Here is a 71,788-nt window from a genome sequence, read left to right on the forward strand (position 1 = left end):
TACAAAGAAACCTTTGGGGAAAGTTGATAATGTTCGCATTACCGTTAACAATAACCTTGTCCCCGTTGATTTTGTTGTCTTGGATATTGAATGCAATGCATCTTGTCCCATTATATTGGGAAGACCTTTTCTTCGAACTATTGGTGCTATCATTGATATGAAGGAACGTAATATTAAATATCAATTTCCTCTCAAGAAAGTTATGGAACACTTCCCTAGAAAGAGAATAAAGTTACCTTTTGATTCTATTATTAGAACAAATTATGATGTTGACACTTCGTCTCTTGATAATACTTGATACACACTTTCTGCGCCTAGCCGAAAGGCGTTAAAGAAAAGCGCTTATGGGAGACAACCCATGTTTTTACTACAGTACTTTGTTTTTATTTTGTGTCTTGGAAGTTGTTTACTACTGTAGCAACCTCTCCTTATCTTAGTTTAGTGTTTCATTGTGCCAAGTAAAGTCGTTGATAGTAAAGTTCATACTAGATTTGGATTACTGCGCAGAAACAGATTTCTTTGCTGTCACGAATCTGGGCAAAATTCTCTGTAGGTAACTCAGAAAATTATGCCAATTTACGTGAGTGATCCTCAGATATGTATGCAACTTTCATTCGATTTGAGCATTTTCATTTGAGCAAGTCTGGTGCCTCAATAAAATTCGTCAATACGAACTGTTCTGTTTTTGACAGATTCTGCCTTTTATTTCGCATTGCCTGTTTTGATATGTTCGATGGATATTTTGATTCCATTGACTTTCAGTAGCTTTGTGCAATGTCCAGAAGTGTTAAGAATGATTATGTCACCTCTGAACATGTATATTTTGATTGTGCACTAACCCTCTAATGAGTTGTTTTAAGTTTGGTGTGGAGGAAGTTTTCAAGGATCAAGAGAGGGAGATGATACAACATGATCAAGGAGAGTGAAAGCTCTAAGCTTGGGGATGCCCCGGTGGTTCACCCCTGCATATATCAAGAAGACTCAAGCTGTCTAAGCTTGGGGATGCCCAAGGCATCCCCTTCTTCATCGACAACATTATCGGGTTCCTCCCTCGAAACTATATTTTTATTCCATCACATCTTATGTGCTTTGCTTGGAGCGTCGGTTTGTTTTTGTTTTTTTGTTTTGTTTGAATAAAATGGATCCTAGCATTCAATTGTGTGGGAGAGAGACACGCTCCGCTGTTGCATATGGACAAGTATGTCCTTAGGCTTTACTCATAATATTCATGGCGAAGTTTCTTCTTCGTTAAATTGTTATATGGTTGGAATTGGAAAATGATACATGTAGTAATTGCTAAAATGTCTTGGATAATGTGATACTTGGCAATTGTTGTGCTCATATTTAAGCTCTTGTATCATATGCTTTGCACCCATTAATGAAGAAATACATAGAGCATGCTAAAATTTGGTTTGCATATTTGGTCTCTCTAAAGTCTAGATAATTTCTAGTATTGAGTTTGAACAACAAGGAAGACGGTGTAGAGTCTTATAATGTTTTCAATATGTCTTTTATGTGAGTTTTGCTGCACCGCTTCATCCTTGTGTTTGTTTCAAATAGCCTTGCTAGCCTAAACCTTGTATCGAGAGGGAATATTTCTCATGCATCCAAAATACTTGAGCCAACCACTATGCCATTTGTGTCCACCATACCTACCTACTACATGGTATTTCTCCGCCATTCCAAAGTAAATTGCTTGAGTGCTACCTTTAAATTTCCATTCTTCACCTTTACAATATATAGCTCATGGGACAAATAGCCTAAAAACTATTGTGGTATTGAATATGTACTTACGCACTTTATCTCTTATTAAGTTGCTCGTTGTGCGATAACCATGTTCCTGGGGACGCCATCAACTACTCTTTGTTGAATATCATGTGAGTTGCTATGCATGTTCGTCTTGTCCGAAGTAAGGGCGATCTACCACCTTATGGTTAGAGCGTGCATATTGTTAGAGAAGAACATTGGGCCGCTAACTAAAGCCATGATCCATGGTGGAAGTTTCAGTTTTGGACATACATCCTCAATCTCATATGAGAAAATTAATTGTTGCTACATGCTTATGCATAAAAGAGGAGTCCATTATCTGTTGTCTATGTTATCCCGGTATGGATGTCTAAGTTGAGAATAATCAATAGCGAGAAATCCAATGCGAGCTTTCTCCTTAGACCTTTGTACAGGCGGCATAGAAGTACCCCTTTGTGATACTTGGTTAAAACATGTGCATTGCGATAATCCCGTAGTCCAAGCTAATTAGGACAAGGTGCGGGCACTATTAGTATACTATGCATGAGGCTTGCAACTTGTAAGATATAATTTACATGATACATATGCTTTATTACTACCGTTGACAAAATTGTTTCTTGTTTTCAAAATCAAAGCTCTAGCACAAATATAGCAATCGATGCTTTCCTCTTTGAAGGACCATTCTTTTACTTTTATTGTTGAGTCAGTTCACCTATTTCTCTCCACCTCAAGAAGCAAACACTTGTGTGAACTTTGCATTGATTCCTACATACTTGCATATTGCATTTGTTATATTACTCTATATTGACAATATCCATGAGATATACATGTTATAAGTTGAAAGCAACCGCTGAAACTTAATCTTCCTTTGTGTTGCTTCAATACTTTTACTTTGAATTATTGCTTTATGAGTTAACTCTTATGCAAGACTTATTGATGCTTGTCTTGAAGTACTATTCATGAAAAGTCTTTGCTATATGATTCAGCTTGTTTACTCATGTCATTTACATTGTTTTGATCGCTGCATTCACTACATATGCTTACAAATAGTATGATCAAGGTTATGATGGCATGTCACTCCAGAAATTATCTTTGTTTATCGTTTACTCGCTCGGGACGAGCAGAACTTAGCTTGGGGATGCCGATACGTCTCCGACGTATCGATAATTTCTTATGTTCCATGCCACATTATTGATGTTATCTACATGTTTTATGCACACTTTATGTCATATTCGTGCATTTTCTGGAACTAACCTATTAACAAGATGCCGAAGTGCCAGTTGCTGTTTTCTGCTGTTTTTGGTTTCCGAAATCCTAGTAAGGAAATATTCTCGGAATTGGACGAAATCAACGCCCAGGGTCCTATTTTGCCACGAAGCTTCCAGAAGACCGAAGAGTCAACGAAGTGGGGCCACGAGGTGGCCAGGAGGGCAGGCGGCGCGGCCCCACCCTTGGCCGCGCCGCCCTGTCTCCTGGGCCCCTCGCGTCGCCCCCTGACCTACCCTTCCGCCTACTTAAAGCCTTCGTCGCGAAACCCCCAGTACCAAGAGCCACGATACGGAAAACCTTCCGCAGACGCCGCCGCCGCCAATCCCATCTCGGGGATTCAGGAGATCGCCTCCCGCACCCCGCCGGAGAGGGGAATCATCTCCCGGAGGACTCTACGCCGCCATGGTCGCCTCCGGAGTGATGTGTGAGTAGTCTACCCCTGGACTATGGGTCCATAGCAGTAGCTAGATGGTTGTCTTCTCCTCATTGTGCTTAATTGTCGGGTCTTGTGAGCTGCCGAACATGATCAAGATCATCTATCTCGTAATTCTATATGTTGTGTTTGTTGGGATCCGATGAATAGAGAATACTATGTTATGTTGATTATCAATTTATATCTATGTGTTGTTTATGATCTTGCATGCTCTCCGTTATTAGTAGAGGCTCTGGCCAAGTTTTTGCTATTAACTCCAAGAGGGAGTATTTATGCTCGATAGTGGGTTCATGTCTCCGTGAATCTGGGAAGTGACGAAATCTCTAAGATTATGGATGTGTTGTTGCCACTAGGGATAAAACATTGGTGCTATGTTCGAGGATGTAGTTACCGATTACATTACGCGCAATACTTAATGCAATTGTCTCGTTGTTAGCAACTTAATACCGGAAGGGGTTCGGATGATAACCCGAAGGTGGACTTTTTAGGCATAGATGCATGCTCGGATAGCGGTCTATGTACTTTGTCGTAATGCCCAATTAAATCTCACTATACTCATCATAATATGTATGTGCATGGTCATGCCCTCTTTATTTGTCAATTGCCCAACTGTAATTTGTTCACCCAACATGCTCGTTTATCTTATGGGAGAGACACCTCTAGTGAACCGTGGACCCCGGTCCAATTCTCTATACTCGAAATACAATCCATCGCAATACTTGTTCTACTCGTTTTCTGCAAACAATCATCATCCACACTATACATCTAATCCTTTGTTACAGCAAGCCGGTGAGATTGACAACCTCGCTGTTTTGTTGGGGCAAAGTACTTGGTTTGTGTTGTGCAGGTTCCACGTTGGCGCCGGAATCCCTGGTGTTGCGCCGCACTACATCTCGCCGCCATCAACCTTCAACGTGCTTCTTGACTCCTACTCGGTTCGATAAACCTTGGTTTCTTACTGAGGGAAACTTGCCGCTGTGCGCATCACACCTTCCTCTTGGGGTTCCCAACGGACGCGTGTTGAACGAAAAGACATAAAGTCAACTACGCGCATCAAGCAGCTACCAGAAGAAGAAGCAGAGGAGGAGGCAGAGGAAGACCCCTCTCTAGACATAGGGTTAGGTGCAGAAAAACACGAATCCCACTGTTTGCCCCCGCGCGAAGATCTACGAGTAAGAGGAAAATCAAAAGAAAAGAGGAAATAAAAACACTATCGACCCAAGATCTAGAAAACGAGCAAAGGGGAAGCAAACTCAGATTAGAACTAACCTGAGGCGGCGCAGTCGCTGCAGAAGAGGTCCGCCGGTGAAGCAGTGGGCCTGCGGTCGCCGGGGAGTTCCGTCGACGGCGGAGTGGAGAAGAGCGCGGGGAAGTGTGAATGCAGCGGTTGCAACGGGAGCACTGCAAAGGATCTCCGCACGGTGAAGTCCGGCGAAGAAGCGGCGCGAGTTCGTTGGGCGGCGGAGCTCGAGCGAAGAACGGCGGACGAAGAGCGGTGGAGGCGCAGAGAGCAAGAAGCACTGTGCGCGAAGAACGGAGAATGCGAGAAGAGGAAGAAGAGGGTGCGGTTCTGCCTTATAAAGGAAGAGAGAAGGTGGGCCGAAAACCGTCGGGCCGCAGCGGTTCGCTCCGCGGGCCGCGACGGTTCGCACCACGGGCCGCCACGTGGCGCGGTGGTACACGCAAGGAAACGAAAAGCCACACGGAGGAGCTCACAGATCCGGAGTGGCGACTGGGATCCGCTGTGAGGCATTTAATGCGCGCACAGAAGTCGAAGGGGAAGTGACCCCTGACACTGGCGCGCCAGTTAACAGTGCGCATGTCACTGACAGGTGCGGGGCCCGAGAAATTCTCGACTTCGCCGAGGAAAGAGTAAATGCTAAAGATACCGGAGAGAAAAGATGCCGGGGAATACCTCGCAAAGAGAGAAAACGTAAGTCCGGGCAAAGATGCCGGATCCAAGCTCAACGCCGGAAAGATTAAACCGGTATCCTAAGAACATGAGAACCTGGCATGGTCTGTAGGATAGAATCCGTCAGACTATACCAGCTTCGGGGACTAATGTTGGGGGGATGACCCCCGGTATGCCAAAGGCATGCCAAACCGGATGGTTTGAGCCATCAAGATACCGGTTTAATGTTTATACCGGAGCACGAAGATAAGAGTTTGGCTAAGTAAAGCTAAGCCGGTATCCCCAAGAGGGGTATACCGGAACCGGATAAAGAAGATACCGGGCAACCGGAAGGAAGGGCATGTCGGCAAGACTGGTCAAAGATTCTCTTCAGAGCTAGAAGACAAGGATGAGCTAAGCAAAGTGACTTTAATCGGAGCCCTGGCGCCAAAGAGAGAGGTGACGCTGAAAGAAGCCGGAGGACGTCAGCGTCCCTGATTAAAGAAGACCCCGGCGTCATCCATGATTAAAGTAGCTTTGTAAAGTAGTTTGTCTAGTCAAAGATGCCATTAGGGTTTCTTGCCCTGTAAGCCACCCTCTCCCCTATATAAGGAGAGGGGGCGCTGCCCTTTGGGGACACGATGAACCTTGTAGCCAAAAAACCTGTAACCATGTTAAGATCAATGAAGCAAGCGATCTAGAGCAGAGTTCTTCCTCTTGTCTCTCTTCTTGCATACCGGCCTTTGGTTGTGTTCTTGAGGAAAGCATCCGGAAGTTCATCCCATCTAGTCGCAAACCCTCCCCGAATCCTCTAGCGCCCATTCGGCCCCAACTTAAGCCATCCCATGGCATCTGCTCGTTCGCCACGACGACAACAGGGGTAGGCGGCGCGACGGCCACCCGCGTGTGCGTCCATTCCGCGTCTCGCGACGCGTCTACCCGCACGCTCCTCCGTCGGGAGGAAACGGCGGCGCGGGATCTCTGCCCTCGCCGGAGCAGCGGCTGCTCCGACGGCCCCCAGAGGGATAGGCAGCCACCCGGCGGCGTAAGGTGAGGTCTCATCCTCCGAATTGTGCCAAAATTCATATTTAGGGTTCATAATTGCTTGCAGATGGTTCTAATTCGATACAAAATTAACCGATCTGAGAGCTAGACATTCATAACAGGGGCTAATCCAAGGCTAAACATTAACATAATTGCCTAAAACATGATCTTAATACAAAATTGTGATCTCAGATCAATACTAGGGTTCTAGTGCTAGCAGTACTAGGCGTCTGATACCATTGTTAGGTCTAAAACCTCATGAGTAGCACAAGAACGTGAAAGGCAGCCACCTAGTGAACATGAACAGAGAAGGTTTAGGGATGCATTACGGGGCATTGACGATCCCATCGACGCCTGCGTGAGGCAGGCTTGGTGTGGCAGTGTTGATGACGAACTTGTGGTCGATGACGATCTGGAGATCCTCCTGATTCCCTTAGGCCGCCACCTGCACTGCCCTGGAACAGCACAGTGAGGTTCCAGCCTTCCCGTTGCTTATGCGCGAACTGCGATCGCAGAGCCTTAGGAATATTGGGGAGCAGCGAGACTAGGCAACTAACCGATTGAGATCGCTAGCCACCGGGGCTCCCCCTAGGGATGGCACCCGCAGGGTATGGGTACGGGTAGAGCTATCCCATACCCGTACCCGTCGCCTTCAATCTTACCCGTCACCCGTACCCATACCCGCGAACGGGTACAAGTTTTTCCCATACCCGTCACCCGGCAGGGTAAATGGGTACCCGTGGGTAAAAAATACCCGCGCTTACAACGTATCAAGTTGTTCAAAAAAATATGAGGTAAAGCAATCCAAATAGTGGTCTAATCCTCACTAACCTATCGGCGATTGTCAGATCAGAAAGCGCGAGGTTGAACCAAGCAATGTGAAGGCACAGTTAGGGGAAAATTAAGCAGTTCAAAACATTACGGCTGCCCACTTGTCAAATTTATATGGGTAAATGGGTACGTGGGTATGAGTTGTACAATCTCATACCCGTACCCGCCCTACCCGATGGGTATTATATTTTCCCGTTTACAAACCCATGGGTAATATTTTGTCCCATACCCATATTCCTATTGGGTTTTTACCCGACGGGTACACGGGTCATGGGTACCCATTGCCATCCCTAGCTCCCCCTTTTATGTGCGCATGCAACAGGGGGCCACGAACCATTAGTTGGTTAGCGACGCCCCCGATCAGGGCGTTTAGAGATAAGTCACGTACAGAAAAGGTCATCCTGGACGTTGGTCCTGTGGGCCCCCTTTTCTTCTTAACGTTAAGTGTTTTTGAAAATCTCTTTTATCTTGTTAACTGAACCTGACAGTATCTTAACCTGACAGATCAATCCAACAGCTTTGAGCATTGTTTAAATATAAAACTGAAACGAAACAATCCAACACACCGAAATCACAGGAAAATCCTAGTGGCCTGGAAGATAGTGTTTTACTAGCATTACATATATTAATACCAGCAAAGATAATAGCAATAATCAAAAGAGCATTCTCGGCCAGAATGTCAACAGAGTTTTGTGCTCAACATGAATATCTACATCTTTTTGGTGCAATTTCAACTCAAAGTTCAACCCCAAATACAACAGCAATACATATATCTGCCTCAGCACACATGAATAGCATTGGCAATTTACAATGTAGCAAGCATCTTTTGCCTGGTCAAAGGTTGCCCTGACAGACACCTTTGGTCTCTACATTGCAGCCTCCATTTTGCCAAGATCGGTACAAGAGGTTGTATACACATGATCACTGTGTATGTTCATTCTTGCGTACATGTCATCTGCAGTAAGGAAAACCCTGAGATTCCTGCGCGAACAAAATCACAACATGCATATTGTTATTGCTTTCGAAGATGGAGCACAATCACCATGATTATCCATGCTGACTGGTGCTGCGACACATATTTTTTTGCAGAATGCAGATGAAGGCCATGGGACCCCTGGAGTTTACTATCCAGTCCCTGTAAACAAGCAGAATCTGAAATGATTTGGAGAATCAATCTCGGATTAAAGAACAATAGATTGAGTCAATCTACTTGCCTACCTGCAAGCTGCAGTGTGCTCTAACTGGGGAGCAAAACACTTTAGCGACATGCTTAATGCAGCGAGTCTGCGAGCGAACCAACACAATGATTCCATATACATTTTGAACGCAGGGGCAGTCATACTTTTGGCAGGTGATTGTGCAACCTCACGAAATCATCCATCACCAGATCAGATGGTCTAGCCTGCAAGCAATAGTGAATTAAGCACATGAGAGTGAAGGAGGGCTATTGGGAGGACATGAGGGAGAGCTTACCGTAGCTGGAAGATCGATATTGGTAAGAGCGGCCTCGATGTCAGCCGAAGAACATATGTGTTGAAGTGATTTCCGAAGCATCTTGCGCTTACCATTGAACGCGGAGTTCACCTGAAATTGAAGTGCAGGAGCTAGTCTTAATGGCTATTCCCAACAGCTGGGGGTTAGCTGAACCTGGAATGTAAGAGGCAGGAAACTTATTGTTCAGTCTGACTCACCATTGCGAAGAAACTTTTGTTGGAAGAAACATGTGGGTACTCTCCAGCGTTCTTTAGTTTAAATCTTATAACACCACCATCAACCTGCATATGGCATCTGCGATAAGTATTTACAAGTGACTGTAGCAATATTCCGTGCATAAGGACACTGGAAATAAGAAATTGCTTACCTTCGGTTGAGGAAAGAAATTTGCCCTTTCAACCTTGAACTTGTACTCAGGTTCTACAAAAACAAAGAAAATGTATCTGTCATTAATAACTGTGTGTCTGCGCAGTGTCCGTCTAAATAACTAGGCATAATAACCAAAGGTTTGGAAATCAATTCAGGTGATTCGTAATTGTCAAGGCAAGAGTTCCTTGGAGAAAGCCCAACCTGACAAATCCTTGCCAATGAGAGTTCACTTACTGTACCCCTCAAGAAAGGGAAAGAAAGGATGTATAGAAGCATGAATTATTTATACAAAGAGAATAAAAGAGTAAGCCAATTGGCAATCCTGGACGGTACTCAGGTGATATGAAGTTTTCAAAAAGGTAGGCCTAAAGGGAGACCCACTTACCAGAATAAAAATTCACAAATACATTGATAGGTCGGTACTCAGGTGTTTGTATTGCAGCGTTTGCAAGGCGTAGCGCTGTTTCATCCTGAAATGAAGAATTGCTAAGATGAAACTTTCTATTAAATGTGTACTGGATCGCCGTAAATACTGAAGACTAAAAAGAACCACACACCCGCAGGAAGGAAAATCGAACAAAAAAGTTCATCAGAAGTGATAGTAGACGAAATAAGATGCATAATTTTTTTACCATGTTCAAAACAGATAGGGAACATAAATAAGGAGTCTTTCTAAAATACAAAACTAAAATATACATCGTAATGAAGAAACAAATAACAAACAAAAAGTCAATATCTTCTGAACCAACATTGGCACGTAATTAGTTGGAAAGGTTGAGGTGATTGAAACCTGAAGCATAAGCACCATGACAGAGAAAACATCCCCCATTGGGAGGATTTGTTTGACAACTTCAGTGCTGACATTGAATGGTAAATTTGACACAACCTGCAAAGTACGAAGTGTCATGTACTTATGAGAGCACAATAGCACTTTCATCTCCGATAGTTATCTAATTCTGTGAAAAGTTAAGTGAAATACAGGCAAACCCAAACATTAATGCAGACCTTGGCATATTTCTTCTTGTGATGAGATTTCTCCTCCAGGATAGGGAGAAAATGGGAGTGGACATGAAATTTTGTGATATCTTCTTCAATGATCTGCGTTAACTTCTTGAAGTCATTATACATCGACAACTAAGTTTATTGTAAATATGACAAAATCTAACTCAAATCTATAGCTTTGTAATATATTTATATAGGCGAAAACACAATCGATCTCTAGTGACCAGAAGAACAAATTATTAAAGCAGTAACATTTATCGCCTTAGATATTCAGAGTAGCAACTAGAGAGCCGTAAACACAGTCCTTATTAAGAAAACACAGGCACGGCCGGTTGTAATACTTGTGTCGCCATAAGAGCAAATTATTAAGTGCGGACTGCCAGAGTGGCGATCACAGTGTACCCATTAAGTGATAAGTTTTGAGCTTAGCACCTGAGACGTTGCATGTCAACAACCATGAACCATCCATTCACAACTGTTCCATGATGTACCGTGCGTAAACTAAAGTTATTTATTTTATGCAGAATGTACAAGATATGCTCAATCAGGAGTGGTGGAATTTGTGCCTATTACCCGAGTTGTACATCTCCGGAAAAAAAATGTGAATGAAGACAGAAGGCACAGGGATGATTTTACCTTTACTTTTTTTTTTATGTTGAACACTGTTTATAGCAATATAATGTCAGTAGTGAACACAGAATGAATAATGCAGCAGGTTCATTTGAGAAGAAGACAATACCTTCAATTGATTTGTGGATCCGAACCTATCTTTGACAAGGGCAGCCATATTCTTATCCTGTCACCAAACAAACATGGAACAAGATGGCATTTCAGATTATAGGCCAAAGCAATTAGAACAAGTAAAGTGCAAGCTATTTCTCACTGCTTGTATCGCAGGATAAGTCTTAAAGTTGTTGCATCCCAAGGCTCCAAGGCTAATTTGAAAACGAACTTGTTTGGGCACTATAACTGGAAGCTACCAAATACCAATAATACTTCGGAAATGAAGACGAAACTCCACAAGTGCTTTATGCATTTTCAGAATAATCTTCAGAAGCAAGCAAATCCAAGTCTCACTGAACTTATACCAGCGAATGTAGCTTACATAAAAATCTCGTGGGAAGATTTATCTCCGTGAAACTACCAATATACGAGGAAGAATAGAGTACATGAACCAAATCGAATTCATGGATACATGAGCATAACTGCAAACTGATCGAGCAGTAGTGCTAGATTGGCAAACTGAAATGAGCTGACCTTCTCGACGGCGACGACTGTGGCGCCGGCCGCGAGGAGCGCGGCCGTGAGCGAGCCCGTCCCCGGGCCGATCTCGAGCACGACGTCCCCTCCTCCACCCCCGCCGCCGCCACCAGCTCCTCGTTCACCCTCGTGTTGAGCATGTAGTTCTGCAATCCAGCCAAGCAAACGCGCGTCGGCCCACAGTAAGTACACAGAGGGGGTTTCATGAAGGAGCGAGGAGACGGACCTGGCCGAGGGATTTGCGGGGGACGTGGCGGCCGTGGGAGTTGAGCGAGCGGATGGTGGAGTGGTAGTCGTCGGCGGTGCCGCCGTCGGAGTTGGTGGTGGCGGAAGCGACGGCGGCGGTGGGACGGATGTGGCCGCGGGGTGGGGCGGTGACGTGAGGCGGCGGTGGCCGGCGGCGAGGATTTGCCGTAGACGGGGAAGGCCTCGGCGAATGTGGGGATAAGGAAGTGAGCGCCACCATTTTCGAAGGTCTCTATTTTTTTCCCTTTCTCAGAGTAGTATTATTATTATGTTGGGTAGATTCAAATGAAAAGCCCAGAAACCCAAAACCACCGAGCGCCGGCCTCCGACAAACCCCAGCCCCTCTCCGCCTCGCCAGCCGCCGGCAATGGAGAAGGAGACTGCGACGGCTGCGGCGGAATCCCATGTAACCAGCGATCTCATCAGCGGCCTTCCCGATGATATCCTCGGCACAATCATCTCCCTCCTCCCCACCAAGGACGGCGGCCGCACGCAGGCCCTCTCCCGCCGATGGCGCCACCTCTGGCGCTCCGCGCCCCTCAACCTCACGGTCGGCCTCCCCATCTTCCTCCCCAGCTTCATCCCTCCCTCCGCTGTCTCCAAGATAATCACTGAGCATCCTGGTTCCGCCCGCAGATTCTTTTTCCTCGGATTACCCCGCGGCGGCGACCTCTACTCTGAACTGGGGAGCTGGTTCCACTCCCGAGCCCTCGCCAACCTCCAGGAGCTTAGTATCCGATGCTTCAAGCCACCTCCGTCCAGCCACCTGCTGCTACCATCCCTGCTCCGCTCCGCGTCCACTCTCCTTTTTGTCACGATCAGCCATATCAATTTCCCCGATCAGATCGCACCATGTATGCGTTTTCCTCTCCTCAAGCAGCTCTCCTTGCTTAGCCTTTCCATCTCCGGGGGCGTCTTCCATAACTTACTCTCTCGCTGCCATGCCTTGGAGAGCTTATTCGTGTCGAAAGTTCGTGCTGAGGGTTGCCTCCGTGTTAGTTCCGCGACTCTTCGTAGCATTGGCTTAGAGGGCAACCATTTTCGGAAAACGGAATTGGTCATTGAGGACGCTCCTCGCCTTAAAAGGCTATTATTGCCTCGCGGAAATGGTTGTCGGACTATCCGGATAATGAGGGCACCTAAACTAGAGATATTAGGCCCCTTCTCACGTGATTTCTCCAAAATTCAGGTTTTCAAGGTATCAACAGCCAAAATCCAGCATTCCCACACACAGATAATTTATGTTTTGATGTTCATTTTTTCTTTATCAGGGACTGAGCCCAGTTAGCATGACGAACTCGATGTGCACTGTAAAGGTTTTGGCCGTCGGTTCTTGTAGTTCTCAATTGAATGCAGTTCTTAGCGTCCTCAGGTTCTTCCCCTGTTTGGAAAAACTCTATGTCTATTCATCTTTGCTTGCTTTAAATATCTGTTTTGATTTGATTGGCATATTATCTAATCTAGTTAGCAACATCTTTAACAATATGCTTCTTATTTTCTCTCTGAAGTTATGCTCTCGCTATGAGATGGATAAGAAATGTGAGCCTCAGTATGACCCACTACATCCAATTGAATGCCTTCAGACCCATCTCAAACAAGTGGTGTTGCGAGATTACTCTGGCCATGAGAAGCAGGTTGACTTTGCCAGGTTCTTTGTTTTGAATGCAAAAGTGCTCAGCAAAATAGAATTTCAAGCATATGGCGACTACAGCAATGAACCGGTAGCTTATCAACACAGACTACTGCAAGTGGAAAACAGTGCTTCTCAAGATGTTCAATTTGAAATCAGGAGTAATTGTCGTTGGCATGATTGCCATCTCAAAGAGCACATCCACAATTTGTCAGTGTGGGACCCCTTCAAATTGATGCCTGGACGTTGCGCTATTATATGTAGACCGTGTGCTTGTACCTGAATATTGCATTGTATTGAGCATGGATAATGAGTTGAACAACTAGTCTAGACGAGTTGCGCGACTAGTCTATGAGTAGTAACTTGACTGTCGACTAGGTCGGTCAACTCGATTAGTTCCTTGAGTCGATGAGTCGAAGTACTAGTCTAGACTAGTCCTGCTGATTGAGTCGATCGACTCAAGTGAGGTGGCTGGGAAGAATTTACCTGGACGAGATAACTTGTGTTAAACTTATGTGAGTTTTAGTTATTGAATCTCTTATTTGGTTGTCATATATGATAGTATTTGGTACTAGCTATTGCTGAAGTACATGTCGACTATAAGAGCAATAGTTTAGACTAGTCACGACTAGTCTATGAGTCGGTACCCGACTACTCGGCTCGGCTCATCGACTTGTAATTCTTGGTATTGAGCATAAGTTTGCTCTATTATGTCTAAAGTTCCTTTGTAATTCCAGTAACTTGTGAAGTTACCTCGGGGAAGAAACTTTGGAAAGCAACAAGAATTTACTGCATAAAAGTTCTAATGGCGAGAGCTGCAAAACATTTACTGCCAAAAGTTGTAACTGGGAGGAAGCTGGGTAATAACTGGGAGGAAGCTGGGTAATCTCATCTCCTGAAACTCTTCTGACATGTGCAATTGTGTCTTTCTTCTCCCTAAGCTAAGCAAGAAACATATGCTTGCGTTGCTAACTTAACTAGATGATACCCCGCGAATATTTGTTTCATAATTTGTTAAGTATCTGCAAATGATCTCTCCTAGAATAATTAGCTAGATAATAATATAAACTATTTATGATTATGATAACTCGTAGGTTAACAAAAAAAAGCTTGTATAGAAAATGAATATCCATGCGCAACACAAATAAGGTAAATACGACCTACGAAATGAAGTAAGCATATATTGTAGAAAAAATAGGTGATTTATATGAATGTAAATCCAAAAAACCTCACACACTTCAAGTTGTAGGGCACTTACAAAATATAAAGTGGAATATGTAGATCGGTAAATATTCTTGCATGGTCACCCAACTTATTAGTATTTCAATGAAATTATTCCACCTTGTAGAGAAACAATCAGATGAAAGAAACGGCATGGTGGTGGGTACATAAGACTCACATAATAAGAGATGGTGAACATATTGTATTTTCTTGCAACCATGCTGACTTAATTAACCAATGAATTCAAATGAATCGAGATTTGATTGCCAAATATTTCATATAATGCTTCTACAATGAAAAATAATCAGAGATTGGGCACTTGAAGGAAAGCCCTGATTCCATGGTCCCGTAGCTACAAATTGAAGGCTCCAGGCAACCTCCTGCTAAAATATGGCATAGCTAGAATTGGGAATCACGTATGAATCTGAGAAGGATGTGAAGATAGTTAATAGTGATATACTGTAGGACTTACTGCAAGTCCAGTTTAGCCCATCAGACTGACTTCCGCTAACCATGATAGCCGATCATCACATATGAATGAACAACACCAACTTAAGGTGTTGATTTGAAAAGTTGAGAGGGGTATCTGAAATCTACCGATGAATTGTCATATGATTCAGACTCCACACCGCCAAGCTGAACTGAAGACGAGCATATATCGGTACAGTGAGGCCTTGGAGATGTGTTCAGGAATATCGAGCTGTAAAAACCGTGCAAAATTCATCTAATCATGTATACATCGTATTTCTAGAGTGCTTTTTTTACAATGGTCGAGAAATTATCTGGAGCAAATAGATTCATCAATAGCATCTCACAGTAGAGAGGAAAGAAAATTGCCATCCGGACGGTCATTGTCTCTCCTCATTTAAACTAGAATACCATGTTGATGTTGAGAAGGCCGTCAAGGCCGCGGTGCTGCTGCTCGAAATCACCATGCCGACCTTCAGATGCGGCGCATGGTTCCTGATTCAGTTAATCGGTAGATGTAGAGGGCGGTGCGGGGGTGGCTTGCAGCTGAGGATGAGAAGATGAAGGCCCGTGTGCCGGCCGGTGAATGAAAAGGCGGGTGCGCGAGAAGTGGCCATTGGGAGGCGAGATGGGTTCATGGGGACTGGAATTAACTACAAGAAAAATAAGGAGGAGGAGGGGGCATTGGAAAGGACACACGTCAGTTTTATTTCCATGAGAATAAGAAGCGTCGAAAAACAGAAACGGAAACACTAATGGGCTGAACGTGAACTGAACTAATGGGCTACTCCCTTCGTCAGAATGAAGTGAACATGGCGAATGGCAGCATAATGGTGGTGTTGACGTTAGTACTAAGAGCAAGTACAATAAGTCCTAGCCAGCTGGCTATAAAGATTAAAATAGTATATTATTGCTTAGTTGGAGGAGAGAGGAGGAGAGAGAAGAAGAGTGGGCTCTTATTCAAGAGTCAGCTCTTGCACGTGCTCCTAGGCACTTTGTGAGAGTGAAAGGTGGGTCATATATTGATAAAGTGCTACATTTTTATAGCTCACTATTGTATATGTTAACTCTAAGTTGGCTATAGATGACATGGCACTTGGCTTATAGCCAACAGCTGGCTACACTACTGGAATTGCTCTAACAGGGGAGAATCATACAATAATTATTTTGATGTACTGCGGTGGATGACGTGGTGAAGATGATGTGGGAGGCTTAAATGACATGGCAAGTTATGATTGGTTAGAGATGCTTGATGAGGTGGATAGACTGCATGTAAAGAGAAATGGGATCACCTATTAAATTAAAAATAGAAAGATTAGCTTTTCAGTTATATATACAAGTATTTGAAGTTCAGTTGCCGATTTGATTATTTGCATACACGTATCATTTGTTTGATGCTCGTGGAAGGACAACCTCTAGGCTAGTCATCACTATGCTTTTCTGTAATATCCCATGTTTAGAGGCTATAAAATGAGAGAACACCAAAGTGTGCATTGCATTCATGCATAGAAAATCCGGGGAATTTTCGCGCTTTCAAATAAAATTTACCACAGTAACTGAAATTTCACTTGACGTGCTGGAATTGAAGTAGATCATCAAGTCAAGCGCTATAAACTTCACTGTGACCTTTGCTAAAACCTTGTTTTGGGTAGAGATCATTTGATCTATGGGCTAGATCAAATAGAAGTAGATTTACAACAAACAACGCCTTAAGTAAGGATCAATTACAAGATCTTATAAAGAATCTCAACATGCCATTTCTTACAACAACACATGAATAATTGTTCAATTCTAAATCAAAGAACACAATTAATTAAGAAACTATTCTTTACTTATCTTATCCATGTCTTCTACTAAATAAATGTTCCTACCATGAGTCACATGGTATATCTTTTCAACTACAATACTTGAACCAAGTCAAGATCATTCATATTCATTCTTCATTAACCTTGACCATTCCAACCTTGTTTCCCAACTCATACCATTAAACCTAGAGAAATGAGAGAATCATTCATATGCTTATTCTATACATTGAATAGAACCTAGATTACTATTTAAACCTTATCCAATTGAGGTACTTGTTGATACTAACCAATGATACAAGAAATATAAGTCAAGTATTAAACCCTACTTGACCTAGCTAACATTTGATGGTAAGTTAGAACCTATTCCTCTAGTAATTATATAGAGAGGCAAGTGTTGTGATCATTACAACTTGGTAGTGATCATAAACCCTAGAGGAACCCTACCTATTCAGAAGAGCTCAACCTAAATAGGTATATTCAAGTATATGGACTTATACTTGATCTTGGAGAGAGAACCATAATTCACCCAATGAATTGTTATGAGGCCAATACTTTGATCATTACAAATTGGGTGATGATCATAAACCCTAAGAACCTAAGTGAATGTGATGAGAGGAATAATAAAGTGAAATTAGTGAGGATTAGTTGATCATGTCTAATGCATGATCTTACCTTATAAATTGAGATGTTAAGTTGAACCTATATATGTGATCAAAAGATCTCATCCTTCTCATGAAATGATAAATATATCAATAGTAGTTAATCCAGACCAATACTCATGCCTTGTGTAGAGTAGTTATGATATTAGTTTTAAACCCTCGCCTATCCAAACACTTGAGACAAACCTAGCTTTGCCTTGATAAAAGAATTCTACCTAAGTGAGGAGGAGTAACCCTAGCCAATTTAGCATAACCCTAGCTTATGCCCTTGTCCAAATACTAGTTGTGTATCACATGGGTGATCACCATTAAAACCCTAGATTATCTTTGCATTTCAATCCAAGTATCACTTTGGATTATAAGTATAACCCTTCCATACCTCATGCCTATTTGTATTTCAACTTAATAAAGCTTATGCAAAACCAACCTTTCACCTAGGAATCAGTTCACATAAAATATTAAACCCTACCTTTCCATCCTAGTAGACCAAATGAAGTAGTGTTCTATAAATTAAACAATCATTAGCAAATGCATTGCTAATTATAAACATAGGATCCATCTTAATTAGTTCAAGCTAAAGTTTACTGAAACCAGATTAGTGATTATAGAACTTTCTTAGCCATCTTCTTAAAACCATAGAAATAATTCTCCACGTGAAATCATAACACAATTCCAATCTCATGACCAAGTATATGAAACTCTAACCATAATGAAAATTACCTGTGAACAATCCATATTGTTAAGTACTAGCAAAATCAAATGTTATGTTTACCATGCATCTGTTATAAATTCTCAAATTAATCAAACAGATTTGGTTCCTAAATTACATAGGAATTGAGATAAACCCTTAAATACATATCCATTTTAACATTTTAAATGCACCTCACAAGAACACCAAGTTAATCACATATTAAGTATTTGTTTAGACAACAAAGATATGCAGTAAGTATGATTATCAAGTAATACTTATAATTCAAATATTCTAGAACCTGCAAAACAAAACAAACTTCAAATTTGAATTCAACTACCAAATTCAAAGCAGAAAATAAAACGGAAAATAAATAAGAGAAGAGAGAGAGGATTTACCTTGCCAGCTAGCGCAGCAGCCCAGTAGTTGGCCCAGGAGTAGCCCACCTACCGACCCAACCCAACTCAACATACCGTTTCGGTATTACACGGGAGGAAGAAAACCACCTTCGTCTTCCTCTCCAGGATCGACACGGCGTCGCCCTCTGGCACAATTCCATCGACGAATTCAACCTAGTTGATCGAGCATGACCGTCTTGGGGTGACCAACAGGTCGTCCTTGTCCATGCTTATCCAAGCACGAAAAGATCTTCGCCCAGAACAAACCTTCCAGACACCGACACCTCCCGAACCTCGCCGTCGTCGTGTCGTGGCCTCGGTACACTCCTCGTCCTATAAAACCTTGAGAAGAAGCGTCGTGCCGCCTTTGATCATCCTAGGCCATCCCTATCCCCTCTAGGTCCATACACTGCTCATAACCATCTGCAACCAGTCGCCGGCGTCCACCGTGGCGACGATGGATAAGATCCCCCCGAAGTTCATGGCGTAGCTCAATCGACGCGCCTGATCGAGTAGAGTCATCTGGAGGAGCAGAGCATCAAGGGGAGGCCGGTGCAACGCCAATTTTGAAATTCCCTTTCTCAGCACATCGCTGGAATCCGCGGCATAGCGCCCGTCTCCGACCATCCCTGACTCCATCGACCAAACCATCAGCACCAAGGTGACTTTGCGCATCTCCTGCACCCACTGGTTCCTGATTTTGCATCCCGTAGCATCATTTGGAGAGTTCGCCGGAGTTCGCTGTCGTGGTAGAGCTCACCGGAGTGAGCTCCGGTGACTGATACGTCTCCGACGTATCGATAATTTCTTATGTTCCATGCTTGTTTTATGAAAATACCTACATGTTTTGTTCACACTTTATAATGATTTTATGCGTTTTCCGGAACTAACCTATTGACGAGATGCCGAAGTGCCAGTTCCTGTTTTCTGCTGTTTTTGGTTTCAGAAATCCTAGTAAGGAAATATTCTCGGAATTGGACGAAATCAACGCCCAGCATCTTATAATTGGACGAAGCTTCCAGAACACCCGAGAGCCACCAGAGGGGGGCCACAGGGCCCCCAGATGACAGGCCGGCGCGGCCAGGGGGTGGGCCGCGCCCCCCTATTGTGTCACCACCTCGTCAGCCTTCCGACTCCGCTTCTTCGCCTATTTAAAGGTCCCTGACATAAATCTTCGATACGGAAAAGCCACGGTACGAGAAACCTTCCAGAGCCGCCGCCATCGCGAAGCCAAGATCTGGGGGACAGGACTCTCTGTTCCGGCACGCCGCCGGGACGGGGAAGTGCCCCCGGAAGGCATCTCCATCGACACCACCGCCATCTTCATCACCGCTGCTGTCTCCCATGAGGAGGGAGTTGTCGTTGCCTAATCGACGGAACCTCGGAGGAGGGATCCTCACGAGGGGGAGAAGAAGTAGGGGCCATAGGGCGGAGTGCACACGGGACGGTGGTACGCGAGTTACCCAGCTTCGGAACACCCGCACGATGACAGGGCCTACTCGCCGCTTGTCCGGAATTATCTGGGCGCTTTCGCGTTGTTACAATGAGTTGTGGTTGTCGCTCTAGGGCTCCCGGGATCCGGCTTATAAAGGCGCACGGATCTAGGGTTTACATGGAGAGTCCTAGCCGGATTACAGACAGTCTAAATACAGTACAATATGTTGCCGTGCACGTCACGGATCCGCCTTCCATATACGTCGTACTGGATCCGGGTTCCTCACGGGCTTCCATGGATCCGGGTTACTCCTATGTCAGTACGGATCCGGCCTGCTGATCCTGGGCTGGACTTCTTCCTTCATGATCAACAGCAACCGGGCCGCCCGATGGGCCACATGCCTCATCACCGTCCGTGGGCCACCCGGGCTTGCCGGATCTAGGCACCTGTCGATGGTACACCTATGAAGTATACCCACAACGGTAGCCCCCGAGTTCTCCGAGTTTCGCCTGCAGTTTCCGCCTTGCTAGTCCATTACAATCTCCGGCAAACGTTGGTAACGCGGAGAAACTTGAAGAGCTCCAACTTTGCATTTTTCTTCTTTTTCCAACTTATAGCCGGAAAATGCTCCCACCCCGCGGGACTTCATCCATCGACGTTAAAAAGAACATCTCCGGGTTACTCCCTGCTCGAATGAGAGAACTTATCTTCACGCAACTACCCGGAATCTTAAAAAGACTCAAACGGTTCCGCCAATTCTGGCGCCATTTTTGCGCGATTCGCGCGGTAACTTATCTCTAGCCATTTTTACCGCTAGGGTTCGGGACACGTGGCACACATCCAACGGCGCGACGCTTGCGTTCCGACCACAGGATGCGGAACACGAATCTCATCCCCTCAGCCTATAAATACCAGCCGTCGACCCCTTTACCCCTCATTCACCCCCTCCTCTGCTCTCTGCCGAGCGCCGCCCGAGAGCTTCTCCGCCGCCGTGCCGGAACCCACCGGAGAACCGCCGGAGCATCACCGGAGCACACCCGCCACCGCAGTGTTCTTCGTGTTCATAACTCCGACGAGCTTCCGCAACTCCGGCCACCGCACGCCATTACGGTAAACTTCGAACTCAACTTTCGCACCGCAGCTTGGTAGGGATGAACTTGGGGAAGATGAAGTGGGATCCGACTAAAGAAAGTTTCCGCCAACTTTTTCTTCGGATGTCTTCAACGACTCCGCCTCCGAACTCGGAACCGATCATGGCGACGCCAATCTCCTCCGCCCCTCCTCCTTTCGTTCCCATCAGGCTGGATCCTTCAAAGGATTCCGGCAAGGAGACTGAGGGAACTTCTGCCCACCCGGAAAAAACCTCCGGGGCGGGCCAGTCGGAGCAGCAAACAGAAGAGGCTGCCAAGAAATCAAAGGCTCGGAAGCGCGACTCCGAAGCTAAGGGGAAATGGTGGCCCTGTACCACCACCGAGATGGAATTGAAGAATCTCGAGTCGGAAGGCTTCCTGCAACCCGGAAGCTGGAGGTCAGTTCCAGATGAACCAACTCCGGCTCCAAGGGACGACGAAATGGTGCTGACGAAGGCACTGGTGGAGCGTGGATTTTCATTCCCGCCTTCGGATTTCTTCCGGGAGATTCTGAAGACGTACGGACTCCAACCTCATAACATATCTCCGAATAGCGTGCTCGCCATCGGCAACCACGTCGCTCTCTCGCGAAGGCCACCTCCGGGTAACTCCGGAGCTTCCCTTGTTCCAATACTTCTTCACTCGTCAAGAAAGAGAAGATCCGCCAAACTTCCGAACCGCCAACTTGCGGATCCATCACTTTCCTCCTCCGCCCGGTCGCGTCTACCCCCACACCGATCGCCATGAATCCGTGAGGTATTGGTCCGGAGGCTTCTTCTACCTGAAGGACGTCTCCGACCCGGCGAGCGACAAAAAACTTCCAACATTCAAGAACAGCCCCGCCAACGAGACTCCGGCATGGACACAAGCGCCCTCACCTCTCCGACTCGCCTCAGCCGAACCGCGCGAGAAGGCGGATCTCGCAAGCTTACGGAGGAGGGGCTCACGAGGAAGGATTTGACCCTCTCCTCGGTTTACCAAGCGGATCCAGCCGCTTCAACACAGGGACCGATTGATGTTTGAATACACAGGCGCGAAGACTCAATGCGCGCCACCAAAGATAACCCGTCCGCCGACGCTATCGACAAGAGGATCCGGCTCCTCCTCAAGATCCCGCGTGAACTCCATGTTCACGTATGCAACAAAGACATCCACACGGAGGGATCCGGAACCGCGGTACGGCATCCGGACTTGATCTATTGTTTTTCTTCAAACTTTGCCTAAGTTTTTATCTTTGCACTAGCTCGAAGCGCTTGAAGAGAGTGAACTCGGAAACCTCCTCCGAGTCCCATCTACCGGTAACCCGGATCCAGAAGCCGCATCGGAGGCGGAAGCTCCCGAAGCCGGCCGCCCCGCGAAGAGGAAAAGGCCAGCCCCTTCCGGCTCCCCAACGAAACGCCCCCGCGAGACACTTAGTATCGCGGCTACTCGGAAAGCCGAGGCGGAAAAGAAGCGCCTCGCGCCGATCAATACCAGCAACAAAGGGCAGCCTCGCCATCCAAGCACTTTTTCAAGCCTTCCGGGTAAGCGTCTCCCTTCTGAGATCCAAGTTCCAGTTTTAACACTTGTTCTTATGTTTACATGCTTTTCCTGTAGCTCCGGAAGCCAACCTCCCAAGGCCCCAAGGGTCACCAAGAAGAAGGTCAAGCCATCTCCGGCTTCTGTCCCTATCACTCCTGAGGTGGAAGTTCCGCCGAAGGCCTCATCTGCCAGCAAGCCGGATCCGAAGGACGTCATTGACCTTGACGATATTCCTGAAGATCCCGTTTACCAGGGCGACTCCGCCAAGGGGACCTCCTCGCCCATTCCTCCGCCTGATCAGCCAAGCTCCGCTTCGCGGGGCCAACCGGAGAAGAGCAGGAGCAAAAAGCCAAGCTACTTCAAGTCACCAACGCGACCCGCGTCAACCTTCAACCAACTCCGTCCCTCCAAAAGCTTACTCTTGCGTAACGTCACGCGAAGGTTTCCGTCATGCTGAACACAAGTATGGGGAAAACCGGAGGAGGAGGTGCGCGAACTCGCCGACTCGGAGGAGAACCTCGAAGGATTTTTTCGCCAAGCACAGGGAAGTGCGGCGGGTAATACTAGCCCCCAAGCATTGGGTGATATAGTTCCGAATAACATGTATTATCCGATGCTTTCCCAAAATGTACTTTAGACGGAAATTTAAAATTTTCATATCCCAAACCGAACTCCTCGCTAGCCTCCAAGATTTTGAATATCCGGCTAACTCCCCGCCGCTTCACGTACCACACGGAAATTGCATGAAGATTTGCGCATCCATGTGCCGGGAGCAGATCACGGAGATCGAGGGGCTGCGCGCAACGCGGAAAACAGCCAAAAGGCTATCCAGCTCGCTTGAGACCCGCCCGAAAGGTACAAGATCCGGATTTTTTACTTTTTGTGTTAAGTCATAATGCATGATGCATAATACGTGCAACTTGTCTCGCCTTCGAAGAATCCGCTAAGCGCTCCTCGCTTGATGAGCTTTCCGCCAAGGTCACGGTGCTTGAGGCGGAAAACGAGTCCCTCCCGTAACTTTATGAAAGAATCCTCAAGCAAAGAGATCGAAGCAAGAAGAGAACTCTCCGAGAAGCATTCCCGCGAGAAGGCGGAGTTGATCGACAAGCTGGAGAGAAGCCAAGGCCGCGTGATCTCCACACTCGCCAAGAACAAAGCCCCGGAAACGGAGGCGGAAGCCATTGACAAACTTATCTTCCGTAAGCACTCTTCCGCGTCGTTGCTCCGACCATCTTTCATGTTTTCTCCGACGGAACCGAACCTCTTTTCTTCCACAGCAAGTCTTGGCTTTGAGTGGACGAAAGATTCAAACCTGACGAGGACGGAAGCCTACGAGGAAGTGCGGAACTCCATTGATGCACTGTTTGGAGCCTGTCGCGGAATTGCCACGGCTCTATCGCTAAAGAAGGCCAAAACCTCGCTCATCGATACGATGACCAATCTTATGCGACAGATGCCGGAGTTCATCAAGGACCGGCAAAAATCTTCAGCGCGCGGAGCCGCCTCCTTGGTCCCGGCCACCCGCAAGGCTTTCTTCCCCTCGCTCAATCCGGCGCAAGTTGCCCGCGGAGCCCCCGAGAGTTCCGACATGAGCGCCCTTCTCGCGGAAACCGAAGGCTATGAAGAGCCGTTTGTCGGCGAGTGGATCACTCGTCTCGGTACAACAAGCACAACCTGCCCGAAGGTTTTTCCGACGCGGAGGAGGAAGCAAGCGAGCCGCAGTTTTATGGGGAAGGATCCGGGTCCAAAGAACGAGCATTCCGGAGGAAACTCGGAAACGACTCGAGCCGGATCCGGTGACAAGTGACGACGGCTCCAGCTACTGCAAGCACCAAGAGGAGGACTCCGAGTAGAGTTCCTGTTTAAAACAATGAAACAAGTTGCATCATTTTGGCCCCAACGAGGGTTTGTAATAAGACTTTAAATTCTTAAGTAGCTAGGAACGAAACAATTATGCGTGGGGCGGAAACACTTATCCTCGCTATCCGTTTAATATTATGTGCATGTTTCGTTTTTGTCGGAAAGCAAGTGCTGATCTCGTTATTCTCCGGCTTGCCCGCTTGACCTTCCGCGAGCCGGAAAACCTTAGCCGGAGACGCCGCCGCCGGCGACGAAGCCCAATGGCAATCCGTCCATAACCGCGGAAACAAGCCCCCGTGCATAGGTGCCGGAAATCGCTACTAGGAATCCACGAGTTCGCAACGTGATAACCACTTAATCGGAAAACTTAAGCTTACGTCCTAAAGGACGATTTTAGAAATCACAACTTTTATACACGCCTAGGCGGAAAACATCCAGCTCGCGGTTTTAGTCGGAAAAACATACATGATCTAAAATGAACAAGTAAAGGAGGTAAAAGACTCAAAGAGTGAACCATAAGCTTTATTTCATTGATCATGTATAACTATTACGTAGTTTGTAACTCGGAAAAATATGCTAAGTGTAGAAAGGACGTAGCCGTGCTATATTCCAAGGGCGATCTGTTTCATCGTAGATGTCATCCGGATCCTCACGCTTGCGTTTCCGGCGCCGCGTTAGCGTGTCTATCCCTCAGCTCACGGAAATCGACAAGGTAGTACGATCCGTTATGAAGCACTTTGCTAACGACAAAGGGTCCTTCCCATGGAGATTGCAACTTATGGTCTTTCACTCGCCGAAGGCGGAGGACCGTGTCTCCGGCCATAAAGGAGCGTTTCCGAACTCGACGACCGTGATAGCGTCGAGCTTCGCCGGTAGATGGCGGAACGCCGGTCGGCTAGATTCCGAGCTTCTTCGATCAAGTCCACAGATAGCTGTCTGGCCTCGTCACTCGTTTCATCGTTATAGGCGGAAACTCGCGGTGAATCATGGATGATGTCGGAGGGAATCACGGCTTCGGATCCGTATACCGGGAAGAAAGGGGTAAACCCCGTTGACTCGTTAGGGGTAGTTCGCAAACTCCACAAAACAGCGTCCAGCTCGTCGGCCCAAGCTCCGGCTGCTCTTCGCAGCTGGCTCTTCGAGGCGTGGCTTGATTCCCGATAATATTAGACCGTTAGCTCTTTCGACTTGACCATTGGATTGTGGGTGAGCCACATATGCAAGGTCCAATCGAATCCCCATTGTCTCACAGTAATCCTTCAATTCTCCCTGAGCGAAGTTTGTGCCATTATCTGTGATTATGCTGTGTGGGATGCCGAATCTCATTACGAGGCTGATGACAAATTTTAGTGCCGTAGCACCGTCGGCTTTTCTCACCGGCTTGGCCTCGATCCACTTGCTCGAACTTGTCAACAGCCGACCAAGAGGTATTCGCAACCACCAGGAGATGATCTTTTTAATTTACCAACCATATCAAGCCCCCGCACCGCAAATGGCCAGGTGATAGGTATGGTCTTCAGCTCTTGGGCCGGAGCGTTTGGTTGAGTAGCGTAGTATCGACAACCTCGACAGTCTTGACTATCTTATCAGCGTCTTCTTTAGCCGTGAGCCAATAAAAACCTAGCCGAAAAGCTTTTGCAACGAGTGATCCGGGAGCGGCATGGTGCCCGCAGTCCCTGCGTGGATCTCTCCGAGGATTTCAATGCCATCCTGATTTGATACGCATTTGAGAAATACCCCGTTGCACTTCGTTTGTAGAGCTGTCCATCGACAATTGTGTAGGATCGTGCTCGTCTCGATGATCCGGCGTGCGAGGACCTCGTCCTCCGGCAACTTCTGATCGATGAGGTAGTCCAGAAAGGCCGTGTCCAGTGCCGGAATGATAGCTAATACCTCTTTAGCCGGAGACACCGCCACTTCGGGTTTTCCGGGTTAGCGCCCTTCACCGAGGGTATCCGGAGATGCTCTAGGTAAATTCCGGGCGGAATTGGCTTTCTGCCGGATCCGAGCTTGGATAGCATATCTCGCCGCCGTATTGTCGTCTCTTCGACGTACTTGACTTCGTATCCGAGGAAGCTCTTGGCGATCTCTCGTCAACTTCGTCTCTCGTAGGCCGCCATGACGGAATTTCTCGGCGTTCCAGGTTCCGGCTACTTGCCGTGCCACCAGGTCGGAATCTCCGCAAGCAAATGATGTGCTTGATCCCTAGTTCCTTAGCGATGCGCAATCCGTGTAATAGAGCCTCGTATTCCGCCATGTTATTTGTAGCTTCGAAGTGGATCTCGCGAACATACCTGCAGCTTCTTCTCCAGCAGGGGACTTCGTGGTGACTCCGGCTCCCGAGCCTTGATGCTGCTTGGATCCGTCGAAGTGCATGACCCATGTTTTCGGTTCCGGCTCCGGACTTGCATCCGGAGCTTCGTCCAATCCGCAACGAAATCTGCCAAGACTTGGGATTTGACCGCAGTCCTTGGCTTGTAAGCGATGTCGAAGGCGGATAATTCGATGCCCCACTTAGCCGTTCGTCCCGTTGCGTCGCCGTTGTTGAGAATTGTTGACGAGCGGAGCTTTGCTCACAACTGCATCGGGTGCTCTTGAAAGTAGTGTCTCAACTTCCGCCGCCTAGGAATACTCCATAAGCTAGCTTCGAAAGTGAGGGTATCTTTGCTTTGACTCCGTCGACACCTCGCTTATGTAGTAGATAGGTCTTTGGACGTCATATTCATGACCTTCTTCCTTTCGCTCCACCACGATGACGAGGCCGACGACCTTGTTGGTGGCCGCCGGATAAAGGAGCATTGGCTCGACTCTACCGGGGCTGCCAAGATAGGTGGGGAGGTAAGTATTTCCTTCAACCCACAAAGAGCCGCGTCGGCTGCGTCGTCCCGGCATAAATTTGTCTCGTTTTCTTCAACGAGCTTGTACGCAGGTAGCGCTTCTCGCCAAGACGGCTAACAAACTCGCTGATTGCCGCAACGCAACCAGCTTAGCCGTTGCACATCTTTGAGACAAGTTGGTCGTTTGATGCACAGGATTGCCTTGATCTTTTCCGGGTTCACCTCAATGCCTCCGTGAGAGACTATGAAGCCAAGAAGTTTTCCTGCTGGCACGCCAAAGACGCACTTCAGCGGATTCAACATCATCTTGTACCTCCGGAGGTTGTCGAAGGTTTCTGTGAGGTCGCTGATCAAGTCGGATCCTTTCCGGGTCATGACCGCGATGTCGTCGACGTAAGCGTGCACGTTCCGGCCTATTTGGTCCTTCAGGCACCGCGGCATCGTACGTTGGTAAGTAGCACCTGCGTTTTTCAAACCAAAGGGCATAGTAACATAGCAGTAAGTACCAAACGGGGTAATGAATGAAGTCGCCTTTTGGTCGGATTCCTTCATCCGGATCTGATGGTACCCGGAATACGCATCAAGAAAACATAGAAGTTCCGCCCCCGCCGTCGAATCAATGACTTGGTCAATGCGCGGCAGGGGGAACGGATCCTTCGGGCAATGTTTGTTCAAGCCGCAGTAATCGATGCACATTCTTAGTATTTCAGTTGTTCTTTTTGGGTACAAGGACAGGATTCGCGACCCAATCGGTGTGGATAACTTCTACTACAAAACCTCGCTTCTAGTAACTTTGCTAGTTCCATTCCTATGGCGCGGCGCTTCTTATCTCCAAAGCGTCGCATAGCTTGCTTCACCGGTTTAGCCCCCGGATTTATGTTGAGGTAGTGCTCGGCGAGTTCCCTAGGTACTCCGGACATGTCGAAGGTTGCCATGCGAAGATATCCATGTTAGCGCGGAGGAACTCGACGAGCGCGCTTTCCTATTTGGGGTCCATGTTTGCCCCGACCGAAACCTGCTTGGAAGAGTCACCCGGAATAAGGTCATGCTTCTTAGTTTCTATCGCGGGCTTGAAGGAGGTTTTCTCGCTCGGAGATCTGCTTCTTGGTGGTCTCGCATCTCGGCCGGATCCACCGCGGCCCCGTAGCCTTTCGGCCTCTTCTCCGGATATGACGGACTTCGCGAAGGCGGCTTCGCCCAACTCGCACTCATGAGCCTTCTTATAGTCTCCTAGGCTATGGTGATCATACCGTTGGGACCCGGCATCTTGAGCTTGTTGTAGATATAGCACGCCCTTGCGTGGAACTTGTGGTAGGTGGGCTCGCCGAAGATGACATGGTAGGAGCTCTTGAAGGGCACAACTTCGAACGTGATCTTCTCTTCGCGGAAATTATGAACATCGCCGAAGGCCACGGGAAGTGTGATGCTGCCGAGGGAGTTCGCCTTCTTACCCGGAACCACGCCGTGAAACTCGGCTGTGCTCGTGTTTGAGCTGTTCCTTGGTGAGGTTCATCCGCTCCGAGTCTCCGGATACATGATGTTCAAGCTGGCTCCACCATCCATGAGGCATTTGGAGAAGTCATACCCGTCTATGCGGGGACTCACAACCAAGGCGTAATATTCTTTTGGCACAGAGGCGGGATGATCCGCCTCGTCAAATGTGCACGGAACTTCCGACCACTCGACATACACGCGGCACAGCCGGAACCGTGGCGTTCAGGAACCGGGTAGCTGATTTTGCAGCGCGGATCGTGGGGGTTCCGAGGAAGGTGTGGTAAGCCCCCACGCTCTTCTTCTCGAAGGGGTTGGATTTTCCTCGCGGTTCCGGCTTTGGGATCCGGCGAGTTATCATCCTCGTCCATCGCCTCGGAACTGTCCTCCTCCTTGTCCTTGTTCTTGCCCTTGCCTCCTTTGCCGCGTGGGCGGTGCTTCCGGGCTCGTTTGTATCCCGCCTCCGGGTCATTCTTGAGGTCGTTGACCCACTTGCGGCTGCGGTTGGTGTGAGTGGACTTCCCCGTAGCCGGATCCAAGTGGGCCGGGCAGGGCATGTCTCTCGTACTCCTCGTAGGTTTGCGGAGCGCGGGATCCGCCGGCCGGTGACCTCGGTGCCATGCCGTCGACCCCCGCCGGCTCCGCCTCCACGGCCGCGTCCTCTTCCGCCTCCCGAACCTCCGCGTTGGAACGCCATGGCGACCATCTCGGATCCGCCACTCTTCTCGGTCATCGTGGTTTTTGCGCTTGTGGCCGCTGTTGTTACCGTTATCACGGTTCTTCTTTGTCTGGTGCAGGGGGATTGCCGTAGCTGCGATATCACCGCCTGCGTCGTCATCGGCGGCAGGTGATCACCGGCAATGGAGATCATCTCATCCAAAGTCGGTTTGTTGGCGTTAGCCAAACATGTAAGCTTATGCCTCAGCAATCCTCCTCTCTGCAGTCCACCAATAAAGGCGTACATGGCGGTGGTGTGATCGACGTTTTCGCACTCGTTCCCGCATGCCAACCATCGTGTGAGGAAGTTTCTTGAGGTTTCTCCCTTCTTCCGGATACAAGCTTGTAAGTCGCTTGTCGTGGCAGGTCTTTTGTAGGTGCCCTCGAAGTGTTTCTCAAAAGCGGTCTTCGGGTCGAACCAGCAAAAGATGGAGTTCTTCTCGAGGTCGCCGAGCCGGATCCGGGCTGGTCCTACAAGGTACAACCGGAGCATGCGGCGAGCGATGTTAGGGGTTCCTCCGGCGAAGGTTACCGCATTGTAGTAGTCCTCAATCCGGGTATCCGGCCTTTCGGTGCCATCATAATGCTTCAGATTTCCGGGTAGCTTGAGGGAGCTCCTTGGCTTTGGTTCCTCTCGAATCATTCTCGCCAAAGCACTTCGGACCAATGTAGTCGGCCCGTACTCGTTAAGGCGGTCCCGTGCGTCGCGTGAGCCGTGGCGGGGAGACTTTGAGCGAGAGCGAGATCTCCGGCCATTGCCTCCGTCTCCACCTCCGCCGCCACCGCTAGGTGGTGGTGAGGAGACCTGCGAGGTGGGCGGTTTGACTTCTTGCTTCCGCCATCCGAATCTCCGCGACCTTCCCGGTGCCGACTCCGGCTCCGTGGCTGCCTTCGCCTTGGCGCTGGCTGCCCTGGTCATGCCGGCGGGGCTCCGGGTCACGGCTCCGACGAGGCTCTGGGTCGCGGCTCCTACGAGGTTCAGGATCGCGGTTCCTACGAGGTTCAGGATCGCGGTTCCGGCGAGGTTCTGGGCCCCGGTCTTCATTCCGACTCCTCCTAGGCTCGGGCTCACGAACATTGTTCTGGTTCCGGCGAGGTTCCGGCGAGCGCTCCCTGTTTCTGTTTCTTGGCAGCACGTTGTCGCGGATAACAATTGCACCGTGCCCTATGGGCCTCGGTGTTTCCGGCTGGACTACGGCGGCGAGGGGGTCGCGGGTAACCGTTGGGCGGAGGAGAGGGGTTGCGGTATCTGTCTCGTCCGGAATACATCGCATCCTTTCCCTTTCTTGGATCCGACGGAGGCGTCTGTGACGGGACGGGGATCGGATTTGGGTGTTCCCTGGCCCTCCTTCTGCGCTCTGAGGATCCGGTGTGTGATTCATCATCGGGATGCCGATCGGCGTGGGCGTCCTTCTGCGCGGTGGATGCACGGTTATCCGGATTGGATTCCAACCTCGCGCGAAGTATCCGCCTTGCTCTGCTGGCCGCATTGCTGAAGCGACAAGTGTGCGGAGATGGTTGATATCAACTTCTTCGTCTTTCTTCTTCGAGCAATTCCGCTGCTTTCAGCATGTTGTCCTTTGGAGTTTCCAGCGGCTGGTGAACTCGCGGGCGTGTTGAAGGCTATCCCGCGAGGCGGAATTGCTTCTCCGACAATCCGATCCGCCTCCGCCTCGCGCGTAGGTCATCTTTACTTCCCACTCAGCCCTCATGCTCTTGACGTGCTCGAGTGTGTTAGTAATCTCGCGGTCCCGCTCCGTCGAAGTTTTCCAGCCAGAGCTGCATGATCTGCCCTTCCTATCTTTAATGCAGCTTCGGCGTCGGCGAGCCTCTTGGCGGTGGCCAGCATCTCCTTTCGGGCGGTTTCTAGAGCCTCCAGATCTGCGGCGTGGCCCGGAGTTATAGGTGTGTTAAGGATCGCTCGCGCGGCCACCTCTTCTGCTGACAGGATTTCCTCCGAAGGAGAATCCCTTTGGGGTCGCACCCGAGACATTGGAGATCCTTGTTGGGATGGCTCGGATTGGCTAACTTGGTCTCCAGATCCGGTTTGTCCCAGCGCTGCTACCGTTGCGAGAACCTCGCTTCGGCTGGGCGGAGTTGACTTCGAGGCTGATCGCCGAGACCATACTCCTCCAACTTGCGCACGAAGTCATCGGATTCCATGGACGGAGTGTCTCCGGAAATTGGGCTCAGATTGCCCAAGATCGACTCTTCGGCCGGAGCTTCGCTTTCTCCGACAGCCGAGCCTCGATCCGGTCCGCGTTGTTTTCCGGTGCCTCTTCCTCGCTCGGGACCAGCTCCGACTTCATGCGGGGCGGTTCCGGCGGTATGGGCCAAGAAGTGTACGAAGTGACACCTTTGCTTCTCTAACACTCGGGAGACCCGGGCGGATCCGCATCGGTCTTCCACCTTTGTTTCCCGCTCGGGGCGGATTGGGTGGGCTTTGATTTTTCCGGATCTAAGGCGGAATCTTCGCTAGGAAGTTCCAGCCGTCTCGAGATCGGATCTTCGCGACTCGCGTCCCGCTCGGCGGCGGTCGCGTCGGCGCTACTTACTGCGTGGGTTTCCGTCGGAATCGATGGTTTCCCCGATGAAGATGTGTATGCCGCCAACTCGGGACGATGGAGAGCTTGATGGGGTCGGTTTTAGCCGGAATCCAACACTCATCCGGAGGGACGATCGGCAGATTTCCGGCGTAAAGGACACGCCCCACGCCGATGGTGTCGTCGTAGCTTCCCATGGCGGAACCCTCCCGGTTCCGGCCTCCGGACGCCGCAGGCCCCACGGTGGGCGCCAACCGTCGTTGCCTAATCGACGGAACCTCGGAGGAGGGATCCTCACGAGGGGAGAAGAAGTAGGGGCCATAGGGCGGAGTGCACACGGGACGGTGGTACGCGAGTTACCCGGCTTCGGAACACCCGCACGATGACGGGGCCTACTCGCCGCTTGTCCGGAATTATCCGGGCGCTTTCGCGTTGTTACAATGAGTTGTGGTTGTCGCTCTAGGGCTCCCGGGATCCGGCTTATAAAGGCGCACGGATCTAGGGTTTACATGGAGAGTCCTAGCCGGATTACGCACAGCCTAAATACAAGTACAATATGTTGCCGTGCACGTCACGGATCCGCCTTCCATATACGTCGTACTCGGATCCGGTTCCTCACGGGCTTCCATGGATCCGGGTTACTCCTATGTCGCGCACGGATCCGGCCTCGCTGATCCCGGGCCGGACTTCTTCCTTCATGATCAACAAGCAATCGGGCCGCCCGATGGGCCACATGCCTCATCACCGTCTGTGGGCCACCCGGGCTTGCCGGATCTAGGCACTGTCGATGGTACACCTATGAAGTATACCCACAACAGGAGTAGTTCTCCATCGAGGCTAAGGGGCTGTACCTGTAGCTATGTGGTTAATCTCTCTCCCTATGTACTTCAATACAATGATCTCATGAGCTGCCTTACATGATTGATATTCATACGAGTTTTGTATCACTATTCATCTATGTTACTCTAGTGATGTTATTAAAGTACTCTATTCCTCCTCCACGGTGTAATGGTGACAGTGTGTGCATCGTGTAGTACTTGGCGTAGGTTATGATTTAATCTCTTGTAGATTATGAAGTTAATTATTGCTATGATAGTATTGATGTGATCTATGCCTCCTTCATAGTGTGATGGTGACAGTGTGCATGCTATGTTAGTACTTGGTGTAATTGCAATGATCTATCATGCACTCTAAGGTTATTTAAATATGAACATCGAATATTGTGGAGCTTGTTAACTCCGGCATTGAGGGTTCGTGTAATCCTACACAATTAGTGGTGTTCATCATCCAACAAGAGAGTGTAGAGTATAGCATTTATCTATTCTGTTATGTGATCAATGTTGAGAGTGTCCACTAGTGAAAGTAAGATCCCTAGGCCTTGTTTCCAAATACTGCTATCACTGCTTGTTTACTGTTTTACTGCATCTCTACTGCCTGCAATATCACCACCATCAACCACACGCCAGTTGTAGCAGCAAGCTATTTTCTGGTACCGTTACTACTGCTCATATTCATTCATACCACTTGTATTTCACTATCTCTTCGCCGAACTAGTGCACCTATACATCTGACAAGTATATTAGGTGTGTTGGGGACACAAGAGACTTCTTGCTTTGTGGTTGCAGGGTTGCTTGAGAGGGATATCTTTGACCTCTTCCTCCCTGAGTTCGATAAACCTTGGGTGATCCACTTAAGGGAAAACTTGATGATGTTCTATGATACGTCCAAAACGTATCTACTTTCCCGAACACTTTTGCTATTGTTTTGCCTCTAATTTGTGTATTTTGGATGCAACTAACACGGACTAACGCTGTTTTCAGCAGAACTGTTCTGGTGTCTTGTTTTTGTGCAGAAATCCAACTTTCAGGAAAATCCTCGGATCCAGAAGACTCATGGAGCCAGAAGGGCAAGCCAGGTGGAGGCCCGAGGGCCCCACACCATAGGGCAGCGCGGCCCAAGAGGGGCGCGCGCGGCCCTAGCGTGTGGCCCCCTGATGCGTGTAGTTGACACGTCCGTTGGGAACCCCAAGAGGAAGGTGTGATGCGCACAGCGGCAAGTTTCCCTCAGTAAGAAACCAAGGTTTAATCGAACCAGTAGGGAGTCAAGAAGCACGTTGAAGGTTGATGGCGGCGGGATGTAGTGCGGCGCAACACCGGAGATTCCGGCGCCAACGTGGAACCCGCACAACACAACCAAAGTACTTTGCCCCAACGAAACAAGTGAGGTTGTCAATCTCACCGAGCTTGCTCGTAACAAAGGATTAACCGTATTGTGTGGAAGATGATTGTTTGCAAGAACACAAGTAAAGAACAAGTATTGCGAGCAGATTTGTATTTCAAGTATAAAAGAATGGACCGGGGTCCACAGCTCACTAGAGGTGTCTCTCCCATAAGATAAAAGCATGTTGGGTGAACAAATTACGATCGGGCAATTGACAAATAGAGAGGGCATAACAATGCACATACATGTCATGATAAATATAGTGAGATTTAATTGGGCATTACGACAAAATACATAGACCGCTATCCAAGCATGCATCTATGCCTAAAAAGTCCACCTTCGAGTTATCATCCGAACCCCTTCCGAGTATTAAGTTGCAAAACAAACGTACAATTGCATTAAGTATGGTGCGTAATGTAATCAATAACTACATCCTCGGACATAGCATCAATGTTTTATCCCTAGTGGCAACAACACATCCATAACCTTAGGGGTTTCTGTCACTCCCCAGCATTCACGGAGACATGAACCCACTATCGAGCATAAATACTCCCTCTTGTAGTTAATAGCGAAAACTTGGCCGCAGACTCTACTAATAACGGAGAGCATGCAAGATCTTAAACAACACATAGGTAATAACTTGATAATTAACATAACATAGTATTCTCTATCCATCGGATCCCGACAAACACAACATATAGCATTACAGATAGATGATTTTGATCATGTTAGGCAGCTCACAAGATCCAACAATGAAGCACAATGAGGAGAAGACAACCATCTAGCTACTGCTATGGACCCATAGTCCACGGGTGAACTACTCACTCATCACTCCGGAGGCGACCATGGCGGTGAAGAGTCCTCCGGGAGATGAATCCCTCTCCGGCAGGGTGCCGGAGGAGATCTCCGTAATCCCCCGAGATGGGATTGGCGGCGGCGGCGTCTCCGGAAGGTTTTCCGTATCGTGGCTCTCGCATGCGGGGGTTTCGCGACGGAGGCTTCAAGTAGGCGGAAGGGCAGGTCAGGGGGCCACACGAGGGCCCCACACCACAGGTCGGCGCGGCCAAGGGCCAGGCCGCGGTGCCCTAGGGTTTGGCCGCCTCGTGGCCCCACTTCGTCTCCTCTTCGGTCTTCTGGAAGCTACGTGGCAAAATAGGACCCTGGGCGTTGATTTCGTCCAATTCCGAGAATATTTCGTTACTAGGATTTACGAAACCAAAAACAGCTAGAAACGAAGAATCGGCTCTTCGGCATCTTGTTAATAGGTTAGTTCCAGAAAATGCACGAATATGACATAAAGTGTGCATAAAACATGTAGATATCATCAATAATGTGGCATGGAACATAAGAAATTATCGATACGTCGGAGACGTATCACCCCCTCGGCTGGCCTCCGGCGCCCTCCTCTGGACTACTTAAGGGGATTCGATCTAAAAATCGCGACCAAGAAGTCGAAGTCGCCAGAAACCCTCCAGAACGCCGCCACATCGCGAAACTCCGTCTCGGGAGCCAGAAGTCTCCGTTCTGGCACTCCGCCGGGACGGGGAATTGGAGGAGATCATCGCCATCATCACCACCGACGCCTCTCCATCGACCGACAATGTTTCCCCCATCCATGTGTGAGTAATTCCCCCGCTGTAGGCTGAAGGGGATGGTAGGGATTGGATGAGATTGGTCATGTAATAGCATAAGATTGTTAGGGCATAGTGCCTAGTGTCCGTAATTGGTACTTTGATGATATTGTTGCAACTTGTTGTGCTTAATGCTTGTCACTAGGGCCCGAGTGCCATGATCTCAGATCTGAACATGTTATTGTTTCATCATGATATTCATTGTTTTATGATCTTACCTGCAAGTTGTATACGCATGTCGCTGTCCGGAACCAAAGGCCCCGAAGTGACGAAATCGGGACAACCGGAGGGGATGGTAGTGATGTGAGGATCACATGTGTTCACGGAGTGTTAATGCTTTGCTCCGGTACTCTATTAAAAGGAGTACCTTAATATCCAGAGAGATTCCCTTGAGGCCCGGCTGCCACCTACTGGTAGGACAAAAGATGTTGTGCAAGTTTCTCATTGCGAGCACGTACGACTATATATGGAACACATGCCTATTGATTGCTTTGTACTTGGACACCGTTTTATTATTATCCGCAAATGCCCTCGCTTTGATTGTTACATGAGTTTCTCTCATCCATGCAACACCCGTTATCCGTCCCCGTGCCTACGTATTTTAATCCTCGCTCGTTTACTAAAATCACTACTGCTTGTCTTTGTTACTCCGTCGTTGTTATTTCACTATCGCTATCGCTATAAAACTCGTTACTACTCGATAAACTCTTGCGAGCAAGTCTCGTTTCCGAGTGCGACTGAATTGACAACTCCGCTGTTAAGGCTTTCAAGTATTCTTTGTCTCCCCTTGTGTCGAATCAATAAATTGGGTTTTACTTCCAGCGAAGACTGTTGCGATCCCCTATACTTGTGGGTCATCATTCTACAAACCTCTGCTCTTGGAGGCCCAACACTCTCTACAAGAATAGGAACACCCGTAGATATCAAGCTATTTTCTGGCGCCGTTGCCGGGGAACGAAGGAAAGCTACACCATTTCCTCCCTCGTCAACTTCGCGCCAGTCTGGACAGCATCAAGTATTTTCTGGCGCCGTTGCCGGGGAGAAAAGGTAAAAGGTACTCACACTCCGGATCTTGGCTACCAAGATATTTTCCGGCGCCGTTGTACTCGAAGCTATTTCCTTTAGATCCTGCAATTGCATCTTTTTGTTTCTTGTTTTACACTAGTTTGACATAATGGAAAGCAACAGTGAGCTTTTAAAATTATTTCCTGAGCTAAGACATGGATGGTTTGATGCGAAAATTAAAAAACACATGGAACATATTAGTATGAATACTTTGAACACCATTGTTGCTAATGATATGGAAAATTCTAAGCTTGGGGAAGCTGGTTTTGATGAGCTTGATATTTTTAGTCCCCCAAGCATTGAGGAGAAAATTTACTTTGATGATACTTTGCCTCCTATTTATGATGATTATAATGATAGTGGTCTTTTGGTGCCGCCTGTTATGGAGGATAGATTTGATTATGATTACAATATGCCTCCTATATTTGATGATGAGAATAATAATGATAGCTACTTTGTTGAATTTGCTCCCACTACAACAAATAAAATTGATTATGCTTATGTTGGGAGTAGTAATAATTTTATGTATGAGACTCATGATAAGAATGCTTTATGTGATAGTTATATTGTTGAGTTTGCTCATGATGCTACTGAAAATCTTTATGAGAGAGGAAAATATGGTTGTAGAAATTTTCATGTTACTAAAACACCTCTCTATGTGCTGAAATTTTTGAAGCTACACTTGTTTTATCTTCCTATGCTTGTCACTTTACTCTTCATGAACTTGTTTATTTACAAGATTCCTTTTCATAGGAAGCATGTTAGACTTAAATGTGTTTTGAATTTGCCTATTGATGCTCTCTTTTGCTCCAAATACTATTTCTTGCGAGTGCATCATTAAAACTGCTGAGCCCATCTTAATGGCTATAAAGAAAGAACTTCTTGGGAGATAACCCATGTGTTTATTTTACTACAGTAATTTTGTTTTATATTTGTGTCTTGGAAGTTGTTACTACTGTAGCAACCTCTCCTTAGCTTTATTTTATTGTATTGTTGTGCCAAGTAAAGTCTTTGATAGCAAGGTTGATACTAGATTTGGATTACTCGCGCGTAAACAGCATTTCTTGTCGTCACGAATTTGGGCAGGGTTCTCTCGTAGGTAACTCAGAAAAATCTGCAAATTTACGTGCGTGATCCTCGGATATGTACGCAACTTTCATTCAATTTGAGCATTTTCATTTGAGCAAGTCTCGGTGCCTCTTAGAAATTCGTCTTTACGGACTGTTCTGTTTTGACAGATTCTGTCTTTTATTTCGCATTGCCTGTTTTGCTATGCTTGATGGAATTTTCTATTCCATTAACTTTCAGTAGGTTTTAGCAATGTCCAGAAGTGTTAAGAATGATTGTGTCACCTCTGAACATGTGAATTTTGATTATGCACTAACCCTCTAATGAGTTGTTTTGAGTTTGGTGTGGAAGAAGTTTTCAAGGGTCAAGAGAGGAGGATGATACAATATGATTAAGAAGAGTGAAAAGTCTAAGCTTGGGGATGCCCCGGTGGTTCATCCCTGCATATTTCAAGAAGACTCAAGCATATAAGCTTCGGGATGCCCAAGGCATCCCCTTCTTCATCGACAAAATTATCAGGTCACTTCTCTTGAAACTATATTTTTATTCGGTCACATCTTATGTACTTTACTCGGAGCGTCTGTTTGTTTGTTTTTATTTTTGTTTTGTTTGAATAAATGCTTGTGTGGGAGAGAGACACGCTCCGCTGGTTCATATGAACACATGTGTTCTTAGCTTTACTTTTAGTATTCATGGCGAAGGTTGAAACTGTTTCGTTAATTGTTGTATGGTTGGAAACGGGAAATGCTACATGTGGTAATTGGTATGATGTCTTGAATAATTTGATACTTGGCAATTTTTATGCTCATGTTTAAGCTCTTGCATCATATAATTTGCACCTATTAGTGAAGAAATACATAGAGCTTGTTAAAATTTGGTTTGCATGATTGGTCTCTCTAAGGTCTAGATATTTTCTAGTAAGTGTTTGAAAAACAAGGAAGACAATGTATAGTCTTATAATGCTTGCAATATGTTCTTATGTGAGTTTTGCTGTACCGGTTCATACTTGTGTTTGTTTCAAATAGCCTTGCTAGCCTAAGCCTTGTACTGAGAGGGAATACTTCTCGTGCATCCAAATCCTTGAGCCAAAAACTATGCCATTTGTGTCCACCATACCTACCTACTATGTGGTATTTCCTGCCATTCCAAGTAAATACTTCATGTGCTACCTTTGAACCTTCAAAATGCTTCTCAATTTGTGTTAATGTTTTATAGCTCATGAGGAAGTATGTGGTGTTTATCTTTCAACCTTGTCATTTACTCTTGACAGACTTTCATAATGGACTAGTGGAACATCCGCTTATCCAATAATTTTGCAAAAAGAGCTGGCAATGGGGTTCCCAGTCCCGATTAATCAAACTTCATTAATAATTCTCTTCACATGTTTTGCTCCGATTCATCAGTAAGCAACTTAATTTTGCAAATAGACACTCCTCCATGGTATGAGATTGATGGAAGGCACCCGAGGATTCGGTTAGCCATGGCTTGTGTAAGCAAAGGTTGGGGGGAGTGTCACCCTTAATAAAACTAAAGTACATGTGTAAACAAAAGAGAAGAGAGATGATCTACCTTGCTGGTAGAGATAACGTCCTTCATGGGAGCCGCTCTTGAAAGTCTGGTTGGCGAGGTAGTTAGAGTGCCCACTACCATTCGTTGACAACAACAAACACCTCTCAAAATTTTACTTTTATGCTCTCTATATGATTTCAAAACTTAAAAAGCTCTAGCACATGATTTAATCCCTGCTTCCCTCTGCGAAGGGCAATTCTTTTACTTTTATGTTGAGTCAGTTTACTTACTTCCTTCCACCTTAGAAGCAAACACTTGTGTTAACTGTGCATTGATTCTTACATGCTTACTTATTGCACTTGTTATATTGCTTTGCATTGACAACTATCCATGAGATATACATGTTACAAGTTGAAAGCAACCGCTGAAAATTAATCTTCCTTTGTGTTGCTTCAATGCCTTTACTTTGAATTTATTGCTTTATGAGTTAACTCTTATGCAAGACTTATCGATGCTTGTCTCGAAAGTACTATTCATGAAAAGTCTTTGCTATATGATTCAATTGTTTAACCATTGTATTTACCATTGCTTTGAATCGATGCATTCATCTCATATGCTTTAAAATAGTATGATTAAGATCATGTTGGTAGCATGTCACTTCGGAAATTATCTTTGTTATCGTTTACCTACTCGAGGACGAGTAGGAACTAAACTTGGGGATGCTGATACGTCTCCGACGTATCGATAATTTCTTATGTTCCATGCTTGTTTTATGACAATACCTACATGTTTTGTTCACACTTTATGATGATTTTGTGCGTTTTCCGGAACTAACCTATTGACGAGATGCCGAAGTGCCAGTTCCTGTTTTCTGCTGTTTTTGGTTTCAAAAATCCTAGTAAGGAAATATTCTCGGAATTGGACGAAATCAACGCCCAGCATCTTATAATTGGACGAATCTTCCAGAACACCCGAGAGCCACCAGAGGGGGGCCACAGGGCCCCCAGATGATAGGCCGGCGCGGCCAGGGGGTGGGCCGCGCCCCCCTATTGTGTCGCCACCTCGTCAGCCTTCCGACTCCGCCTCTTCGCCTATTTAAAGGTCCCTGACCTAAATCTTCGATACGGAAAAGCCACGATACGAGAAACCTTCCAGAGCCGCCGCCATCGCGAAGCCAAGATCTGGGGGACAGGACTCTCTGTTTCGGCACGCCGCCGGGACGGGGAAGTGCCCCCGGAAGGCATCTCCATCGACACCATCGCCATCTTCATCACCGCTGCTGTCTCCCATGAGGAGGGAGTAGTTCTCCATCGAGGCTAAGGGGCTGTACCGGTAGCTATGTGGTTAATCTCTCTCCCTATGTACTTCAATACAATGATCTCATGAGCTGCCTTACATGATTGAGATTCATATGAGTTTTGTATCACTATTCATCTATGTTACTCTAGTGATGTTATTAAAGTACTCTATTCCTCCTCCACGGTGTAATGGTGACAAGTGTGTGCATCGTGTAGTACTTGGCGAAGGTTATGATTGTAATCTCTTGTAGATTATGAAGTTAATTATTGCTATGATAGTATTGATGTGATCTATGCCTCCTTCATAGTGTGATGGTGACAGTGTGCATGCTATGTTAGTACTTGGTGTAATTGCAATGATCTATCATGCACTCTAAGGTTATTTAAATATGAACATCGAATATTGTGGAGCTTGTTAACTCCGGCATTGAGGGTTCGTGTAATCCTACACAATTAGTGGTGTTCATCATCCAACAAGAGAGTGTAGAGTATAGCATTTATCTATTCTGTTATGTGATCAATGTTGAGAGTGTCCACTAGTGAAAGTAAGATCCCTAGGCCTTGTTTCCAAATACTGCTATCACTGCTTGTTTACTGTTTTACTGCATCTCTACTGCCTGCAATATCACCACCATCAACCGCACGCCAGTTGTAGCAGCAAGCTATTTTCTGGTACCGTTACTACTGCTCATATTCATTCATACCACTTGTATTTCACTATCTCTTCGCCGAACTAGTGCACCTATACATCTGACAAGTGTATTAGGTGTGTTGGAGACACAAGAGACTTCTTGCTTTGTGGTTGCAGGGTTGCTTGAGAGGGATATCTTTGACCTCTTCCTCCCTAAGTTTGATAAACCTTGGGTGATCCACTTAAGGGAAAACTTGCTGCTGTTCTACAAACCTCTGCTCTTGGAGGCCCAACACTGTCTACAAGAATAGAAGCACCCGTAGACATCAGTGACCATCTCGTGGAGACGCCACCACCTTTAGGTTCGCCGTCTCACGCTGCTTCGGTGGGGCATATTTGCGCGTGTGCGGGAGGCCCAGAACCTCATCGCCGTTACTCGCTAGCGAGTCCTCCGGCGTGTTGACGTGATGGTGAGACTGGTGGTTTGTTTGACCCGGTCAACTGCCAACAAGGCAGCTGACCTGGACCAGACCCCACCTGTCTGTCTCTAGGGCTAGGTATGAACCGGTACATTTAGATTTTTACCTTATTTCAAATTCCAGAAAAATGCTGAAACTTTGTAAAATCATATAAATTCATTATAACTCAGAAAAATGCAAATAATATATCAAAATGCTCACACAAATAAACTCTATTCAAATAAAATATAAAATAAAAATGTGTGTCAAAATAAAAATTCACTTATTTTAACCTTATTAATTATGTCATTTCATTTATTTAAAACACAATTTGAATTCAATAATTAGTGAAGTTTCAAAATTAAATTTTAACTATTCAGTAACTAATTAAAATGATAAGATTAATTTTCTTTATCATAATTGCATTCACTTAAATATTAGTGATAATTCATAAACCCTAATTTGCATATTACTATTTTTCTATTCTCTTTAAATAGTAATAACTCAGGAAAATATTAAAAGCCAATATTATTTTGGTAGCCCAACAGTTGTTTACTTAAACATCTTAAGTCAACAAGTTAAATACTTTAAACCTAATAACAATTATTAAACCCTGATTCTTAATTAAACCTAAATAAGAATTACTCTAATTATTAAATCTTGTAAAAATTAATAAAATGTTAAACCATTACTAATTTTGATTCAAAGTAATTAGTAACCACAACTCTATTACCAATCATCATTTTTGGAGTTGTACCATAATTTAGAAACCCTAGTTTCAATTTGAGTAAGACCTTGATTCCATTATTTCATGTGATCATCTCAAATTGTTTCAATTCTAAAACCCTAAAGATTTAACCCATGTGATCATTCCACTTTAGAAGCAACTCTAAAACCCTAGTTTTGTGTCACATGTGATCATGTGAGATTTACTTAACATATAGAACCCTAATAAGCAACAATTGAATGCATGCTCAGGATCCACTAGCATAAACCAAGTCACATGAGATTATCATTTCATGTCCATATTCTTAATTAAAACCTATATGATTCACTAGTATCACCTAAGTATAAACCCTAACTTGTTAATTGAATTAGTACCATTGATCACTACTCCTATATACCATACCATTAAGATCAACCTCAACCATCAAACCCTAGTAGAACTATAATGATGAACCCTAGTACCAACCTTGTGTAGCAATTCACAACACATGCTCCTATTCCACTAAACCCTACTTAAAAAGTAATAAACCACTTAGCTTGGCAACCATTAGAGATTACTTAGTTAAGTAGATGTGAAGTCATAGTAAAACCTAACTCATAGCAACACCTTGACCATCATTCTTTGATATGATATCCATAATCAACCATAGTAATAAACCTGCTAATACTTGCTACATATAGACCAATTCTATTTAAAAACCCAACTAATCCCTATTAGTGAAACTAAATGAACCCAATAGTAAAACCTAAAGTTACATAGCTCCTATGTATAGTAGTTCATATTCTTATTTAACATGTTCTTTAAAAGTTATTCTTTTGAAGTACAAATGTCAATCAAACCTTAGAAGCCCTAATCCTTCTTTGTAATACTCATTATTTCTTAAACAACATGTTCTTCAAAAGTTATTCTTTTGAAGTATAGTATAAGTAATCATCAACCATGTTCTCTAGAACTTAAAATTGACAATTGTTCTTTATATATTATTCCACCACTATTATTTATGTGTATGATTGTTATTATGTCTTATATCACTTGGTTATGATGCTAATATAACCAAACCCTAATAAAGAACCTTGATTGAGAACCATTCTAAAAGTGCAACCAACCCTAAAGAAATCTTTACAACTCATACATCCTAAATCATCGAGGTTAGGTTACGCTCGGGACGATTGCATCTCATACTATGCATTATAGCATTATTGCCAGTTCTTTAAACATTGTCCTTACTGGACGATGATGATATTTCAGCATTTGGACTTCTCACGTATCGAAACTTTTGCCTGCTTAATCTTGCAGTCAAGAAAGGCAAGTTCATCGCTTGCTCATGTCATTTGATTATTTTTATCAAATTATATGCAAAGTACTATACTTATCACTCTTGCATTTAAAAGCAAAGTATTATTTTATAATTATGAATATGACTATGTGGTGGGCAATGGAACCGTGGTATGTGTTGATATGGTGGAGGTTCCATTGCATGGGTACTACTCATCTAGGACTAAGTACCAATGTCGTCCAGTGATTCTAGCGCCGTACATATCCCGTTATCCATAAGATCTACAATGGCTCTGGGGAAGTCAGCTGTATCTTTTCCCTCTCGCATGCCAACGGACTAGTGATAAGGGTTGCCTGGATCGGTCTATCTTTGGTAAAGGTGGGGACATGTGGTCTTGCATGGTCTACCATTAGATATAGGGGAGGGCAGACTTATCATTGGTCTATGAAGGATTGTAAGGGTTGTCCGGATCGGTCTATATATGGTGTATAGGACGGGGCACATAAAATTGTTCGGATCGGTCAACCTTATCGGTATAGGGGAGAACAAGTGCTTGCGTTGGTCTACCCATATGATATAGGGGAGGACAGACTTACAAAAGGGTGGGTCTGCGAGGTCGCGGAGAAGGCAGTGATTGGCTTGGTTCTTATATCGGGCCTCACACCAAAGGAAGTGTGGACGAGGATATACTCTCGGCCGGCAACAAGGATAAGTTCTCTTATGGGGTAAAGTAACGCACCTCTGCGAGAGGGTATCAAAATTGTGACTTGTCACTCCACTGTTCGGGAAGGGAGCTGCGAACGCGGCAGGAAAGGAACTCCACGAAGTTCTGTTCAACTCTGTGAAGACCGACGGGCATAGTTTTCAGAATAAAATAAACCTTTTGAAGAAATGTTTATGAAAACTTGCATTGGCCTATGACTTTCCGGTCCGTGGGCTGTAGCTAGTGCATGATACACCTATTTCCTAATATGAACTTGCTGAGTACGCTCGTACTCATTCCCTCCCATTTGAACCCCCTTCTTAGATCAAGGCACCGAAGGAGAAACTACCAGTGGAACTCGAAGACAAAGGAGTCAACTGCAACAAGATGAAGAATCCAATCAAAGAAGTCAATGGAGTCAACTTCTGCATCAGCTATAATGAAAACCTAGACTAGTAATAGAAGGGAACCTTTCCCTAATCCTAGCACCTAAGTAGCTAGATGTCTATAGCAAGCCAAGTAGCTGTTAAACTGGAGTTAGCAATAAGATAGACTACGAGTCGTTCTTCTGGAGCTTTATTTGAAGTTTTACCTCACTGTAAAGTAGGAGGCTGTGTTGATCTTATGTAAACAGTTTGTGTGTACTTCTATAGACATACCTTGGACTCGTTTATGTTTCTGTTGTACCACTCTGAGAGATGTAATATGAGTGGAACGGTGTTTCACTTGTGTTATATGTCAACGACTTGTGTACTACACCATGCAGTGGTACGCTGGGTAATTTCAGCTGGTATCAGAGCAAATGCTTTGACCCTAGGATTAAAACCCTTTAAAGGAGACCTATAGGTTTTGGTAGTGTCTATAGGAAGTATCTTAGCTAATACAACTATGTTAAGACAATTATGTTAAGTCAACTATGCTAAACCAGCTATTCTTTAACATATCTTGTACATTCTGCATAAAATAAATTGTGAATGGATGGTTCACGGTTGTTAACATGCAGCGTCTCAGGTGGTAAGCTCAAAAGTTATCACTTAACAGGGTACACTGCGATCGCCACTCTGGTAGTCTGCACTTAATAATTTGCTCTTATGGCGATAGAAGTGTTAGAGCATCTCGACCGGTCCTCCCCAAAAAAGTGCCGGTATGCACGCCGGCAGCAGGCTATGGGGAGCGCCGGCTGCATGCACTTAACATTTGGGGACCGCGGCTCACACCAATTAACCCAATAGAGGCGCCAGCACCATGCATGCACATGCAAGTGGGGACAGAAAAAGTAGGAGAGAGGAGAATCTTTAGAGGACTTTGTCACATGCAAGTGGAGCACATGCAACTTTTCAGCAGAAATTGGATGCCGGCGCTCCCAATCGGCTCCCTTCACGAAGGGATTGCTACTGGCGTGCCGGCGCTTTTATTGGGGTCTAAAAATGGCCGGCGGTTTTTCGAGACCGCCGGTGTGGACAGTTTCTCTCTCTAGAATCCCCAAAGAGCTATTGGGAGGGCCGGTGGAGATGCTCTTACAACGGTGGTGCATGTGTTTTCTTAATAAGGACTGTTTACTGCTCTCTAGTTGCTACTCTGAATATCTAAGGCGATACATTTACTGCTTTAATAATTTGTTCTTCTGGTCACTAGAGATCGATTGTGTTTTCGCATATATTACAAAGCTATAGATTTGAGTTAGATTTTTTCATATTGACAATAAACTTAGATGTCAATGTATAATGACTTTTAGAAGTTAACACAGATCATTGAAGAAGATATCAAAAAATTTCATGTTCACTCCCATTTTCTCCCTATCCTGGAGGAGAAATCCCATCACAAGAAGAAATATGCCAAGGTCTGCATTAATGTTTGGGGTTGCTTGTATTTCCCTAAACTTTTCACATAATTAAATAATTATTGGAGATGAAAGTGCTATTCTGCTCTCATAAGTACATGACACTTTGTACCTTGCAGGTTGTGTCAAACTTACCATTCAATGTCAGCACTGAAGTTGTCAAACAAATCCTCCCAATGGGGGATGTTTTCTCTGTCATGGTGCTTATGCTTCAGGTTTCAATCACCTCAACCTTTCCAACTAATTACGTGCCAATGTTGGTTCAGAAGATATTGATGTTTTTTATTTCTTGCTTCATTACGATGTATTTTAGTTTTGTATTTTAGAAAGACTCCTTATTTATGTTTACCTATCTGTTTTGAACATGGTAAAAAAAACTACGCATCTTTTTTTTCTTCTACTACCACTTCTGATGAACTTTTTTGTTCGATTTTCCTTCCTACGGGTGTGTGTGGTTCTGTTTAGTCTTCAGCATTTACGGGCGATCCAGTACACATTTAATAGAAAGTTTCATCTTAGCAATTCTTCATTTCAGGATGAAACAGCGCTACGCCTTGCAAACGCTGCAATACAAACACCTAAGTACCGACCTATCAATGTATTTGTGAATTTTTACTCTGGTAAGAGGGTCTCCCTTTAGGCCTACCTTTTTGAAAACTTCATATCACCTGAGTACCGTCCAGGATTACCAGTTGGCTTACTCTTTTATTCTCTTTGTATAAATAATTCATGCTTCTATACATCCTTTTTCCCCTTTCTTGAGGGGGGCTTCATCTGCATTCTGCAAAAAAAAAAATGTTTCGCAGCACCAGTGCACTCAGCAGTGCCTTGCATGGATAATCATGGTGATTGTGCTCCATCTTCGAAAGCAATAACAATATGCATGTCGTGATTTTGTTCGCGCAGGAATCTCAGGGTTTTCCTTACTGCAGATGACATGTACGCAAGAATGAACATACGCAGTGATTATGTGTATACAACCTCTTGTACCGATCTTGGCAAAATGGAGGCTGCAATGTAGAGACCAAAGGTGTCTGTCAGGGCAACCTTTGACCAGGCAAAGATGCTTGCTACATTGTAAATTGCCAATGCTATTCATGTGTGCTGACGCAGATATATGTATTGTTGTATTTCGGGTTAAACTTTGAGTTGAAACTGCACCAAAAAGATGTAGATATTCATGTTGAGCACAAAACTCTGTTGACATTCTGGCCGAGAGTGCTCTTTTGATTATTGCTATTATCTTTGCTGGTATTAATATATGTAATGCTAGTAAAACACTATCTTCCAGGCCACTAGGATTTTCCTGTGATTTCGGTGTGTTGGATTGTTTCGTTTCAGTTTTATATGTAAACAATGCTCAAAGCTACTTGCTTGCACTCTTAGGATCAGCTTGTGGTTAAATTGTACTGTCTTGTGCTTATTCTACAATATGATATGGAAAATTAGCCATGAAATAGGTAAAAATGGTCAAACAGACGCTTAAATAGGTTAAGGGCCCTTTCGATTTGAAGGGCCGTTTGGTTCAAGAATTTTTATAGGAATTTTGGAGTATTCTATCATAAGGAATTTTCCCTATAAAGTTTTTTCATATAGGAAATTTGTCTTTTTTACACAGGTCACAAAAAAAGTCGGTTTCTGGTGAAAAAACTTTGCAGGCACATCCGATGGGCAGGTACACGCACATTTTTTCCTGATTCATTTATACTAATAAACACGTTTAAAATGTGTTTTAAATAAAGGAAGCATATGCATTCGAGATCCAAAAGGCCACGTTCGCTTTTGACCCCCTTCTTTTTAGGAAACCGCTCCATATCCGGCGACCGATCCGGTGCGGGCGATCGGTCGTGCCTCTGGCGCGTCCCCTCCCGTAACTTGGCCCATCTTCTTCTAGTCCACTAGCTGTCTGCTTGATTGCCCCGCCCGTAACTTGGCCTAAGCCAGTTTTGCTAAAAAAAGAATCTAGATAGAGGCCCGCGTCGATGCTTTATTTCTTGTTAGCTTCTTTATTTTTGCTGGAACCAAATGATTTTATTGTGGTAATCGTTTGTTATTTTATTAAAATAGATTATGTTTTGTTGTTGTAAATGAAACTGGAGCAAAAAAACGGTTACCACAATAAAATAAGTGAGTGAGTTGCCCCCGCACTTTTAGTCAGGATATATTGTTTAGAAAGGTTAAATTGCAACCTCACCTCATCCCATATTCCCTAATACAAGTGGAAAATTTCAAAAACTCACTTACAAGGAGCACGTAATTCAAGGACTAAGTTGACTTAAACGCTCTATTTGGGTATAAATTTCGTTTCTTCTCGGGACATCAATAATATCCTGCAAAATGTCAAATTGTAACCCCATTTCACCGCAGGATATTATACGCCGCCCATCTAGCACTGCTGCCCATCTGTAACAAAAATGGAGTTCGGCCGGTTGCGGGGAAGATTCCATCGATTCCGTCGATTTGGGGCATTCCCAGATGAGGCTGTCAACGGGGAGGAAGAAGAGGACGTGGTGGAGCTTGGTAGATGGTAGGGGAAGCTAGGGAATGCGTGGAGCAGCGGGGCGATGCATGGCCGGGCTTGGGTTTCGCGAACTCGCGCGCGAGTGCACACAACCAGCGGCGCCGACCCTAACTCCTGCACCGCGCGTGGCCCTGCTTCTTGGGTGCGATTCGGTGACCGAAAATAGCGTTGCTGCGGCCAGCGAGGAGGCCTTGGCTGGAGCGGGGCGCGGGGTGCGGCGGCCCATCTCGCCGGAGGAAACAAGGGCGCAAGCAGGAGGACAACCTTATCCCGTTAGCACTTTTGCGTTTTAGCCCTTTTTTGTTTTTTATTATTCAAAATAATCTTTATGTACAAACGGTGGCTTACAGGTAGGACCCACTAGTTGCCACATCATCATAAACATCGTTGACCGTAGATGAGCCTCTCGGCTGAATTCAGTGACAATAGAACGTGTATTCCTGTGTACGGTGATGGATGCGGGCTGCGCCATGTATTTTACTCCTCTAGAAATCGTGCAATGAAATGAAAATTTCCCAGTTTTAATATCTTATACTGTATTACTCTATAATACAAACATAGTTACTAGATATGTTTGATAAAAAAACAATCATCAAACTATCGTGCCAAAAACAACTAAGAATATCACCTGCATGTCGGACACGGTCGCTTCCAGTTCACAACCCACCGGCCATGCCCCAATCTGGCTGCTACCCTCACCCGCCCCCCTCGTCCAGTCCCCGTCTCCGCCCCCTCGTCCCTGTCCCCCGCTCCCATCGCCGCCGGGTCCGAGCCAGCCACCCCGACGAAACTAGGGTTTCGCCCTCTACCTCCGCTCCCAAGGTACCAATCACGACCTCTCGCTCCCTCGCCACACTTCTCTAGGGCGCGCGCGGTGCTCGTTTGCGTTTCCCCCCTGGATCTGGCGCTCGTGTAGGCGAAGCCCCCAGAGCTCAGATCTGGCGATTTTTTGACCACCTAGGGTTCTAGCTGAGATTGGTTTTGTAGCTTCGGACTCCGTCGCGTCTAGTGACTGGACCTCTGGGAGGATACTGTGCGGCACGAGTCTGCCCGGGAGCTCGTGCTGTGCTATGCATTTGAACTCACTTATTTTCCGTATTTTTTACCTCCTCAAATCCGAGTTTCTAAGAATTGAATAAAGTAGGGCCGAGTCCGCTAAACAGGCACCCGTCACGAGAACTGCGTGGTGTTCGAACTGCGAATTGCTTGCTTGTTGTGGTTGGTTGGTTGGTTGGTTGGTTGGGGCTAAGTAAAGGTACAACAACACTTGCCGTTGTTGTGGTTGGTTACCCGATTCGGTGTTGTACTTTCCTCTAGTTTGTTAGAATGGTTGTTGGTGTTTGGAGTTCAGTCTACTTAATCATTGGCGTATTTACATTATACTCGAGTGAAGTGTGCTTTTGTGGTTGTACCATGTGGTTTGCTATATTAATATAGCGGGGCCGAAGCCTATTTCGAGGAGTGTGCTTTTGTTGTTACTTGTATTATTATGAATAAGAAAGGTAGTGGTAGATTTTTTACCGTCCTTTTGCTGGTGTACTGTCTGATCAGTAGCTGCTCTTAGTGTCTGGTTTTCGTTTAGTTCTGGGCAGCCCTTTATTTGTGCTGATGCTTCTGTAAGAAGACTGTAATCTTTGATGATTGGTTGGTGTGAGTCTCTAATTCCACATGGTTGCTGTTTACTTAATTTCCCCCAGTAATACTATTAGGCGTGCTTAAGCAATTTCGGTTTGACTTAAAGGGGTAAAGAGTGTTATGAATCTTTGGCGCGTTTGTTAAAGTACATGTATTGGTAATACGTATTTTTTTAGCTCCATACTAACTTTAAGCTACTCCACTTTTCTGCACTCAAATTTTAAGTAACCAAATATCCCTAGAGATTTTCAATGGGAGCACTGATTGGCATCAAAGTTTAAAATAGCCGGCCGGAGGGACTCGACGCTACAGCTACGGCCTTTAAACGCTAAGATGAAAAAATCCGCTATTAGCCCCAAAAATCGGCTATTAACGCTAAAAACGGGGAAAAAAAATAGCGGCTAAGGCTGCCGCGCAGGGCCCAAAATAATTGGCCCAAAATTTCGTTTCGCGGTGTTTGGCGTTGTTTTGCGCGGCCCAAACCCAGCATAGAAGTGCCCGAAGCCGAACCCTAGCGAAATATCCTCATTCTCTTCTCTCCTCGTCGTTCTTGAACAGCAGCGCGACCATGGCGGCGCGTGCGACCATGGCGGCGCGTACGGCCCGTCGTCGGTAGCTCCTGCGGCCAGCCGTGCTTGCTCCCTCCCCCTGGCATCCCTAGCTCCCCTGATTGGATCAAGCCGTTCCTTCCCTGAGCCCTGACTGCTGATGCTACCCCCGGCCGCGCATCCAGTACTCTTCGATCTGCTGCTAGCCTGTTATCACGGACGCTTCACCAGCCTCCACCCTTCCGTCTACTGCTGCTCCCTACCACAGGCAACGATGTCAAGTAAGTGCTGCTCGATTTGTACTTCTGTAGCTTGTACGTACCTTACTAGAGAAAGGGGAATCCGTTCTGGTAGATTTGTAGGTGTGAAATTGTTCTCCATATGTTGCTGGTAGCTGGTAGATGACGTGAATCTTGTCAATAATCTATCGATCTAGCATACAATGGACTAGCATTCCATGTTTAATTTTCTCTTCTTCAGATGGACTAGTATACGATGTATGTGCAGTATAGTTGATATGGAATTTATTTTGTTTGGGTTAGAGTATGTGCAGTATATAGTTGACATGGATTAATTTTGTTTGCAATATATCAGAACTGGTTCCGAGAGAGAGCAAAGGAGAGATGCGGGGAGTCGGAGGCCCGTTGCTCACCGTCAGCGATCTCCTCAGCGACCTCGCCGTCGACGGAGGCGACGACCACCTCGACGGCGGCGGCGGAGACGCATCTGTACCCTCATCCCCGTTGGCAGCGCAGCAGGTTGAGGAGGCCGACCCGTCCCACCTCCAAGGGCTCTTCGAGGTGAGGGTACCCTTCGTCTCCTCGTTCCTAATTTCGTACGCATCTGTTGATTCACCCGTCGTGTTGTTTCTTGCGCCTTCGAATTCACTCTCGGAATATTGCATCTAGCCATTGATTTCTTTCCCTGAGTCTCCATGAGCTACTCAATTGTTCTGGGTGAAGGATCCTGCTACCGTATATTGATATGGATTGTACAAAAAGGTCCACTCCCATATTTCATATTTCATATTTCATACTAAAGTAAATAGATGCAGGGATTGATTAAGGTGGACTGATCTTAGTAAAGTTAAGTTCATATTTCATATGCTGTTTTAGGTTACTTCACGTCGTCTTCACCCATTGTGGCCAGCATAACAGAGTGCTGAATTATTGATGTGCTTGTCATGTTTGTTGTTTGCTAATCCCTGAAGTGAGTGTTTATCAATAGAAAGGAAGGGCCCACAAACAGGCCATAAAAAGCTGTTTTGTTCATCAATTCAATGTGGTGTGCTACTCTGTTACTGTTATTCCTGGCTATCTCGGCTCAGTTCAGAAATGTAATCGATTTGCGTGTTCATCATTAATCAGGAAGACTATGACAATCTGATGAAGTCACTACAGGAGAATGACCCTTCATGGCCCTCCTTGATGCTGAAGGTATGGCTCTCGCCTTCCCTGTCGTTTCCCATGTGCCATGCCCTGTGGTTATCTACTGCAATTCATATCCGAATGAAAAATAACAACTCTGCTCCCCATTCTCTGTACCTCAAACCCTAGTTGTGCACAGCGTTGAAGACCTCAGATAAGCTGCTGGGCTGCGCGAACGCGAAGGCGCGACAGCTGCTGGAGAAGGTGGAGGCGCTGGAGCAAGTGCTAGAGAAGGGAGATCACACGGTGGGAGCGATTTTAGAGGGTCTCCAGAACGCGCAACTTAAGGGTGATAGCAGGACTTCGAAATCAAATGCACCTAGCAAGTAGTGTTGCGCTGTTGCAGCTGTTGTGTTTGGTTTATGCAAATCAGAAGGGTTGTCACTGTCTTTTTGATGTAAAAGGGCTACGCGTTGGTATCTTCATGAGTTTGGACAGTGCGTGTATGCTTTATGTCTCGGCATTGTTGGAATTTCGGTGTTCCCCTGTCATAGATTTGGTGAAACGACTCAGCATCGTTTATGTTCCACCCATTTGCTTGTCATTTCTTCATTTGGTTTGCTTTGTTTCCGGCAGGATAGTTGCTATAAAAAAAACATGCCATTCCAAGGTACTTCCGTTATCTCTCGTCAGGGGTTTCTGTAGAATCCTGAGGTTTGTTGTTAATAGTAGTATGAGCATAACCCAGAGACGGGTAAACTCATGCAACTGAGATTGGGAAGTAGAGTAATCATGTGCGTATCAATAGTCCAGGTATCTCCGTTGTCGATTATTTTTCTGTTCGTTGCGAGTTGCCACGAGTGCAAAGCGAGCGATGCGGCCATTGCCAACTGACACAGTGGTCACACGACTTCATGGCTTGGATGCATTTCTCACATGGAATTTCCGTGTTCTTTTTGGGCACCTTTGATTCAATGTGAAATATGGGAGTGGACCTTTTTGTACAATCCATATCAATATACGGTAGCAGGATCCTTCACCCAGAACAATTGAGTAGCTCATGGAGACTCAGGGAAAGAAATCAATGGCTAGATGCAATATTCCGAGAGTGAATTCGAAGGCGCAAGAACGAGGAGACGAAGGGTACCCTCACCTCGAAGAGCCGTTGGAGGTGGGACGGGTCGGCCTCCTCAACCTGCTGCGCTGCCAACGGGGATGATGGTACAGATGCGTCTCCGCCGCCGCCGTCGAGGTGGTCGTCGCCTCCGTCGACGGCGAGGTCGCTGAGGAGATCGCTGACGGTGAGCAACGGGCCTCCGACTCCCCGCATCTCTCCTTTGCTCTCTCTCGGAACCAGTTCCTGATATATTGCAAACAAAATTAATCCATGTCAACTATATACTGCACATACTCTAACCCAAACAAAATAAATTCCATATCAACTATACTGCACATACATCGTATACTAGTCCATCTGAAGAAGGGAAAATTAAACATGGAATGCTAGTCCATTGTATGCTAGATCGATAGATTATTGACAAGATTCACGTCATCTACCAGCTACCAGCAACATATGGAGAACAATTTCACACCTACAAATCTACCAGAACGGATTCCCCTTTCTCTAGTAAGGTACGTACAAGCTACAGAAGTACAAATCGAGCAGCACTTACTTGACATCGTTGCCTGTGGTAGGGAGCAGCAGTAAACGGAAGGGTGGAGGCTGGTGAAGCGTCCGTGGTAGCAGGCTAGCAGCAGATCGAAGAGTACTGGATGCGCGGCCGGGGGTAGCAGCAGTCAGGGCTCAGGGAAGGAACGGCTTGATCCAATCAGGGGAGCTAGGGATGCCAGGGGGAGGGAGCAAGCACGGCTGGCCGCAGGAGCTACCGACGACGGGCCGTACGCGCCGCCATGGTCGCGCTGCTGTTCAAGAACGACGAGGAGAGAAGAGAATGAGGATATTTTGCTAGGGTTCGGCTTCGGGCACTTCTATGCTGGGTTTGGGCCGCGCAAAACAACGCCAAACACCGCGAAACGAAATTTTGGGCCAATTATTTTGGGCCCTGCGCGGCAGCCTTAGCCGCTATTTTTTTTCCCCGTTTTTAGCGTTAATAGCGGATTTTTGGGGCTAATAGCGGATTTTTTCATCTTAGCGTTTAAAGGGCGTAGCTGTAGCGTCAAGTCCCTCCGGCCGGCTATAGCCGGCTATAGCCGCGCTATAGCCAGCTATTTTAAACTTTGCTCACCGGACTTCCACAATATACGGATCTTCCAGGTAGCTGCCACAACCAACATTCGCCATTCTAAGTTCTAACATACAAATAATTATTATCTTCTGATGTTCACTGTTTTTTCTTCTTCAGGGAATTAGCCCAGTTAGCTCGGCAAACTCAATGCACACATTGAAGGTTTTGGCTCTCAGGTCTTCCGGCCATGGACTGCACACAGTTCTTAACGTTCTCAGGGGGTTCCCTTGCTTGGAAAGGCTCTATGTTATTGTTAGCACTCATCTTTGCTTGCTTGCTTTGAATGGATGGTTTGGTTGACATATTATCTAGTCTACTTAGCTGTAACATATGCTTCTTCTTTCTATTTTGCAGTTTTACAAACACCATGAGATGGATAAGAAAAGCGAGGCTTGGCACGACCCACTATTTCCAATCGAATGCCTTCAGACCTATCTAAGAAAGGTGGTGTTCAAGTCATACGTAGGCTATGACGAGCAGCAGGTTGGCTTTGCGAGGTTCTTTGTTTTGAATGCGAGAGTGCTAAACAAAATGGAGTTTGAAGGATATGGCGACTACAACAACGAATCGGTGGCTCGTCAAGGCGTGCTGCTACAAGTGGAAAACAGAGCTTCCCGAGATGCTCAATTTGAATTCAGGAGTAATTGTTATTGGACTGATAGCCAGATCAACAAGTGTATCCATGATTTCTCAGTAGCCGACCCCTTCAGACATCCATAGACAGGGTTGGAGCCTGAAGATTATACTATATGTAGACGGTGTTGATGCCTGAAGATTCTACTGCCCTCCACACATATGCCTGCTCTATTTCAGGTCTAAAGTTTCTCAGTAATTCTTGTAGCTTATGAACTCACCCCTGTTAAAACTGCACGTGATATTTTTTGGATGCTAAATTTTACTGCTGAAAAGTTCTAATGTGCAGGGATGATAAAAAAAGTGTGCAAAGTTGTAGCTGTGAGGGAGCTGGTAATCCAGCTGCCAAAACACCTCTTGCCCTGTACAACTTGGTCCTAAGCTGGGCAAGAAACGCATGTTTGTGTTGCTAACTGAGTTGTCTTTTCAGTAATATGTACAACTACTATCTGAAGTTTAGTTGGTGATAATATTCTTTGCGTGCGCACACATTTGTTTGATGCTTTTTCTAGTTAGTGTTAGGTTGAATTTTTTATGCGCTACTCATCATGTCTCTGCCTGCAACGGAAACATGATTCGGTTTGAACCCGTGCTAATGTCCCCTATCCTAAACAAGATCATAAATAAGAGTCCAGAGCTGCTTAACGTATTCTTGCTTGCTATATTGCTGAAGTTTGAATTTACTGAAATGAAAGTGATTGCATCCTTGTACAAATTTGCAAGTAAATGGAACAGACATAACATTGGACTAGGAAAGGACCTTGGGCTTTGGCTGGGATACTGGTGTATATTTGTAACTAGAGAATAAGTATTTCTTGTCATCTTTGTTGCTTGCAAAACCGGATTTTTGCTGGATCTTTTATCCTCTTAAGTAAAATAGGTTTGAGATCCATAAGAGCACGACATCAGTTTCGATGGAATTGACATCATTTCGTTGCTGGCCATGCATGCCTCTTTCCTATACACATGAGAGAATCAGCAGGAAACCTTGTGTGAGTTCTGGTAAATCAGTAGCAAGGGAAAATGTTTTCTAGGCCACTGGTACTTTTTGAATGGTAGGCCACAACCACAAGTATGGATTATGTCTAGTAGCGAATACATGTGGCATGTTTAAGTAAATGCGCTACTTATAGTTGCATGTTTCAGGTATGGAGAGTAGATTTTGTACGTCTCGTCCATCTTGTCCTGGCTTCTAATTTTTCAGAAATAATGAAAATTCACCACAAAGAGTTCATTCAGCTGAATTTGATGTGAATCTGAAAGCAACTTCACGATAGTGGGCTGGATTGTGGGGATCATCATGTCACCTACTCCTCTTCTATTTCTTCGGCGAGAGACAGTATGTAACACAGGCAAAATAATGCGAAGAAATAATTTTATGAAAGAAAATAGGTTAATTCAACATGTGTGTCATTGTCAACTTCATGTAATAAAAAAACCACTTAAAAACGTTGAAAATAACGCTAATCAGTAATAACGAGTGCTACTTGTCAAAGTGGCATTGATTGAATTATCCAATATATACCAGTGACATTTTTCTTTATTCTTAGCGACAATTGGAAAGTCGCAAGTAGTGTGAGTGTGATGGGATTCTACCTGTATTTTTTTCTCAAAATTCCGATGTAACGGCGGCGAACCCTAGCTTGCAATCCCCATTGTCGATCACCATACTCTCGTCAAGGGCGTCAATGCCGGAGTGAGGCCGAAGTGCTAGATAGTGGCCAGGAGTGGCGCGAGCCAAGTCTCGCAGCCAAATAACCCGTCCTCGATAGCCAACGGTCATGAAGAACTTAGATTTTTACGAAAGCTATATTTATATCGATACAACATGTTTTTTTTTAGTTTTTAGCCCATAAATATAATGGAAAAATCATGGCCAATTTTATCATGGCATTCTAATAAAGAGGCGCATTTTTCGTTCTCCACCGATAGCATCATGTCACCATATTCCTCTTCTATGAATCTCTCGAGAACCACTATCTTAGAATTGCTACAATAATACGAAGAAATAGCTTTGTGAAAGAAAAGTAGGTTAAGTAAATATTTTTTATTGTCAATTCTGCTTAACTGAAAAATACCGCCGCAAGAATGACTTGTAAAAAGTATCACTTGTAAATATAATTCATTTGATGAATGGTGCTGCCACATCACATGTATTGAAATATCCATAGTTTATCATTTGGCAGTGACTTTATGTAAATTTTTCTCGGTGGCATTTAACGACTGTTGATACTAATTTACCTCCATGCAAGATAGCAGGCAAACTGAATATGCATGTATATTTGGTTATCCCTTACCATTCATAGCACATGTATCTTTGCATATAAGAAGACTTTTATGGTTAGGATTAGGATTAGTTGATTGTTTCCATGTATATCTTGTATTACCCCTATATATATGAGATATGATGGCACTCATAGTGCTCCATCCAAACCTATTCTATCATGATATCAGAAAAGCGATCCAACGCTTTCGCACCCCTCTTCTACCGCCACCGCTCTAGGGTTTCTCCTCCCCGCCACCGCACGGCCTCTCCCTCAGCCATGACCGACATCGGTGAACTTCCGCACCCCTATTCTACCGCCACCACTCTAGGGTTGCTCCTTCCCGCCACCGCACCGCATCTCCCTCTGCCATGACCAACATCGGCGAGCACACCCATGCCGCACTCTAGGCGCATACCACATTGACCCAGAGCATCTAATCCCTCATATGCCACACTTGACCTCAAAGGGTCCAACTTCACCAAGTGAAGCAACTTTCTTCATGTCGCCGTCACCACGATCATCCCACCCGCCGTCGACGGCGGTTGGCTGCGACCTCTACCGTTATGTGGCGGATGTGTGGCTCCATCAACCCCTACGCCGTTGAGATGGTCACAGTGGAGACTTCCACAACCTTCACCCCATGTCGCCCCTCACCGTTCTCTTTCGCGACAATCCGTGGACTACCTCGGCCAGAAATTCCGCAACATCAAGCAAGGGGGACAAGTACATCACCACCTAGTGCCTCCATCATCAATCCAACCCTATTCTACAGGGGTCGGCCGCCAACCCTAGATCTACAGTACATTCCCAGTCCCGACCTCCCCACTCCACCCACAGCCGCGTCGAGCGCGCCGATGCCAGTGCTAGCCAGCGAGTGCTGACTGGTGGCCAGGAGCGGCGGGCCGCCGGCCATGGAGAAGACGGAGGTCGCGGCGGTGGCGGCGCCTGGCCCCGAAAGGCTAGATTCCGATGGAAACGCACGGAAGCGGGCAGAGAGTAGCGACCGAGACCGCGACGAGGCCGACAGCGATCTCATCAGCAAGCTCCCCGCCGACATGCTCGCCGTCATCATCTCCCTCCTCCCCACCAAGGACGCCGGCCGCACGCAGGTACTCTCCCGCCGGTGGCGCCCCTGTGGCGCGCCGTGCCTCTCAACCTCGACGCCCGCGCCAAACTCCCCGGCAGTCCAGCACACGCCCACACCGTCCCCGTTTCCGCCGTCTCCGCGATCATCTCGCAACATCCTGGCCCCGCCCGGCGGTTCTCGTTCACCGGCTTCCACGCCGGCGACTTCGACGCCGAGATGGAGAGCTGGTTCCGCTCCCGCGCGCTCGACAAACTCGAGGAGCTCCATCTGTGCTGCCACACTAGCATCGATTCATCATCCGGGCTGCCTGAACAGAGCCAACGTCTGCCGCCATCTGCGCTCCGCTCCGCCTCTACCCTCCTCGTTGCCAGGATCGTTGGTTGCCGTTTTCCCAACGATATGCCGTCCATGGATTTCCCTGTCCTCGCGCAGCTCACTTTGCTCTACGTTTTAATCCCTGGGGACGTCTTCCACGGCTTGCTCTCTAGCTGCCATGCCTTGGAGAGCTTGTACATGTCCGGAGTTTCTGCTACTACTGGTCGCCTCCGTGTTACCTCGCCGACTCTAAGGAGCATTGCCTTCCATCATTGGCCTAGTGCAAAAGCCGCCCAACAACTGGTCATCCAAGATGCCCCTCACCTTGTGAGGCTACTAATACCTTACGATTCCCAAGATGGTTGTGTGACTATCCGGGTAATCAGGGCACCTAAGCTCGAGATATTGGGCCCTTTTTTCCCCGTCCTCTCCAACCTCATCGTCTCCCAGGTAACAGCACCAGCATCCAGGAGGAATCTTGCATTTGGCGCATAATTTTGTTTGTGCTCATTTTTTTTTTCTGTTTTCCTCAGGGAATAAGCCCAGTCAGCTCCGCAAACTGGACCCGCAGTGTGAAGGTTTTGGCTCTCAGGTCTTCTGGCTTTGCATTGCACGCAGTTCTTAATATCCTCAGGTGGTTCCCCTCTTTGGAAAAGCTGTATGTCATTGTGAGTACTCGTCTTTGCTCGCTTTAAATGTCTGGTTTGATTGGCATATTTTCTTGTCTAGTTAGCAACAAGCTTTAACAAATGCCTCTTCTTTGTATTTTGCAGTTTCGACCACACAAATACATTGAGATGGATAAGGAGGATGACCCTCTGTATGACCCACTACATCCAATCGAATGCCTTCAGGCCCATTTGAAACTTGTGGTATTCAAGTCATTTGTCGGCAATGAGAAGCAGGTTAACTTTGCCAGGTTCTTTGTTTTGAACGCAAAAGTGGTCAACAGAATTGAATTTGAACTCTTCAAGTACAAGAGTGAATCGGTGGCTTATCAGCACCAGCTGCTACAAGTGGAAAACAGAGCTTCTCGAGGTGCTCAAATTCAATTTAGGAATCAACCAGCTCGTAGTGATCTCGATGCACACAAGCATATCCATGATTTGTCAGTGGCCGACCCCTTCAGACATTGTCAAAATTGGGTTCGTCCCTGAAGATTGCACTGTCTTGTGCTCATTGTGTAGACGTGGTTGATATCTGAAGGTAGCATTATCTTTTGCCTATGCCTGATTTCTTTCTGGTCTGGAGTTCCTATGTAATTCGAGTAACTTATGAAGTCACCCGGGTTATAATCGCAGAAGATGTTTTTTAGATGCAAAATGAGTTGGCTGAAAAGTTCTAATGCATGTGCCTGGAGTGCCCGGGTGCCTGTGTTCTTATCTCCGTGTATTCATGATGACTCTTGTAATGTTCTCTAAGTAATGTTGCTACCAAAACACATGTTTCTATCGAGAATTGTATTGCCTATTCTATTATATATATACAAAAGCACAAAAGCTTTTGTTTGATGTTCTGTTGAGAGGATATGCACTAACTTTTTGGTGAAGGATACGTGGTTGTCAAGCTAAGCTAGCAGTTTGTAGTTTTGCTAATGATCCTAAGCAGCTGGAACATGCTTCGGTTGCCTACTGGTTGTTCTCTTATTAAAGTTTGTGGTTACTGTAATTGCATCTTTGTACAGTTTTACCAGTATTTTTTTAAGAGAATTGTATTGTGCTGAGGACTTTAACATAGTGTTTGGCTTTGGTGGAGGTCCTGGTGCATGCTGCTTCTTAACTTGTTTTCTGAACATATTTGTTGGTTGCAAATACAGGGTTTTGCTGCATCTTTATTCGAATTCAGGAGTGATCCTTTTTCTATTGATTACCTTTGACAACATGCACATCCATGATATCCATGATTTGCTGGTACCGGAAACCTTCAACAGCTTGTTTCGTAGAAAGACTTGAGGTTGTTGATGCCTGAAGATTGCATTATCTTTTGCTCCTCTTTTGATGAAAGGGGTTGGCGTCTGAAGTTTGCATTGTCTGCTTGCTTTGTGGATGGCGTTGTTGAAACTCCTCTTACCCTGTGCCACTGGACTTTCTTCAGCCTAAGACAGGCTTAATATCCTTTTGACTACAATCAGAGTAAAAAGACAGTATGGTTGCAGCCTGTTTTTTTTTTCCAGTTTCAGTCACGAAAATGTTCTTACGTTGGTAACTTTTTTGTATTCCTTTTCAGTTATATACAGAAGTATGAGAGGCTTAATTCTGGTTGATTTTTTTGCTTACATGTAGCATTTTCCTGATGCTTACTAGGAACTATGCTTTTCTAGAGGATGGAACGATTCTGTAGCTATCTAGCCATCTAGGGGTGCTATCAGGTTGAAGTTTTGCCAATGCTGCATTATTCATCATGTCTCTGCCTTCAGCTGGAACACCAGAACCACAAACCCCTGAAGATCCGTGGCCTAAAGCGTTGTGAGGTGGGGAGACCGGCGGTGAGATCTAGGGTCTTCTTGCGGTTGTCACGCGGGGCCACACTTTTTTGTTTTGTTTTTTTGCACATGGTTGTTTGATCCGTGAGCTTTCTCTCGTCCCTGGGAAAGGGCAGCGAATTCGGAGCGGGCCGGGACGAGCTGGTCGGAGCGGAGCGGAGATGGCTTGCTGGCGCCGTTTCTTCAGAACCCGAGGCCGGAGCTTGCTGTCCTCCCCTTCCTGCGTTGGCGCCGGCGGCAGCGGCAACGGCACATAGTTCGCCGTTGCTCGCGCGCTAATTTTCCTTTTTTTTTCTTTTAACATGGAACACTCGTATTCCATTAAGACACGGCATAGTCGCCGGTCACGAGACGGGTTACATTAGAAGGAAAGTTCGTAGTCTTACATGGTCTCCGTGAACTTCACCTACACCCAAAGCCGCAAGCTCATGAACCGGTCTATTACATACTCTAGGGGTGTACACCACTTTAGCCTCTAGAAAATTCATATGAAGTCTAAATCTCATATCACTAAGCAAGATGCCAATTGTTCAGAAGGAATAGTCTGAAGACGACATGGCATTCTTCAGGTTAAGACAGTCCATCTTAAAGATCACTTTCCCAATGTGCTCGGCAACTTGCATAGCATTGGAGAGGGCAGTGACTTCCGCATGCATGGCATCCGACATCATCCTCGGAGGTTCATCTGCAGCTACACAAATATCCAACGAGTTGTCCCTGCCAATCGTACCCCAGCCATCACTCCTAGTATCTTCATCCAAAGATGCATCCACGTTTATTTTAATGAATTCATTCGGTGGTGCCTCCCAACGTCTAGTCTGTTTGGCAACATGAGTTTCTTTTCTCCCCCAAAAATTTGATCCATTTTTGCATCTGCCGTTGAACATTAAACTAGAAGGGGTTAAGAGCATCTCCACCGGCGGCCCCCATAGCGATATGGGGCCGGTGTCGTTTTTGGGCTCGCACCGGTGCGCCCCAAACGGCGCCGGCCATTTTTCGAGCCCAATAGAATCGCCGGTATCCCCGTACCGGCCCCTTCACCAAGGGCGCGAATCGGACGCGCCGGCGCCTCGCGGAACGACGGTTTTGCTGGTGGGGGCACCCTATCAGCGAGAGGAGACGGTTCGCATCGGCCGCGACGCGGGAAGGTAGGTCGTCAGCGTTTAATGGTCTCCCGCGCGGAAACCGAGGCGGCCACGAGGGCAGCGATCGGCCACGCGGCGTCCAGTCGCCGTAAATGTGGGTAGTTGCCACCGCTATATAGTACGTACGCCGTGCACCGCCGCCGCTCCATTCTCATCTCCACCACCGCTCCATTCTCTCCTCTCCACATCAAAATGACGCGCCGTCTGAAAACTACCTACTCGATGCTTGGCCTCAACGACCGCGCGCTGCCTCCACCACCACCGCAGCCGCTGCCGGAGCCGGAGGCCAACGCGGAGTACAACTCTGACGAGGACGAGGACCCACGGTTCACGGCGTGGCACGAGGCCTACGTCGCAGACGCGGAAGCAGAGGCGGCCGAGTAGGCAGCGCAGTCGGGCGAGCCGCCGCAGGCCCCCGCCGACCCGGAGCAGGCGGCGATCCTTGCGTCGCTGAACGCGCAACGATACAAGCGGTTGCAGGAGGAACATCGAGAGTTCGTCAACGACGCGAACCTCGAGCACGTCCTCGAGATCTCGCGCCAGCGAAGAGGAGGCGGGACGCCGCCTCATGGAGGCGGAGCGACAGAAGCTCGTAGAGCTCAACGCTCGTCACCACTACGAGGCGTTCGCCCGCCAGCAGGCGAGGCGCGCCGAGATCGAAGCTTTCGGGAAAGGCTGGAAGCGCGGGGACAGCGCAGCCGGCAAGCCCCTGCGACGCCAGCCGCCATGCTCCACCGCCAGATGCGCGAAGCAAGGGAGGAGAAGCGGGCACGGACGCAGGCGACAATGGCGAAGAACGACGACGAGGCAGGGCTGTCGAGCGTCCCAACCGACGGCCAATAGATCAGGATTAAATTTAATTTTTAGTTATGTTTAAATTCGAGCTATTTTGTATAAATTTCGTATAAATTTGGGTTTTTAAATATCATTTTAAATTCAAAATCTATTGGGACTGGCGTATGGGGGCGCCGGTTGGGAGCAGCATCCCCCAAATATTGCATGCTATGTTGGCGTCTATTTGGGAGTTGCCGGTGGAGATGCTCTAACAGACTGATAGTTCTCACCATGATTGCCTCTATTTCGTTCTTGCCACCAATTCCACAAAAAGACGCCGTCAGTAACTGTTCATTATCTGACAACCTTAATACTTCCTCAAGCACCTCAATTGCTGACCGACATGGAAGTAGTTTCGGCGATTTGCACAAAAATAACCTAAAAGTGAAAGAAAAGCACAGACTGACCCTCCGGCGAAACTATTTCACCCATCTAACCCTTTTGTGTGGCGCCCTTCCCATCGGCGCCACACATGCCAGTGTGGCGCCCCTCCTGCCGGCGGCACACACCCAGCCGACGTGGCGCCCTCGACGCTGAGCTGGTGCGCCCATCCGACGTGGCAGCATGTGTGGCGCTGTTATCACCAGATTTTGGCCAAATCAGGAGATGGGCCGTAAGTGAGATGGGCTTGAAGGATGTACGCGTGGAGGATCTCTCGAAGCGGCCCGACACGAAGAAGTTGGGCTAGATTGCCCATGTATCCGTATTATAGTAGATCGCATCTTAATTTAGAAGTTGGAGTTTTACCCGTGCACGGTTAGGTGCACGCCTGAATTAGAAAGTCCCCGGACTATAAATATGTATCTAGGGTTTATGAAATAAACAACAACCAACGTTCAACACAACTCAATCTCGGCGCATCGCCAACTCCTTCGTCTCGAGGGTTTCTTCCGGTAGCACCATGCTGCCTAGATCGCATCTTGCGATCTAGGCAGCACAAGCTTATTACGTTGTTCATGCGTTGCTCGTATCGAAGCCTTTTTGATGGCGAGCAACGTAGTTATCTTAGATGTGTTAGGGTTAGCATTGTTCTTCGTATCATATGCTCGTCGTAGTGCAACCCTTAGGCATCTAGCCGCCCTTACACCTATCTTAGGTGTAGGGGCGGCACCCCGCTTGATCATTGTTTAGTAGATCCGATCCGTTACGGTTGCTCCTTGTTCTTCAAGGATTAGTTTAATATCCGCAATAGTTAGGCCTTACAAAGGGTTGGAGGATCCAGCGGCGTGTAGGGTGTAGTTTGCTAGCCCTAGACAGGATGTTCCGGGGATCAACCTCGTGTTGGTTTTTAGGCCCTGTCTAGGATCGGCTTACGATCACCGTACGCGAGCGCGAGGCCCAATAGTGAGTAGGATGATCCGATTATGCGGTGAAAACCCTAAATCGTCGTAGATCGCTTTAGCTTTATCTTGATCAAGCAGGACCACCATATATTCGTACACCTCGTACGGATCATGGGTGGATCGGATCTTTGAGCCGATTCACAGGACAACCTGAGAGCCGATCGAGGCTCGTATTTAACGTTTACGTGTATGCCATGCAGGAAACTAAGCGAGGCATCATCCAACACCTTCCTGACCAGGTATAGGTCAGGTGGCACGCCCTTGCGACGAGCATCGGACGTGTGACCGAGAAGGCTTTGCGGGCCGTCGCTCGGAGGGACCAGGGCCAGCCGCAGTCCCGGGAGATTCCCGGCTCTACGGTGTTGCCAGTCGCTGCCCGCCGGTGGGTTTCTGACCGCAACACATTCTGGCACGCCCGGTGGGACGATCGTCGACATCCACCGCATCGCCATCTACATCTGAGATGGCGGAGGGCACTCCGGTCAAGTATGAGGATCTGACTGATGAGCTCAAGAAGAAGCATGAGGAGATCAAAGCAGTCCTCGAAGCCGACCTCATCGGCTCTTTCCACAGAACCCGCTCCCACGGCATCAGGTGGAAGGGGTTCTCACCTGAAGGCGCGCTCGATGGAGTGGACCTGTCCGCCCCGTCAGAAGAACGCACTAGGTCGCTGCGTCAGGAGATCAACTTCATGGTGGCTCATTCGCTGCACCATCACTCTGAGAGCCTGGTGAACACTTTGGAGCGTGTCGCTCTGCGCGTGATCCAGGAAATCATGAGCCACCAGTATTCTCCGTCGGGACCAGCTCTGGGGACTTACAAAGGAGAGATGCCACTCCAGTCCCGTCCACCGCTGCCGTTCGCGTTGGCAGCACCAGAAGTGCCGAACTCATCGGCATACGTCGTCTACAAGATTGGTGGTGACCCTAGTGACTACCAATTCCTACATGAGGCGCCCAAGGAGATCCCGCACGGATACACGTGCGCATACGTGCCGACCGCAAGAATCGGGCACTCTCGAACCGGGCTGCAACGAGCAGGGACCTCTGGAACAGTAGGAGGAACGTCGGGAGCAGATCTTGAGAAGCAGACGTGGCTAGCTAAGTACGCCACTCCGACAAACCTCCAGAGCTCAGCTCCTGCAGTTGGCTCAGAACCGGAAAAGCAAGCATGGCTGGCTAAGTATGCCACCCCGGCGAATCTTCAGGGTTCGACACCTTCAGCCATCACCGCGGATCAGATTTGTACAATTCTGAAAGATCAGTTCGGCATGATGCCGAAAAGGAAGACATTCGGCTATACCAAGCCGTACCCCAACGAGTACTAATTGATCCCGCTACCACCCAAATATCGGCTCCCTGACTTCACAAAGTTTAGTGGATCAGATGGTTCCAGCTCCATCGAGCATGTGAGCCGATATTTGGCACAACTGGGCACGATCTCAGCATCAGACGAGCTGAGTGTGAGGTTCTTCGCACAGTCCCTCACAAGATCGGCTTTCGGGTGGTACACATCGCTGCCACCGAACTCAATCCGGACTTGGAAGCAGTTGGAAGAGCAGTTCCACATACGAGTATCACTCGAGAGGCTTCCGAGGCTGGTATTGCCGATCTAGCACAAGTACGACGAAGCGCGGGAAACAGGTGTCGAATACATCCAGCACTTCAGGACCATTAGGAACCGATGCTATTCGGTTCACGTAAGTGAAAAAGAAGCAGTCGAGTTGGCGGTGGTGGGTCTCTCATCATCGATCAAGGACGTGGCGTCCCAAGCAGACTACCCTTCATTGGCGCACATGGTGCAGAAGCTGTCAGCAGAGAATTTGTTTACCAGGACAAATTCAAGCGTGCGGTGGTCCTGGTTGAGGCAGACGAGGATGAAGGTGCTGCGGGAGATCGAGAGGTAGCAGTGGCTGAATGGACTCGGGCGGCAGGCCCCGTGTCCCGCAAGTGGGTTAAGCCACAAGGCCCTCCAAAAGGGTTCGACTTCGACGTGACCAAAGCTGAGCAGATTTTCGACCTCTTACTCACGGAGAAGCAGCTAAAGGTACCCGAAGGCCACAAGATCCCCACGGTGCAGGAGCTGAACGGAAAGCCATAATGCAAGTGGCATAACACGTTCACCCACACCACTAACGACTGCAGGGTGTGGCGTCAGCAGATCCAAATGGCGATAGAAAAAGGGCGGCTAATTTTCAACCGAGTACGCCATGAAGGTCGACACACACCCCTTCCCCGCCGTTAACATGGTGGAGTATACTTACCATGGAGGGTGCCGGCCAGATTTCTCGTGCAATATCAACATGGTGGGACCTGGGCACCACTCGGTAAGGACGGAGATGAGGGCAGCTGCTCTCATAGCAAAGACACAGAGGAAGCCGCTCCACGCGATCGGCTCCGCCACGACGGCAAGCGCTACATCACAGAGGGAGAAGTGAGGAACGTAAGATATCAACGACCTCTCTCTGATCACCTCCTCAACAAGTATGTGGGTCAATACGACCAACGCCGGCGATACAACGACGATGATAAAAGAGATCGTCTGGCTAGGGACGACAGGAGACGACGTCGGCATGATCACGACGAGGAGCGATATGAGCGCCACGCCAAGGAAAAGTCGAGGGAGCAAGACGACGTGGATAGGCACTGGGACTGCCCCTTCTTCAGACACTGCTGGGATTCAGTAATGAGCCGATTGCCTACAATCGGCAATGGCCCAGAATGTAAACAAAAGAAGAAGGATGCAGCTAACGTGTCCGTGTTCAAACGTCTAGGGCCTCTCCCGCCTCGAAACAAGCATGCTGAGTCCGCTCGGGTGGAAGATCTCGAGGAACTAGAGGACGATGATGAAGAAGAAGACAAGTATCATCGGCCAAGGTGGTGCCCTGATGGGCTCAGCCGTTCCCAAAAACGAAGGGTTCAGCCGTCTACGTGGGTTGGAGGAAGCTGAAAGGTTATACCTGCACACGTTGAGGAAGGCGCGGCCTGATCTGGCCGCCAAAATTCAGCGAACCCTGGACGAAGAAGGTCGGCCACAAAGGAAAGAGTGGCGCCCCAGACAAAAGAAAGCCGATGATGAGACATCGGCTAGCACAAACATGGTGTTCATCCTTCCAACGGAGTTTAGCGCTCCAGGATTAGACGAAGCACCTGTGGCACAACTTGACTGCGGCCCACGGCCGGTCATCTTCGAGAAGCCACGAGAAAGAAGTTATAGGCATCTGAAGGCCCTGTACTTGCGAGGATACATCAATGGGCAGCCTGTCAACAAGATGTTGGTGGACACCGGAGCGGCAGTTAACATTATGCCATACTCCATGCTACGTCGGTTGGGACGCTCCAGCTCGGATCCGATCAAGACCAATGTGACACCGAGCGATTTCAACGGCCAAGCATCCGACGCACAAGGTGTTCCGAGTGTGGATCCGACCGTAGGAAGGAAAACTGTCCCTACGACGTTCTTTATTGTCGACAAGCAAGAGCTCCTATGCTGTCCTACTAGGGAGAGATTGGATCCACGCCAATCGTTGCATTCCATCCACGATGCACCAATGCCTAATACAGTGGGATGGAGATGAAGTAGAAGTCGTCCACGCAGATGATTCAGCCGAGATTTCAACGGCCGGCATGAACGTTTGGGAGACATCGGGCCAAGAGCCACTCTCGGGCATCAATTTGGACGATCGCGAGCGCATCGACGTGACAAAGAACGGGGTTAGGCTGGTTTTATCCACCGGCCTGACCGTGTAACAAGAGCAACATCGATGGACAAACGTGGCGATGCCGATCCAAGTGATCGGCCCCAAGGATTTGTGGAGGAACATTGCAAAAACCTTCATCGAGCAAGCAACGTGGAGGCCGATTCCAGCAATCGGCCAAAATTATCCTCACTATACATTCTGCCTGGGTTCAACATTTGATCCAACAGGGAATACCTGAAGAGCCGATACCATCAAATCCCTTGAAAGAATCGGCTCGGGGGGCACCTAGGTGGATAAAACACGAGGATATGAAGTAGAAGTATCTTTCAAATGCCCAGCAGCCCAAGATATTCTTTGATGATGGGTATTGAAGTATAGGGGCCGATACATAAATCGGCAGTAAAAAGTTCAAAATTTTTAAGCACAGCCGATGCGCAGACATCGACTTAAGGATAGAAAGCCGATGCATGGCCATCGACTCCAGAGGTACAACTGTTGTGAGCAGAGGCTCGGAACTCCGAAGGTTCTCTTCCTGGAAAAGCTCGGGGGGCATCTCACCCTGAAGGTTCTCTGCTCTGGGGAGCCGATTTTGTTGAAATCGGCTGACTCTGCATCATGACTTGGAAGCCGATGGTGGCACGTTTGGTTGGCCCACTGCTGTTCTCGCCTTGATGGAGGCTCGGGGGCAAGCGACTCGCGTAGATATTCTGTTCTTAAGAAGCCGATTGAGATTTCATCGGATGGCCCTCCATCGTAACCTTTTTCAAGGGGATTGGGCAGGTTTGAAGAGTATCACTGAATATCTGAATATCCAGAGGTATCGGCTTCAGCGTCAAGTCATTTCAGCAACGGTTCTGGGGCTCTCTTAAAGGCGTTGGTCTGCCTCATTGTCCACCAGAGCTCAAAGTCATCGGTCGAAAAAGGTGAAAGATAGATCGTGAAGGATTGATATGTTAACATCAGCTTTTGAGCATTGATCAAGTTCACGATCACTCCGACGACAAAGAGATGAAGAACGGATTATGAGAGACCGATGCGTTGTCATCGGCTCATTGAGCATTGGCTAAGTGATGATCGGCGGAATCAGTATGAGGGGAAATCGGCTAAATTGGCATAAAGGAAATCGGCAAAATCAAATTGGGGAATTTCTTCATTGATAAACGAGATTTCTTACATAGAAGAGCTGATTGCTCTCAAAAGGGAGTACTAAGGGGATACATTGCCCCGTCTACTACTACCGATCCTATGCTAAGGGTCCTATCTACGGGCCGTCGCTGCCCTCGTCGTCACCCTCGTCGCCGGCTGTCGGCGCTGCTCCCGGCGGGCTCGTCGTCGGCTGGCTGTAGCGGCCGCCGGCAGGACCTTCGTTGTCCTCATCCTCCTCGTCGTCGTCGTCGTCGTCGCTGTCGAAATCACTGAGATTCCCCGGCCAGGGGCAGTGGCGCTTGGCCGGCGGCTCGTCGGAGGAGCTGTCGTCCTCCTCCTCCTCCTCCTCCTTCACCTCCTCGGAGGAGGTGAAGTCATCCCAGGAGAAGCGATCGTCATCGCTCTCCTCCTCCGATTCCCCGTCGGCAAGGAAGCGGAGGTCGCTCTCCCCGTCCGTCGAGGACTTGTCGTCCTCGGACCAGATGGAGAAGTCATGGCCGGGCTCCTCCCCGGCCTCTATGGCGTGGCGGATGTTGGCCGCATGGACCTCTTGTGGGTCCCGTTCTGGCGTCGGCTCGTGGGAGGAAGAGGACTCGAGGGAAAGTCCCGATGAGGCGGAGGAAGAAGAAGACATGGTGCGCAGGAGGGCTTTTGAGTGCTAATGCGGAGAGGATGAGGAGGAGAACTGTTCGGTGCGGTTAAATAAAAGAAGTGGGGATTTAATGTTCGAACAGTTTTCGAGGAGGTGGTGCCAAAAAACTGTCAGATCGTGCAGAGAAGTTGGGAAGGCAAGTCGTCATGATGAAAAATACTGCGACGGTTCTGCTCTGCCACGACATGACCCCTCGGAGGAAAAACAGAGTGGTTTTGAAATTATCATTACCAAAACCAGGGGGCATGTGTTATCACCAGATTTTGGCCAAATCAGGAGATGGGCCGTAAGTGAGATGGGCTTGAAGGATGTACGCGTGGAGGATCTCTGAAGCGGCCTGACACGAAGAAGTTGGGCTAGATTGCCCATGTATCTGTATTATAGTAGATCGCATCTTAATTTAGAAGTTGGAGTTTTACCCGTGCACGGTTAGGTGCACGCCTGAATTAGAAAGTCCCCCGGACTATAAATATGTATCTAGGGTTTATGAAATAAACAACAACCAACGTTCAACACAAATCAATCTCGGCGCATCGCCAACTCCTTCGTCTCGAGGGTTTCTTCCGGTAAGCACCATGCTGCCTAGATCGCATCTTGCGATCTAGGCAGCGTAAGCTTATTACGTTGTTCATGCGTTGCTCGTGCTGAAGCCTTTTTGATGGCGAGCAACGTAGTTATCTTAGATGTGTTAGGGTTAGCATTGTTCTTCGTATCATATGCTGTTGTAGTGCAACCCTTAGGCATCTAGCCGCCCTTACACCTATCTTAGGTGTAGGGGTGGCACCCCGCTTGATCATTGTTTAGTAGATCCGATCCGTTACGGTTGCTCCTTGTTCTTCAAGGATTAGTTTAATATCCGCAATAGTTAGGCCTTACAAAGGGTTGGAGGATCCGGCGGCGTGTAGGGTGTAGTTTGCTAGCCCTAGACGGGATGTTCCGGGGATCAACCTCGTGTTGGTTTTTAGGCCCTGTCTAGGATCGGCTTACGATCACCGTACGCGAGCGCGAGGCCCAATCGTGAGTAGGATGATCCGATTATGCGGTGAAAACCCTAAATCGTCGTAGATCGCTTTAGCTTTATCTTGATCAAGCAGGACCACCATATATTCGTACACCTCGTACGAATCATGGGTGGATCGGCTCTTTGAGCCGATTCACGGGACAACTTGAGAGCCGATCGAGGCTCGTATTTAACGTTTACGTGTATGCCATGCAGGAAACTAAGCGAGGCATCATCCAACACCTGCCTGACCGGGTATAGGTCAGGTGGCACGCCCTTGCGACAGCATCGGACGTGTGACCAGAAGGCTTTGCGGGCCGTCGCTCGGAGGGACCAGGGCCAGCCGCAGTCCTGGGAGATTCCCGGCTCTACGGTGTTGCCAGTCGCTGCCCGCCGGTGGGTTTCTGACCGCAACAGGCGCCCCTCCCATCGGCGCCACACATGCCCTTACAA

General features: G+C 47.1%; 2 protein-coding genes, 1 long non-coding RNA gene and 2 pseudogenes across 4 annotated transcripts; 4 read left to right on the forward strand and 1 right to left on the reverse strand.

Annotated features, from left to right (window-relative positions):
* Window positions 1-7,814: 7,814 nt before the first annotated feature.
* LOC124691381 lies at window positions 7,815-11,805 on the reverse strand (annotated as a pseudogene).
* A 147-nt stretch (window positions 11,806-11,952) lies between these two features.
* On the forward strand, window positions 11,953-55,475 carry LOC124689296 (putative F-box/LRR-repeat protein At5g02700). Its single transcript, XM_047222851.1, has 4 exons — window positions 11,953-12,783; window positions 54,849-54,983; window positions 55,086-55,248; window positions 55,327-55,475. Exons 1-4 carry the CDS (start codon window positions 11,953-11,955, stop codon window positions 55,449-55,451), a joined length of 1,254 nt encoding a protein of 417 aa, XP_047078807.1. The 3' UTR covers window positions 55,452-55,475.
* On the forward strand, window positions 46,178-46,994 carry LOC124691384. Its single transcript, XR_006998932.1, has 3 exons — window positions 46,178-46,414; window positions 46,534-46,629; window positions 46,950-46,994. It is a non-coding gene; the product is annotated as an uncharacterized LOC124691384 (long non-coding RNA).
* LOC124691383 lies at window positions 49,631-53,089 on the forward strand. Of its 2 annotated transcripts, none has more exons than XM_047224666.1 (4): window positions 49,631-49,757; window positions 51,713-51,918; window positions 52,486-52,554; window positions 52,675-53,089. In XM_047224666.1, the coding sequence occupies exons 2-4, from the start codon at window positions 51,742-51,744 to the stop codon at window positions 52,873-52,875; spliced, it is 447 nt and encodes a 148-aa protein (XP_047080622.1). In that variant the 5' UTR covers window positions 49,631-49,757; window positions 51,713-51,741; the 3' UTR covers window positions 52,876-53,089. The 2 variants fall into 2 exon arrangements, with proteins under 2 accessions (XP_047080622.1, XP_047080621.1); XM_047224665.1 differs by lacking the exon at window positions 49,631-49,757 and adding an exon at window positions 51,345-51,399.
* A 3,067-nt stretch (window positions 55,476-58,542) lies between the features above and the next one.
* Window positions 58,543-60,317, forward strand: LOC124689297 (annotated as a pseudogene).
* The last annotated feature ends 11,471 nt before the right edge of the window (window positions 60,318-71,788 follow it).

Source organism: Lolium rigidum, chromosome 2 (assembly GCF_022539505.1).
Source record: "Lolium rigidum isolate FL_2022 chromosome 2, APGP_CSIRO_Lrig_0.1, whole genome shotgun sequence".
NCBI classification, from domain to species: Eukaryota; Viridiplantae; Streptophyta; class Magnoliopsida; order Poales; family Poaceae; genus Lolium; species Lolium rigidum.

Excerpts from the sequence above, each read along its gene's own strand:
- LOC124689296 (XM_047222851.1), top strand. The coding sequence starts at position 11,953 with ATGGAGAAGGAGACTGCGACGGCTGCGGCGGAATCCCATGTAACCAGC. Across the intron at positions 54,984-55,085 it reads TGGAAAGGCTCTATGTTATT|TTTTACAAACACCATGAGAT; the intron begins GTTAGCACTCAT and ends TCTATTTTGCAG. Across the intron at positions 55,249-55,326 it reads GTTCTTTGTTTTGAATGCGA|AAGTGGAAAACAGAGCTTCC; the intron begins GAGTGCTAAACA and ends GCGTGCTGCTAC.
- LOC124691383 (XM_047224665.1), top strand. Across the intron at positions 51,919-52,485 it reads ACCTCCAAGGGCTCTTCGAG|GAAGACTATGACAATCTGAT; the intron begins GTGAGGGTACCC and ends ATCATTAATCAG. Across the intron at positions 52,555-52,674 it reads GGCCCTCCTTGATGCTGAAG|TTGTGCACAGCGTTGAAGAC; the intron begins GTATGGCTCTCG and ends CTCAAACCCTAG.